Source organism: Glandiceps talaboti, chromosome 18 (assembly GCF_964340395.1).
Source record: "Glandiceps talaboti chromosome 18, keGlaTala1.1, whole genome shotgun sequence".
Classification (NCBI taxonomy): domain Eukaryota; kingdom Metazoa; phylum Hemichordata; class Enteropneusta; family Spengelidae; genus Glandiceps; species Glandiceps talaboti.
In genome coordinates this window covers 18,105,106-18,158,223 of record NC_135566.1, presented here as the reverse complement: position 1 = coordinate 18,158,223, position 53,118 = coordinate 18,105,106, and the positions used below count along the sequence as shown (strand labels likewise).

The 53,118-nt window shown below is 36.3% G+C and overlaps 1 protein-coding gene across 1 annotated transcript; it reads right to left on the bottom strand.

Moving 5' to 3' along the window:
• Window positions 1–13,307: 13,307 nt before the first annotated feature.
• On the bottom strand, window positions 13,308–48,966 carry LOC144449012 (active breakpoint cluster region-related protein-like). Its single transcript, XM_078139408.1, has 23 exons — window positions 47,692–48,966; window positions 38,441–38,547; window positions 37,490–37,594; window positions 35,532–35,717; window positions 34,474–34,627; window positions 33,668–33,720; window positions 33,115–33,264; window positions 32,802–32,923; window positions 32,187–32,275; window positions 31,405–31,511; window positions 27,408–27,464; window positions 25,431–25,493; window positions 24,417–24,557; window positions 24,031–24,073; window positions 22,377–22,445; window positions 21,754–21,851; window positions 20,831–20,932; window positions 20,307–20,357; window positions 19,694–19,895; window positions 18,352–18,429; window positions 17,562–17,696; window positions 16,181–16,286; window positions 13,308–15,394 (listed from the first exon to the last, which is right to left on the bottom strand). The coding sequence occupies exons 1-23, from the start codon at window positions 48,806–48,808 to the stop codon at window positions 15,166–15,168; spliced, it is 3,564 nt and encodes a 1,187-aa protein (XP_077995534.1). The 5' UTR covers window positions 48,809–48,966; the 3' UTR covers window positions 13,308–15,165.
• Between the last annotated feature and the right edge of the window lie 4,152 nt (window positions 48,967–53,118).

The window sequence follows — 53,118 nt, the reverse complement described above, 5'->3', positions numbered from 1 at the left end:
ATCACACGTTGCATTTAATTCTCATCTGTATATAGATGTTAATGTCTGGTTTTTCAAATTATGTATAACGCCATATTGCTCATTTTGATCTGCCCTCTAGTGTTCATTCTGAGAATTCGTGACGTCATACCATCCCAAAGTCGGGCTGACGTGCTTTGTTCAAGTGGACAATAGTCCAGTCAAAATATGGAATGACCCATCACTAATTGCAACAGAATTTATTTTTTCACAAGCTGATTTAAACCTGTGTTGTGTTAAAAGTATATAGCCTTATTAGTAAGGACCATTATAGGCCATTCAAGTTAATATATAACGATGACGAGTCACCCCAGCCACATCATGTTGTGAACTTTAGCAGTGAGCATATTTGTTTTATTTGACATGTAATGATGTAAAAATAGATTATTTATTAAATAGTATTACGAAAACAAATATGCCAATAGTTTGACTATACCAGAGAACTTGCCTACTAACAGCCCCACTTACTGTTCCTTTATGTTCGTTTACATTAGTAAGTGTGAATTGAACTATTCATGAGCCAAATTAAACATATTCTCAGTACATGTACATCACGTAACTAGTTGGTAACAATCCCTTAGGAAACGAGCAAATTTTATGGCAGGGGGGAGAAAAATTGTCTGTACAGAATTCTTTCACAGTCCCCTTCCCAACACTTTCAAAAAAACATTGGCGCCCCTCAATAAGCTCAAGAATATATGCACCTCTCTCCCCCAAAAAACAACGACAAACGAACGCTATACACAGATTTTGAGATGTACAATTCTACGATGTTAAAAAGGTAAGATATTACGTTATCGGTCCAACACAGTTGCCGTCAAAGTAGTTTTCTTTGGTTTTCGAAGAGAAACAGAACCACAAGATGTCAACGTCGTAAATCACAGGTCTCTTTACGGCACCTGCTAAAACGTACCAACGTCGTAAATCACAGGTCTCTTTACGGCACCTGCTAAAACGTACCCGAAGAAATATGTGCTCTGGCTTGTGAGAATGCAAAACGTTTAATACTTGTGTCTGTGAGGCTGCTAATTTCACTTAGGAAAATATATAGAAACTGTCCAGTTTTTATTATAATATACCTAGTGATAATGCTGTGCCATGATTCGCTAGAATCAGTCACGTGATAGGAAAATAGAATGACTACTTCCCTTGGGGAAATAGTCCCATCAATTTTTACATGGTCACGTGACCACCGCGCGTTCACAGCAGGTCAAAATGGCAGCTTCTGACGATGTCGTCTGCCACCGCGCCGCGAGTTCACAGCATGAGGTATATTATAAAACACATATTGCCTGGCCTATATTCGGGCTATAGCACCCGTTCATTACCCCCTCGTGACTGTGAGTTACCAGAATCACATGCTATTTCCCTCGGCCTTTGGCCTCGGGAAATAGCATGTGATTCTGGTAACTCACAGTCCCTCGGGTGTAATAAACGGGTGCTATAGCCCTCATGGCCAGGCAATATGTGTTCACTATCACATATGTACCAATGACAAAAGGGGAGGGTGGGGGTCAGCAATGTTTACGCAAATGATCTTGCCATTTCGGATAGTCAATCTTTTTCACGTACTGAACTTCTGAAAAACACCAGCCACCTCCACTATAATTTTTGCCCAATCCCTTAGTTGAACGTGATCGCGAGACATTATATTCTCTCGAGATATCACATCGGCGAGCTTGTCACGAGTACGGTTGGCTTCAGTGACCATGATTGAATATGTTGAAACGTTTGAATGGCCTTTACATGTACAGATCAGAGTGACGTACTAGTGCCTTGGTTGAAGATCAAAATTATATTAGAATGTGTTTTGTACGTGTAAGTTGTACGTAACGCTATAGTGATTTGCGAATGTTAAAATGGAATTGGTCATTTACGTATCGCGTAGTAGCACACAACTCGTACCATATGTGGAGTTTACATGTCAATGTAGTTCCCCGGGCATAGTTCCCTCCTTCGAAATCTGCCGTGAAATGATTCAATGATCTTGTCAATGAAAATTATACCATGGTGTAATGCCCAAAACGAATATCCCAGAACCGATGGATGTTGATGTCTGAACTTACCTCAACCAGCAGTACACGATTGTCACGAGGTTGACTCTACATCTTCCAATATAAGTTCAGAAGTCCAAATGTCACAGGGCGTTATGAACGGCACTGCTGGCCACACTAAGCAGCCATGGTACATATATATGACTGACTGACTGACTGACTGACTGACAGACTGACTGACTAACTGAATTGTAGAAAGGAGTGTCATTCCACTTTGTACATACTGGAAATGCTGTCATTCCAGTTTCAAAGCATTGAAAATGATGTCATTTCACTTATCTTATAGAGTGGTGGCTGTCATTCCACTGGTTTTACAGTGCAGAGGGTGTGATTCAACTAACTGAATTCAGAAAAGGGTGTCATTCCACTGTTTACCCACAGGGGCGTGTAATATTGCATAGATTGTTGTTTTCCAGGTCTACAGACTAAATATAACAACCTTTTGAATATATATTCCTACCTGTATAGGGAAAGAGAGCATTTATAGTATACGTAGTACTATAGATATCGATACATTTGTAGCAGCAAGATTCGTATGATATTTTCCTAAGAAAACGGAAATCTAAGCAATAATACATGCCCCTGTGTGTTTACCTACTGGAAATGCTGTCATTCCAGTTTCAAAGCATTCAAAATGCTGTCATTCCACTTATCTTATAGAGTGGCGGCTGTCATACAACTGGTTTTACAGTGCAGAGGGTGTCATTCAACTAACTGAATGTAGAAAAGGGTGTCATTCCACTATTTACATACTGGAAATGCTGTCATTAATTTTCTGTCATTCAGGTTGTCATTCGTTTTAGGGTCACCCAAAATTGATAGTTCTCCAGAGAAAAGATTCAAGAATGAGTGCAAAAATTGAGTGTCAACAGCATTTAAATTCGTAAGGTTTCCTATTTAGTATTTGGTGTGAATGCAGCCTTACTAAGCGTGGGGACTAGTGTCTCAAGGAAATTCAATGTACACTGCACTGTGGTAAGAATTGTTTCCCCAAATTCTCAATTACCGGAGTTTTCCGAAAACAAGCCCATCCGAAAAGTTGCCCATGGGCGATCATTTGGCGGGTGGGCGTCTAATGGGTTTTTCAGATTCACTACGGCAAGAATTTTGCCTTGTTATATTGGTAACGTTAGTTTTTATTTAGTTCGAATGTTCCGTTGACAAAAATCTATAGACTTAGAGTGCCAATAAAAAATGGATGTTTTTTTACACGAGGAGAATGTGGTCGTGAAGGTAGGTACATATACCTTTGTGCTGAGATCGATCAACAAGTCGGCAGATGACTCATGGAGACCCGCAGACGTCACTGTCAATGCGACACACTGGGTCTAAAAATAGGTCAGGGTAATTTGCATGGTGAGTGTGAGAGTTGAAGTAATGTGTAATGTTATGTATAAATGAGTTCATGGAGATTTAACGATCGGTACAAGGCTAATGTCAAGTTTATCCAGGGTGAACAAATCATTTTGTGAACTGGTGGTCCCGGACCAGTGATGAAAAAAATGCAGTGGTCCTGCTAAAAAAATTAGTGGTCCCAAGTCCTGCTAATGTGAAACATTGAATCTTGCCTATGAATCTGTATATTCAGATGTACACTATTTTTAGTTGTACAATATCCACTTTATAATAATAAATATAATGTTGACATGCTTGGTTTCAGTCAATTGACAATTCCATTCTATTTGTAATGGTTATTTTTGAGGCATCGACGCAACAATACAATCAATGCTGATAGAATGATAGCAAATAAAATGTTTCATTTGATATATTTGAATTATTATAAAATGAAATGATTATGCTTGTCTTCCTAATTGTTGTGTCCCTAAACTGGTATGTCCCCATTAGTAATGATATAGCCACATGGCTGTTGAGTGTTGACTGCCAAATAATCGCCCTGAGCTTCTATTTAGTTCCTCTTTTGTGGTTCCGAATTTGCTGATTTTCCGAATAGTGGCCCAGGGCTAGTTTTCGGAAAACTCCGGTAATACTATTTCATCAAGTCACTTTAGTCCACACAAACATGATAAATTACGTATATTGTATTGAGAAGAGGAACTACAATCATACGTAAAATTTCTACAAACACTTTGATTTGAATTCACTTCACTTCTGTCTGTCTGATACTATAGGAGCTGTTACTGTGATATTTAACTATAACCCCCCCCCCCCATTATATGTTTAACATATACACCACACCACACCACACCACACCACACCACATGGCACTAAACAGACCAGGCCAGACCAGACCAGACCAAATCACATCACACCATACCATACCATACCATACCATACCATACCAGACCACACCACACCACACCACACCACACCACACCAAATCACACCACACCACACCACACCACACCACACCACGTTAATACACCACACTTGACCAAACAAGATCAGTGCACCACACCACACCACACCACACCACACCACACCACACCACACCACGTTAATACACCACACTTGACCAAACAAGATCAGTGCACCACACCACACCACACCACACCACACCACACCACATGGCACTAAACAGACCAGACCAGACCAGACCAGACCAGACCAAATCACATCACACCATACCATACCATACCATACCAGACCAGACCAGACCAGAAAAGACTAGACTAGACCACATGATACCAGACCAGACCAGACCAGACCATACCAGTCCAGACTAGACTAGACTAGACCAGACCAGGCCAGACCAGACCAGATCAGATCACACCAGACCAGACCAGACCAGACCACCACCACTCCACACTATGCATCGATCCCCTGAATCATTTGTCTATGCCTGAATTCATAGAGTAGCTTTTCCCTTTGTATAACCATGTCCCTATTCTTCAAGATACCTGACTGGGTACTTGACTAACTGATTACTGGGGTTCCATGGATATTTTGTGTACATTTCACCAAGGAGCCAATAAATCTTCATCTAGAAGCAAGTGGATAACACAAGAAGTCCAAGCACATTAAGTAAATCTGTGCAACAGACTGGATGGTAAACTAGACAAACGTTCTCTCCACAGCCTGTGAACTCAGTAATTCATATTTAGTAATTTCCAGGGATACATTATACAGCAGCTGATTGGTTGAATAAGTCATATAATTCCTATATTATGTTAATTTTGTCAAATTACCTGAATGTGACCTAATTGGCTGTATATGGATGTGACCTTTGTACATATACTGAATGTCAACACATTAATTTTATGTAGATTTTCTTCTTCACAAGTAAATGGCCTTAGATGTGCATGGCCAAAATGACTGATTTTTCAATACCCACTTTGCAGGCTGTGTGAAGAGAACGATTGTAAGGCCAATCTTCCAGCCTGTACACTTGGACATAATAATTAACACTCATAAAATTAGTAATCAGTATGCCATTTCAGGATGCAGAACAGAAGTGGGAATATAGCGCCCTCTCGTGAGACATTTCTACCGTGTAACATAGCTAACATGGCAAAATCTGCCATACCTAGCACTGTCTGTCCCTGACATGCTGACAATGTTTCTGGAGTTAAAAATCTGTTGCACATGTATAGTGACCCCTCAGACTCTACTATAGTCAGTGAGGTGTGTATGGACAATGTTAACTCCACACATCAATCAGTTTTATTTGTGCAGCATATCTGTTGAAAAACCATATTGTTTAAGTATGAATGTCTGGTTTTATTTGTCCATTTACAAGACGCTAGTTGGTCTTGGTTGAAATGTACACTTTTCATTGGCCTCAGTACTTCACATGTATGATGTCATGAAGTTAGTCTAGTTCCTATACGACACATTATGATTACTACAATCATCTCCACTCACGTATAGGGAAAGTCGTTATTCTGACACAAAAATCTGTGCTACCCCGACTGCATTCATATAAATGTGATGACATTACTGTGTCTCACGTGATTTTAGTTTGTGATGGATTACTACTGACGTGTCATTTACCCCTTACCCCAGCAGGGGTAGCGCAGATTTTTGTGTTAAAAGATTTAACAACTTTCCCAATATAAGTGGAGATGATCGTAGTAATCATAATGTGTCATATAAGAACTAGACTATCATGAAATAGAACACAGTTATACAATCAGTTGTAACACACATAGCTTTCAGGTTTAGAATAATACTTCAACACTATCAGCACATCTCATATGATAAAATTCTTTATTGCATAAAAACAGACCTTGGAAAATGTAGCATGACATGGCTAATATACGGTAATATAAACAGACCAACAGTGTAAATCAAAGCAAATTATATCTGTAACAGCTATACGACAATACATACTACAACTGCTGCATACACTGGGTTTTCTTTGAAAGCATTTTGTATTATCATGGTAGAATATATTGATAAATTCAAAGAATGAATATGTCCTCAGGTTAACATATACCAGACTTCCTCCTTGATAGATAAAGGGCTTTATTGACAAACCCATTAAGAAATGATCACTTCCCCCTTTTTAACAATAAGAAGTACAATACAATTCATCTCCACCTATCCAACACTGAAAGTTCACAGAATCATTGAACCGAAATATTTTGTGAGATGATTGTCTACCAATTACATTTTGGAGATTGTGATCAGATATACAAATTTTTCTTCACAATTTTTTTTTTTAATTTTAGATTTGACTTCAAGATAACATGGTCTGCTATACAGATAACTGCATGGGGTCCCATATTCCAATGGTGTCTGTGTACAAATATAAATACACAATACACAATACACACTGAAACATGGGGATACTTGAGCAGACATTGTAGTAGAGATGGTGAAATATGCATGGCGAGGTTTGTGAACTATTCTTTTGAATACTTTTGGTTAACAAAATGTTTCATTTTCTATCATAAAGGAAGTTGTAACATGTTTTATGGCAGTCGAAATAGTATATTTAGGTTATTGGGAACAAATTTCACCCAAAAAGTCATTCCAAACTTTGCCATATGATAGCTTGGCTCTTGTCCTTTTCAAATAACAAATGAAATTCAAAAGGGGAGGGGGGGGGGGGGGGTACATTGTCTTTGGTTTTTGTTTGCAAGGCAATTGACAATCCTTTATTTTCCCATAGAGTTTGTTAACACAGTATTTGGTGGCCATATTGGATTCTAAAATGACTAAATTTTGACATCATTTTGACCTTTATTTTAAAATATTTTACTGCCCCCCCCCCCCCCATATTTTTTCTTGATTTTAATTGAGAATGGGCAGGACTTTTCTTGAACAAACTTACAGTAAAAATTTAAAGAGTTTCTTTCCGAGCTGTATTTCAATAACCACCAAATATTACGAAGGTACAGACAGTGCCATTCACTTGCTATCAAAACACTAACTAGTACATTATCGTCATTATCTTTTAACATTTTAACTTCCAATGTAATTATGCATTTAATTATTTTAAAAAAATTTACAATCATATTTGCATAAATTGTCAAAAAAAAAGCTATTAGTACAATACATATATACGCATAAGATGAATACAGAAGGCTGACCATACCTATAACTTTAAATCATGTGTTATCAGTTTTATGATCTTTACTATATATTAATACTGTACTGAAAATACAAAATTGCTTACAATATATAGATACATTGAAAACAAACTCTACAAGATAATACTGACTCTTAAAACAAGTTTTTAGGCTTCATAGTCTTTGGACCCAAGTACGCTGTTAACAAATCACTGGACAGTCGCTAAACACAAATTCTATGTACTTTTGCATTTTTGTTGTTAAAGTGGCCATATGGATGAGGATTGGGTATTTTTATTTTGTATTCTTAATTTATAAAACAATTTTATCTTCGCTTCCTACTTGAAAAATCTATGTGAAACAACATGGACCAAGTCTGTGTTTGTAAATCAATATATTGCAAAACATTAATAAGTGTGTAAAATCTTTGTTATTGTACGTACAATAACAAACGTTTTACACATTTATTTAGCTTTTCGCAATGTATCGAATTACAAACACAGACTTGGTTTATGTTGTCTCACATTGATTTTTCAAGTAGGAAGCCATGATAAAATTGTTTTATAAACTAAAAATCCAAAATAAAAATACCCAATCCTCATCCATATGGCCACTTTAACAAAAGGCTGAATAGCCCACCTCTCTAAGCAACACTTCTTTGTACTTTTAATATATACTATACTAATCCCACAATGCAATACTATAAAACTGCCAGCAGTACAACATATACAATTACACAGAACATAATCTCAAAATGTACACAAGCTATAAATGGAAATAAAGGACATCAAAATAACTTGAATCTCTTAAAATGTTGTGAAAAGAACTTGAATACATACAATGGATATTTTCACCTGTTTAACCATTATAAGCTTATGCAGTTGATAAAATACATATAAGTGAAAATTAATGCTACGCACTGAAGCATAACACTATACACTAAAGCATAAAACTACGCACTAAAGCATAACACTATACACTAAAGCATAACACAATACACTAAAGCATAAAACTATACACTAAAGCATAACACTATACATTTAAGCATAACACAATACACTACAGTATAACACTATGCACTAAAGCATAACACTATACACTAAAAGCATAACACTGCACTAAAGCATAACACTATACACTAAAGCATAACACTATGCACTGAAGCATAACACTATCTATTTAAGCATAACACTATACACTACAGTATAACACTATGCAATGAATCATAACACTATACTCTAAAGCAGAACACTACACTCAAGCATAACACTACGCACTGAAGCATAACACTATACACTAAAGCATAATGCTATGCACTGAAGCATAACACTATACACTAAAGCATAACACTTAAGCATTACACTACACACTGAAGCATAACAGAGCTCAACCTACTGCTATAAACATCACAGAAATAAGCTATAGACAAAACAGAAGGATAAATAGTCTCAACTGAACATGTATGTTTTGCATCTTTCTAGTTACAACGACGGCAAGTCGACACAGACACAACTAAAATTATTGTTGTAACACAATATAAGTTAGCATGGGACTTTGATGTGATTACACTCACAGTAAGGCTGCATTTCTCTGATAGCACATTTTTCACAAGGGGTCACACATTCAACCTCATTCAGTGCTTACACAATCTTGATTATATCCACATAAAAAACCCAAGGCACTGCTGTCACCTGTTTGTGGAATCTAACATATGCAACAACAATAGCTTTAGTTCGTGTCTATCTTTTACAGATAGCTTGTGTTCTATAGTAATTTGTTCACATTACACTTTTAACATGATGACATGGTAAATCGGTGTCTAACAGTGAGTGTGACCAGTCTATATCATGATGTAGTGGCAACTTAAGGCACAGCTCTGTTGTGAAATAATCATTTGTTTGTTGTGCATCATTTTGTTGCAGCTATAGCCATAAATATTACCACCTATAAAAGTTAGTATTACATTCACATTCAATGTCATAAACTAAGAGCATATATCTTCTTCTTTTTTTAAATACAAATACCATGGTAACCAAATATCAACAAATATTGTGTTGACTGGACATTACTTTAAACATTAGAATGCAATTGTAGCTTGGGTGCAATCAACGCTTATATAAAGGTAGCCAAGAAACTATATGTGTTAGCTCATTTTCTGCAATCTCCCTCTCCATGTCTAGTCAAATGGACAAATTCTACCACAAATCTAGCTAAATCACCTGCTGGGGAAAGGGTGAACAGCGCATGTCTGTAGTAATCTATCACACATTGACAGACAGTTATAATTGGTTACTTTGTACATTTTTAAACTCAACCTCCAGTTTGAACTTCAAAATGAACAAAGTAACCAATTACAACCATTTGTCAGTGTGTGATGTGAGGACGTGATGAACATCATCACATTTATAAGAATGCTCCAACAGCATTAAACTGCTGCTGTCAGTGGTAAGAACAGAATGTTGTGTTAGAGGAAGCCATTTGACTATAGAGTGGAGAGAGAGTGATCGTAGAAAACATGCCACACATGTATAGTTACTAGACGAGCATAAAAACGGGCTAACATGATATGATGCGTCTTCAGAATCAATTTCAATTGTAAAAGACCTCGTAACAGCTTCTTAAGTCAAGGAACATGTTCACCACAAAATTGACAAAAAATGATGTCACATAGTTGTCTAACTACCATTATAGATGAAACATCACCAGTAATGTGGCCATCCTTGTGGATGTCTCCTTGCGTACTACATAGCAAATAGAACCAATGGTTTTCACACTTCGTGACTTATTTTTGTCTACAATCACACATATTTTAACAAAAGTGAAGTAAAATGATGAAATCTTGAAGTACAGTTCGCTGATTACAAAAATTCTGTAATTTCTACTTTGGCTTCACCACTTAGATATGCATAGGAAGTCATTGATCCTCTTGTATAAAATACCCAGATACTAATATTTAGTATTTAAAACAGATTTTCTTTAATACGTGAAGGATTTAAAATATGCCTCATTAAATTCCATGAAAATGAAACTTCAAAAAACCTTGTACATATATTATTATGCACTGTAAGTTATATGTATGTGTGTCACTCCGTTCTCACTGGCTTGCTCCTGAAAGAGGTTGGCCAATGCATGAGGGCGCTGTCATGGCGTACATTACAGACTAATACATTGTAAAAGGTATTCTTCCTTTTTGCACTATAGATGTTCAGATTCAATGAGGACCATTTCAAAGTCATTTGATAATAATTGTCCCGCATTAACAGTAAATATGAATTAAGAAATTAATTTATCAAAATGTGCATACGTTTTATTGTCTAAGGATTGGGTTTAGTACTAGATTTGTAGCACCTTTGTGCCAGATTTGATTGATTTGATTAAACTATTCTAGTATAAAGTTAATGTCAATGTCTGCCTTCTATGACAGTATAATTGACTTCTGGCATTGTTAGAACAAATGATTGCATGGTAGGGCTTTCCTCCACATTTTTAATATGCATAATAAATTATGTCATCGGATTGCAATTGTTTACAAGTTATATCATGATACCAGGTTTGAGTTCAGTCAATTACAAGTGATGGTTAACCATACTTCAATAATTACAGTAAAACTTACACACAAAAATATTTTAACTCAGCTTGTGCCCCGTTGTGTTGAAATATAACAGATATCACAAAGTTTGGTATAACATTTGGTTGCGTTAGTACACTTACATGTATCTATTGTAAAGGAAATTTCTACATGGAAACTCAGAGATGTACAGACATACACATACACATATACATACACATACATACATACATACATACATACATACATACACACATACATACATACATACATACATACATACATACATGCACACATGCATACATACATACATACATAACATACATACATACATAACATACATACATACATACATACATACATACACACATACATACATACATACATACATACATACATACATACATACATACATACATGCACACATGCATACATACATACATACATAACATACATACATACATAACATACATACATACATACATACATACATACACACATATATATACACACACGTACGTACGTACGTACGTACGTACGTACGTACACATACTCAGAAAAACAGACAAACATCCAGGTGGACAGACAGACAGACAGACAGACAGATGTGTGCACATACTTGTCTGTCTGTCTGTCAGAAACATCCAGGTGAACAGAGAGACAGACATGTGCACACATGCATACACGCACACACAAACAAATAAACAAAGTACATCCTCTCACTTTTCCTTTTGGCAAATAGCGGGATACTAATGTTACATTTTTGAAATATTTAAAATCGGACAGTAGCAATGATTTCATTGGGTTTGCCATGCATTATGAAGATATGTACATACAAATACCTATAAATTTTGGCATGTACACCTTGACATTGACCAATTGTAAATAATTTGAGTTGATAAGTTTTGGCGTTTAATACAAAATATCAAATTTTTGTCATGATTATTTTCTTTGAATACCAGAAATACAAAATGACATGAATTGTGTCCAACTACCGATATATATAAAAACATGATTTATAAATAAACATGGACAAAAAAACATAAGTTTAATTTAACTTTTAACATCGTACTATCTATGACTTGTTAGTCCATTTTTTTAGTAGCAAAATTGAGTAATTGAGTAATTGCATATATTTGGACTCAATCATATCAAGATAAAATTATTTCCACTTTCGACAAACAAAGAAACAAACTAAAACTATTATTGTGACATGTTGATTACACTCACAGACTGGCACCAGTTCCTTGGCAGAGATCTCTTCCTTTTTTTTAAAATCTCATATTCTTCAAATCGAGTTTGTTATTGACTTTTAGTTTTTTAAAGTGTCCTCGACCTATTTACTATATTTTCAAGTCATAACTAGTCTGCCAGGGCTCTGCGTGTTCATTGACTGTTTCGCAATAAACTCACATTATCCCTCCACACAAAAGAACATGGAGATTTGATCAAGTCTAACTCACAGTAGCATGCTTCATGGGGGGGGGGGGGGGGGGGGGGGGGGTTCAGACTTGGCCAGTGGAGTTGAGTTGACTCTAGTCTTATTAAAACTGACATAACTAAAGATAAATATGAAAAGTTAATGTCAGAGTTAGGTTAAATTTATGACAGGTACAGAAGGGGGGGGGGGGGGGGGGTTAGAGTCGACATATCTTTTGTGTCAGACACAAAATTCCATTTGATTATGTAAGTGTATTTAGTTTCCTAGATAAAGAGGGTTCCAGGGTTAAAGTTCAGGGTTGCTGCTAAATGATTGGAACAAATGAAGGCTATGCTAATATTGGATGACTTTGGTATGTGATCTGTGTCAGGTACAAAAATTCAGTGTGAACAGAGTCCCAAATCCAGCTTATTAGTTTTACTACTTTATGTCACCTCCGAGTGAAATTCACATTAATTTTGTAGTCTGAACACAGTATCAGTCTATGATCACCTTAGAAACCAACTCTTACCAATCAATGTGCACAACCAACCCAATTACAATAAGTTTAAAATTCTAATGAATACTATTATTGCTCAATTGGTGTAAATCTGTATAAAAAGCTATGGAGATGAGAACTTTCAAAGTAAATACTATCTAATCCACTTTTGCTATCTGTACAACAGAAATGTATTTTTCACTTTTTTGAAAAAATTTGCATATGGGCCACGGGCCTAGAAATGCAATGAACATATTATTATTATTATATCATTATTATTATTATCAATCTATGAAAAGACAAAAGCACAATTTTCTTAGTGTAAACTTCCAGTGTACTTTTTCAGGGGCTTCTAGTGTCCACACTATCTTGATTACTGGGTGATAATTATATCTTCATCACCAAGGCACAACTAGCATCCATTTATGTAACCTACTACATGCCACAACTTTGGTTTTAGTTTGTGTCGGTCTTAGATAGTCAAAAAGGGTGCAATTGCAATCATACTTCTATGGGATACTTTGCTGTGAATTATAAAGTTAAAGTGAATTATAAAGTTAAATTCTATCAATTCTCGATGTCAGAGTCTTTGGTGAACTTTACCACATAAAATGTATTTTCAATAAAAAAAAAGGGATGAATGAAATAAGTCATGCATTAAAAAAGAGGAAAATAATGTTTTTAAAAATTTCCACAGTCTGCTGTAATACTTAACTATATAATGCTTACATTTCAATATCATGGCATATCTAACTGTCTTCAGTGATAAGTTGTTGTCAGTTGTTACCAAGGAAACCATCCATTCTAGAGGTCGAATCTCATCAGTTGCATGTATGTATATAAATAACTTCTGGCATGTCTTTCGTAATAATCTACAAACTACTGTTGAAAGGAAAACATCCCAGAAATATGGAGTTGATTTTTGTGTTATCATTCTGATCCTTATGCCAGTCGTCTTTGAAGTTACTTTTTTGCTTTCTAGACTAACTAACATCTTGGTTACATAGTTGATTCCTACTTTGTAACAAAACTATCAATATATTTCTAGTAAAAAGGGACTGTTTTCAAAGAATAAAAACTCTTACGATACCATATGATATAAAACTACTGTATTTTTCAGCACATTACATGAATCAGCAGTCTTTTATTTTATTAACATTTTTGGGTTCCTGTCTCAAAAATATCAATTTTTTTCTAAAAACAGATACTCTGTAGCTAAAAATAAAGCTTTTTGCAAGTTAGGTACAGTCTCTGTAAACTGCGACTGGCCTATAGCAGTCAGTACTTGAAATTGATTCAGAGTTTGCTGAAATGTAACAACCCTCACCCCCACCCCGACACATACATCATACATGGCAATGTTATTGAAAGTCATGTGGCGAGAACATATAGTCCAATATATATACTGTATACTCTAATCTATTTGAATATCCCCACAAAACAAGAGAGACAAGTTACACAAAGATTATGGGTCACGTGATAGAGAAGTGATTGTGTTGTGACAAAGGGATGCTAGAAACATTCCTGTATCAGCTCCACTAGTAGTCTCTAAGACACGATGTGTCATACCACATCTATCAGCAAGTGAAAGGGGGTAGGTAGATGCATGACAGCTCCTTGACACAGCGTACCTTACAGACTACTTCAATACGTATCCATCATCTCACAAATTTACAAATTCTACTTTCAGATTCCAAGTTATTTCTGTTTGCCCCATAAACTAATATCTGTGGTATGCCTATGAGGAGTACACACAGAGTATGTCAAACTTTGGCGGGAACTTTAAGTACATGACATCACAAAACTGAACAAATATACAAAACAATGCCCCAAAAATAATAGCTACAAGGCGAATAACTTTATTTCTTTTAACTGAGTAACACATAATGTTCACCATCTCAAACTGAGTAACATATATTGCTTGCTCTTATTAAACTGAGTAACACATGTAGCTTGCTCGTTTTTTTTTCACATGGACTGCAGCTTTTGATAAAGTCAAAACTGAAATTACCATTTAATGTATCAATATGCGTGAGTCTACATTATAGATCATGTGATTTCCAGACATGTTGACATCTGCCCTCACACTACAGGTCACCTGACCACCAGGCATGCTGACCTCTGCCCTCACACTATAGGTCATGTGACTCCTGAACTTGTTGACCTCTGCCCTCTAAGTAGAACAAGAAGACACCAACTTGAGACATAGCACTGGTGAAACACGATGCTTCAAGCAACATTGATGACTGTATACTGCTACTCTCTTCAATGGGGTTGGATGACGGCCTTAACAGATTTGGACCAAACACGGTAGCTAGATTGTGTAGGGTCATTTTGTTCTCCTTATGATTCTCGGCAACCCTGTAATGGCACCATGAAATACAGAATTAGAAATAAAAAGAGTGCACCCAATGCCACCCCTTCACCCCACCCCTTCACCCCATCCCTAACCTGATTCTAGGTAACTCTGTGTCAGTACCAGAAAACACAGATATCACTAAATAAAATTAAAAATGTGTGCATCTCCTCCTGACACCTGAACCCCCCCCCTTCCCATTCTGAGCAACCCCGCCAAGAGTACCATAAACAAGGATATCACTCATTTCAATTAAAATTAGATAGTGCACCAAATGCAACCCCCACCCCCACCCCCACCCCCACCCCCACCCCCACCCCCACCCCCACCCAACACAGTTCAATTAAAAGTAGAAAGACCACATCCAATATTGATTCATTGATATATGGATGAACAACAGACTTCACATAATTACCAGAGACAATACACTGCCAGTAAGCTGTCTACTATACTACCACAGTTGGGTGCTCACAAAACTATCACCTTTTGCAGTGCTTCAATATTATGTGAAATTTTAGTCACACATTTCATTTGAAAACTTCTTAATAAGATCACTGAAATATATAATTCTAGATATTAACCAAAATGTAAAAAATTACTATCTTTGCCAGTATCCGACACTGATATGTCATGGTGCTCTCACCACCTGCACTGTTGGAAAAGGGTTGACCAATACAGACTACCAGGATCATTGCCCTTAGAAATAGGTAACACCCATTCTCTTGATTTCACCAAAGTCTAACATGGTCATATTAGACAATTTTGGGATACCTCTGGAAGAGATGACTTACCTTCGTAAATGTTTCAGGATGTGAAAAACTGTAGTGCGATTAGGCTCTGGCAGAGATTCCAAGAGAGAACCCATGCACCTTTCTCTGGCATGAAAGTCTGATAATGCTGAAATAGTGATAAGAGGAAAATATGTTTAACTTTTAAAAGTATCGGTCTTTTGATATTCCCCATAACCATACCTCACAAATATGGTTATTTCAGGTCAAAATGATAGCACCATGTTGGGTTTACTGAATCTTTTATCATTTGATCTTGAAAAGCTGGGTCAAGGTCATTCGAGAATGTATCCAAGACATGACAGAGGACACAATAATAACATTTCTTTTACAAAATACAACAAATACTCCAAATTACATTGGTGAACAAACAACTTGCGGTGACTTCATTCCTGCCAGTGATAAAGTTTATCAGTTTTCATAACATTACATGTTACTTTGTCCAAAGATTAGGAAATTGAAGTATACTAAGTTAGATGTTATTCTCCAATTTTTCTGTTCGTTCAGCCACAAGGAAAACATGGGTGACCTAGGGGGTCTTTGTCATTATGAATCTTTGACTCATAGTGAAAACCCTTAGGTTACAAGTATTTTCCAGCTGAATGAAGAAAAATATTGGAGAATAACATAATTATACCAGCACCAGTAATATCAAAGAAAAATTGGGGAAAGTAATGGTAATTTTGAATGTTTTGAGAAAGTAATGGTAATTTTGAATGTTTTGACTCATATTTCGACAAGGCAGAACCAGTCATGTAGACACGTGTTGTCATGACATAGATGCACATTGTCATGACGTAGAACAACCAGAGTATATATTCCATATTTTTTGTTCAACTTGGCTTGTGCATGGTATAATGACTTTTATAAGACCCAGTTTTGAGTAGGATTAAAATCTACGTTAGAAAAACATTTATCTGGCAGAGTTATAAATGAGTTTGGCTATGAAATAGTTTGGCTTTACCAAACGAAGGATCCTGTGAGAATGAATACTCATGGGCTTTGGGTTTATAGCTACAAATGAAAATATCTACTCATAGAGTCAAAAAATTCTTTGGAAGCAAATTCCAAAGTTTTGCTGACATGCCAGCATGGTTCAATGTAATCCGTATAAGTCGATTGGTAAGTTCCACTATTAAAAGTGACAACCTGGGCAGTGTTTTGCAAAGGGCGGTAAAAAGGTAAAAATCTACCGGGGTTCCCATGTCATTTTACCTGGGTTCCCAAACATTAAAATTACCATAGACTCTATGGAGAAACACTGTCATTTTTACCCCTTACTCCCTTTCTGTTACCAGGGTTATCCAACCTTAATAACGAAAAACACTGCTGGGACTGAATCATGGGCCTTTAAGTAGCACCACAATATATGAACATAACCTACCTAGGCCTTCCACAAAGTTGTTATAGCGTTCATTGGTGAAAAGTGGCTCTGGCAATTCTCGGAAATATAGCTTTATAACGCAGGCAACGGCATGGATATCACTGTCAGCAACAAGACTCTCAACATTAGCAGCACCTTGATAAAAAAGAAAGGTATGGAAGCACATCTAAGACATGTTTGATACATTTCAGGTTTTCATTCACAGATATTGAGATAACATGCAACATTTGATTTCCACTGTATTCTGATAAAATCTGCACAAAGATGCAGGGTTTTTTATATTCATTTAACTTAACATTGTCTCAGTCAACCCAGCTGTATAATTGGGTACCTAGTAGGATATAGGTTGCAATGTGAATGCTTTAATCCTATGCACTTATAGAGGCTGCAATGGATTGTATGCTCCCCAGGGAGTTGAGGAAGTGTAAAGGGCCAGTGTGCCGATATAGATCCGTGCCAGGGGTACTATTTGTAAAGCACTTTGAGCATAGAGTGGGAAAGTGCTATATAAAAACTAACATTATTATTATTGTTGTCAATAAGAGTTTGACATTAAACATTTTTGGTGACATTCTGTACAACTTCAAAAACAAATAAGCATGATCTTTGAAAAAGGATTCACTTTCAATAGAATTTTCAAATTGTTGGATTTTTACATGCATTTTTGCATCTCCTATGAAAATAGTATGTGCAAACACACACAAAAAAATAGTTACATTTTCATTAGAAAACAGCACTGTGTGTTTAATAGAGGAAAATAATGAGAAATAATAGCTAAGTATACACTTACTCATTTCAAAGGCCTTTTTAATTTTCTGAATATCTGAGCTGACTCCTGATATCCTGTAAATACCCATCTCAGATAGTCCTGTTAAAAGAGAACATATGTACATATGTTGTGTTATGTTAATTTACTGTGTTTTCATTCAAAGTATGAACAAGTCATTGAGAATGACATAGTCCCCGCTATGATTGGGTTTTAAGGAATTATCACTACTCTGATCATACAACAACACTTGTGAACCTAAATCAAACAGACTTAGCTATGTTGTCTCTGCTTGTTGGACATGGAACATGCCTACAACAATAAAGGATGGGTCGGGTATGGGGATCGTATCATGACGAAAATGGATATGCACATGTATGTCATTGAACACTGTCCTAATACCAACTTTGAATGAGATCTGTTCAAGCATGTCTGAGTTATGGCTTTGGACAGAGAAAATTCGCAAACAAAATGGCTGCTAGGTGGCCATATTGGATCGAATCATGACAACAATGAATATGCACATGTATGTCATAGAACACTGTCCTAATACCAACTTTGAATGAGATCTGTTCAAGCATGTCTGAGTTATGGCTTTAGACAGGGAAAATTTGCAAACAAAATGGCTGCTAGGCAGCCATATTGGATCGTATCATGAAACAAATTGACGTGCATATGTATGCTATTGTATGTTGCTCCTGTACCAAGTTTGAAAAGTTTAAGTTTATCATTCCTACTTTGCTTGGAAGCACTGTAATATTTAGTCTTTGTGAAAAGTTTACTCTTGTCCAGCTATAAAGATGACATTTTTTTTAGATTTTACAAGTTTTTCTTGGCAAAGATTTATAAGACACACTGAAATAACCAAAAGACAAAAGGTAAGAAAAGTAAAAAATTAATATTGTTTTCATCATAAACAATAAATACACAACTATTTTGACCTTTAACCCTAAAGGACAGGTAAAAGGTCAAATATAATGATATTTACAGAAAGGTTGTATCTGGTAATATGGTAATTGGGATTTCCATGCCTTCTAGTCTGTTAGGTATTGTAAAAATAACATATTTTTACAGCAAATCTGTTTTTTGTTCTACTAAATTAAAGCATGGGAAAAGGGTATTCCCGGCAAGTTCGCATGAAGGACAACATCACATTACCTTCTTCACAAAGTCAGTGAGTGCATTTACCAGTCTACATCAAAACCACTCCCAATCTCATCTTTGTTAACTAACCCCATCCCATCCCTACCTCTTCCCCTACCACTATCCCCCCCCCCCCCCATACTTCTAACTTCTAAGCCATGCCCTGTGAGGCCAAAGAAAGTAAGAATGAATCAAAACGGATACAAATGCATGATTTACTAACCTCTTTTCTCTATTTCTGCACAGCAAATAAGCACAATATTTGGTACACGCATTCCTTGACGTCTGGCTACCCTAGCTATAGCTACACCAAAGACACCACCATTTCGTCTGGATTTCAGCCGTTTCATTGTCTGGCGTCCATGAGAGTCATAGCTTAGAGATAACGAGAACTGAACTGGGTTGGATAATTCACTACCCTCCACCTGCCAAATAAGAGTAAAATTTCAATATGTTGGTATGCACTGAAATTTATCCTAACCTTCATACTACAGTGGAAACCCAGCTATATGCAGACTTTGATGGACACAAAGTAAAACTATTGTTGTTTCATGTGGTAGATTACACAATTATGTGATTGTAGGCAACGACACACACACACACACACACACACACACACACACACACACACAGCGATAGACAGATGAATGAACAGATGGATGGATGGATGCATGGATGGAGAGACAGACAGATACAGACAGACTGACATACAGACAGACAGACAGACACACACACACACACACACACACACACACACAGACACAGACGTACATAATTAGTCTGTGATAATACCAGGTACGATGAAAAATGTACAGGAATACTAAAATATGACTTACAGGGTCCAATTTAATGTCAACAGTTTCTTCTTTCTTGGGTAACTTTCGCATCTAGCAATAAAACAAATTAATAGAATCAAAACATGACAATCAGTTATACAGTTGAGAACTGGTAAGTCACCGGATAACTTTACTAATATATTGCTTTGACATAAATATTTTAAGAGTAAACAGTGTAGGTAACATCTGGATAGTTATGTATGGTATGTGGTGTCAGACTTTTTTAATGCCTTACTAAACATGAATTCCCCACACCCTTGCCCACCCTCCCATCCTCTCCATTCCCTCGTACAACCAGCCACACTTTCAATTATACAATATTACATTGGTAATTTGGTACTATTTGGTATCTAGATATGATGTCTTGAGACGGGTATAGGTTAGAAACAACAAAACAACAACAATCCCCCCCCCCCCCCCCCCCCCCCCCCCGTTCACACAAACAGCAGCATTTTCATTCAGTACTACATTGCTAATATTTTGATGTTGTGATCTTTTTAATTGAGTAGTGTAGAATGACATACCTCATAAGCTCCTTTACAGGCTAACTGGTCTCCGCTTACTGTGTCTTGTCTATAGCATAGAATACGCAGTGTCTGGGCACCATCAACATCAAGTTCAAACTCCTAATAATATGATATAGATAAAAGTCAGAGTCAACAACAGTTTGTGCACAAGGTATGGAAGATCATCTTAGCTTGAGAGAAGTATGTCATTTTCTATCTCATGCTCTGGAGCCATTCAGAATCAATAAAGAATTTTTTTTAAATTATTCCCAAAATTCACCTCATTTCTTATGTTTGTGAGCATGCTCAGTTTGCACATGCTATGTTTTATCTGTTCTATTTTTTCTTGTTCTTTTCAAATACTGATATAGCCATGCAGACACTGAGAAAGAGTATTTTCCTCTAAAAGTTTACATACCTGGTGCCAGGTTGATAACAGTGTATTCTACATACCTGGTGCCAGGTTGACAACAGTGTATTCTACATACCTGGTGCCAAGTTGATAAGTGTATTCTACATACCTGGTGCCAAGTTGATAACAGTGTATTCTACATACCTGGTGCTAGGCTGATAAGAGTGTATTCTACATCCCTGATGCCAGGCTGATAACAGTGTATTCTACATACCTGGTGCCAGGCTGATAACAGTGTATTCTACATACCTGGTGCCAGGTTGATAACAGTGTATTCTACATACCTGGTGCCAGGTTGATAACAATGTATTCTACATACCTGGTGCCAGGTTGATAACAATGTATTCTACATACCTGGTGCCAGGTTGATAACAGTGTATTCTACATACCTGGTGCCAGGTTGATAACAGTGTATTCTACATCCCTGGTGCCAGGTTGATAACAGTGTATTCTACATACCTGGTGCAAGGTTGATAACAGTGTATTCTACATACCTGGTGCCAGGTTGATAACAATGTATTCTACATACCTGGTGCCAGTCTGGTTCTGTAGTCTGTGTACTACTATTGCTTTTAGCAATCCGATAGAAATGACCATAGGAGTCCACTTCAATACAGCAGTAGTATTCTAATAATGGAATTAATAAACAGTAAAATGTCAATTATTTGAATTGTTGTTCGGTCAATGTCAATGTCACCTTGTGCCCACCCCCCACCCCAAAAATAATGTTTGTCTAGTTTAAATCCATGATTTAGCAAATATGTGATGTTTGATGAATGGCACGATTCTATCTTGGAATAATGTCGGTCAGAATACCCCTTCTGTGATACTTTGATGAAATATGTACAGGCATCACTGGGGAAAGAAAACAGACGTGCATGAAGGTCAAGAAGACAAAGAATTTCTTATAAGTTTGTTTTTTAAATGTTCAAAAATGTTTAGGGTTGGCGTTAGGATCAGTCAGGTTATCGGAAACACACAATCTTTTTATTTTGTCTAAATTTTGTTGCACACGCAGTTTTGGTGAGGTTAGGTGAAATTTGCTGTAATTGACAAAATAACTTAAGAATGAATACATCTATACAGAACTATGAGTTCACCTTCTGTAAATTTCCTTTCAAACCACATCTTTGGGTAAAACTCATGACTTACCAGCCTCTTTCCTGAATGTTTTAGCTGAATGAACGGTTGCACTTAGTATACCACTCATTAACTCTTCATCTATGAACAGACAAATGACAAAAAAAAATCATCACTTAATTTCAAAGATTGACATAAAGTTTCCTCAAAGAATTCTTCCATCGCATTGTTTTCACAATGATGAATTCTATGGCCTACACCTCGTCAAGGAAACTGACAGAAGGAAGACCTTTACTTCCTTAGTGGGGCATGAAACTGAGTTTATACATGTTTGGGTGAGACTTATGCTGTGCATTTAAAAGTCAGTCTTAGTATTCTACTGACTGAACTCACCTGGTATTACATGAACAATCCAATGACGTAATGTTTTATACATATCAAAATTTTGTTTGAGGAATCGATACTAGACAATCAACTGTTCAACACAGAAACAACCAACTAATTTTCATTCGTGTAAAAAAAAGCTTATAAACTCAGCTTGTGTTACATTCTAAATATTCATGTATCAAGCACACAAGGAAAAAGCATCAGGTGAATACTCCTCATTACATGAATTCAAACTATTTTTTTAGTTATTTCCTTGTGTTTCATCCTGTTCTAATATCAGTTACACTTTTTTTGGGCTATGTTTAGACAAACGTAGTAATCAGCAGGAAAGAGATCTGTATTTACTTTCAATACCTTTACACAGAAATAACATGGGTTATTCCGTTTTCATCCAAAGTCTGATATCCAATACTCTAGATACATACTCTGTAGTCATTTTGTAAAGGCTTACTTCAGATTTAAGATTAGAATGTAGGTGTGAAAAATTGTTGTATGACAAAGCTATAGACAAGTTTAGTCCAGAACAAACGAATAATCCCATGTAATCTGTATGGCTCAACTGATAAGATAACACGAATGCGAGAACCTGGGATTGAAACCCTGGCCTTTAAATAAACAAAGAATAATCCCATGTAATCTGTATGACTCCAGTGATAAGATAACACTAATGTGAGAACCTGGGATTGAAACCCTGGCCTTTAAATAAACAAAGAATAATCCCATGTAATCTGTATGGCTCCACTGATAAGATAACACTAATGTGAGAACCTGGGATTGAAATACTGGCCTTTAAATAAACATCCAACAAGGAAACCACATAATAGAATAATGAGGGTTTCAACCATTGCGGCTATAGACACCTATTGGTTGATTTCACTGAGGGCAGTCAGCAAATGTGAAGTTGCTATATCATGATCATCTAAAATGAAAAAAAAATGACATTTCCTGAAAGCCATCAGAATTTCCGAAATTAATCTGGAAGGTGTTAAAAATAAACTGAACTCGCCGAGAATACCACTGACTATCATTGTGAATACTGGTACTTTGCTATAAATGTTCAAAAACATTGAGAAGATAATTTTAATAACAAGGTGAGACCATTTATATATTCTTAGTCCTGCAATCCATTAGTGGCCAAACTTTCATCTACATGTATGCATTAACCACAATATGACGTATGTATTGAATAATCATGATCACACACATGATCTTATCAAACAACCCATTTAACAGAATGCATGTAACCCTAGACAGGCAAAAATCTGTTCTAATTCATTCTTACTATGTAATATCCTTGGCATAACTAATATAGAAATATAGTGGATAGACAAACACTTACCATCTTTGATCAAAACTGAATTGACATTCTGACTTTTCCGTGACTGTAAGAAAAGAATTGAATTTTATTTTATTTCTGCCAAAGACACGTGTGTGTGCACATACATGTATATAGACACAGACACACATGCACATACCGGTACGTATGGACGTATGTGCATGTGTGCATGCGTGTGTGCATAAATACATACATGCATGCACACACTGAATGGTTTGTGAATAAATAAATAAACAAACAAACAAACAAACAAAAAAACTAATATACATCTATCATAAATAAACAAAAATTTACTATAAAACTGAAAGCAATGATATTATATAATGTTACTAATACATCATATTCAATTAACTGACATAGCAATATCCATTAAGAATGGAAGTTATTACCTTCTGTTTGGAAGTGAGTGTTTGAATTTCATATGCTGTTAGAGAGACTGATGTACTGCTTTTGTCACTTTGCTGGGCTTTATCGATGGCTTCCCTCCAGTCTGATCTCTCATAATCTGATGACATTAATAGAGTGTATGTCTACAAATAAAACAAATCAAAATGTAACTTTGAATCCAATGATGGATACGATGTAAACTATTTGGTCAGATTTCTGATTATTAAACAGGAAAAGTCTTTTATGAAAGTCCAGTCAGACTTGTTTCCGTCTTACATACACTTGCATTGATTACTGCTATCAACTTAAAGGAAAAGTCCAGTCAGACTTATTTCTGTCTTTGGTACACTTGCATTGATTACTGCTATCAACGTAAAGGAAAAGTCCAGTCAGACTTATTTCTGTCTTTAGTACACTTGCACTGATTACTGCTAATAATGCTATCAACTTTAAGGAAAAGTCCAGTCAGACTTATTTCTACCTTAATTAGTACACTTGTATTGATTACTGCTATCAACTTAAAGGAAAAGTGCAGTCAGACTTATTTCTGCCTTTAGTACACTTGTATTGATTACTGCTATCAACTTGGGTGATGAATTGAAGGCAACTTTAACACTCAACTTTCAAAATTCGTAGAGGAGCCCTACTGCACTTGATGTGAGTAAATTAAGTTACCAAGGTGAAAGACTGTGCCCAGAATTCATATAGGCCATCACAAATACTTAGTTGTCTTAGTAATTTGAGGGCTGAAAGAGGAATAGTTTGACCTGTGGAATAAAATCACTCTGAACTAGATTGAAGCAAATACCAATACGTGTCAATATACATAGAGAAAATGCCAAAACACGCACAATATATCTTTGCATTACCCTATATGATCTTTGTGCCAAATTTTATTAATATCAATCAGCCATACAAATCATGTGAATATTAACACAAACAAACAAAACATCATTATTACAATACCTGCCACCCACTTCAGAGAACTTGCCATGCTCCAAGAAACTTGAACTCACCTTTCCTTTTCTGTTTATCAGCCTCAGTGGTAAGTTTGGTGATATCAACAACATCTGTCCTTCCTGACAAATAAAAGAAAGTCATTCCAACATTATACTTCCACTTTCCTTCTCCAACTATGATTTCATTTCAAGTTATTACATTACTATTCTATTAGACTTTGCCAACTGTATTAAAAGAAACTTACAATACAGAATGCAGAAGTCAGTGTGATCATCTCTACCGCCATAACAGATGTGTTTTTCTACCGGTACTAACTCAATCAAACATTCAAGCTGTGTTTAGATTACCTACTAGCAGTTTCTCTATTATCACAGTGTAATTTTCACTCAATAGTGTTTTATGGTAATCAAATTGTTGATAAAGCCAAGGCTGGCGAGCATAGTAGGCATATAATATCACGCACGCATGCACGCACGCACGCACGCATGCACGCACACACACAACACACACACACACACACACACACACACACACACACACACACACACACACACACACACACACATGCAGTAAACTAAGAACTTCACTGAAAACTGTAAACTCAGCAAATGGCTGGTGTTCTGTGCTCTGTAACAAGCCATATGTGAGTCTGTAATAGCAAGTTTTATCTGATAATAGTTTGTCTTTCTTGTGATTAATGAGGTAGACTTTATTATTTTAAAGATAAGAACTCATCACAAGTGGGTAGTTTTAGCAGTTTGTGACAGGCAAACTTGGAAGGTTGAAAGATTTATGTTGTACTCATTTGTGATGAGCAGCACATAAAATTTAGTGATAGTTGAATGGTTAGAGTGGTTAGCTTGGAATCTGCAGGTTGTAGGGTTGAGCCTCGTGGCTGTCGCTTGTTTCTGAATGGCTTTAAAGTCCTTGGGTAAGAATAGTAGCTGCAATGTGAATGCTTTAATCCTATGCACTTATAAAGGCTGCAATGGCGTGTATGCTCCCCAGGGAGTTGAGGAAGTATCTAAAGGACCATTATAGATTCATGCCAGGGGTAATAATTGTAAAGTGCTCTTAGTATAGAGTGACAGGGAATGGAAATGTGCACAAGAAACAAAATGTGTATTATTATTTTAATGAGTTTTGCCGTGAACAGACTTTTTTGTTTTAGAGAAACTGTAAATTTGATCTAAATATAAGTTAGTATGAAAGCATTCTGTTATGACTCATTGAGTCATTCTAACATTACTACAGACAATGAATAAATCACCAGGTATTCTTACAAATAACTACATCCATTAGGCAAAAAAAAATGGTTTCTGGTCAGGACAGTTTGTCTAAAATGGTGCTATGATACAATTTTTTTTTTCATTCACAAACCTGTCACTCGGTCTACTATTTATTTATTTTTTTTTATTTAGCACTTTAGAGCAAGTGTGTATGTGGGGCAGATGTCATTGCTTGTTCATGATTTGATTGACTCTGCAGTTTTCTTCACTGTAGTAGGGAGGGTTATTTTTGTGTTTCCCCCAAGGATCTGCAGACTGCACGGGTTGGACAAACACACAAAAAAGACCGATGTGGGGGTATTTAAGTGACGCGTGCACTGACCAGAAACACTTCTTTTTTTTTGGCCTAACACATGTGCAGTCTACTACTACTTCTATCCTGTGTAAACACCCAAAAAGGATTATCAACACACAGGCGTAACGCTGGCGGCGTCCTTTAGATCTCACCCATGTTCAGGTGAGCACAATCTATGAGATTGGTGATATCAATGCTGGAGAGGGCAGATTTGAAAATGTCTATTGTCTTTGCTTGTTGAATGGACAAGTGGTAAGAGATTCTATTCTGGAATTGTCGAAGGAATGAGTGAATATTTATAACAGTTTTTCTGAGCAATGATCGATATGAAGGAAGAACCAGGCACACTTCCCCTAGTAGAACGTGATGACGATTCTGTGGTAGTTCATAATCTTGAAAAGCAATTCGATTATTTGTAGCTTTGTATAGGAAAGTTAATATGTACTTACTAGATCTGACAATCTCTTCCGAAGCTTGTCAACATTCCTCTGTACTCCTTTGTTTTTCTGGAATGAAATAAATGATACAAATCAAGATGTCTTCAAGGACAGTACATGAATAGTGAAGCTGCCTGGTAAAATAAACAAGTCTTCATTTCAAGACACAGCCCCTACATCATACGAATTACCAATAAGTGTTAGCTGAAACACATACTTGTACCTGATCACTGTATGCAAATAACAAACAAGTCTTCACTTGAAGATACAGCCCTATATATATGATATTCTTGGGCGCCCTATATATGATATTCTAGGGCGATATTAACTAAGTGTTAGCTGAAACACATAGCTGTACATGATTACTGTACGCAAATAACAACCAATTCTTCAAAGTAATATTGGGCAAATCAACAATTCTTCATTGAAGATTTTTATCAAATAGCCTACACAGACTAACCATTTACTAATGAATGTTGGGATGTGTGCATGAATTACCTTTAGTATACCTTAGAATACAGACTGTAGTCTTTAGTACAAAGTTTGTATACCTTAATATACAGTATACACTATTAGTTGGTAAAAGGTGCATGGGATTCTCAAATGTGACATTTCTGGGTCAATAAAAATCCAATGTCAAGGCAGGCTAGTTGTTCACAATATTTTATCATCTATATTTTTACTTGAATCATCCTTTATATTACAAAAAAATACTGTCCTCTAGATAACTCCTCTCAGACATCTGAGAAGGAGTCCACTCAGATCCTATTTCAGAACCTCTCTGAGAGAAATTGTTAGTCATTCTGATAACTACTTTCAAAAACATCTTGTTGGTGAAAGTGACAGAAAGTAGCATTTTGATGTGGGGTGGGGAGGGGGAATTAACATTTCATTTGTAACAACAATATGACAATATAGTTTTGATAGATCAAATTGAACAACTAGCCAAACTCTCTACACTAGATTTTATTCAGATTGGGTGTTACCTTACCATCAGTGTTTTTGCTAACGTTGGGGAACCAAGGTAACAGAAAGGAAGGGGTATTAAAAAAGGGCAGTGTTTCTCCATAGAATTTATGGTAATTTTCTTTGGGAACCCTTAAAAAATGAAATGGGAACCCGATAGATTTTACCAACTTACTGCCCCTAACAAAAACACTGTACCATGCAGGGTATGATACTAGTATACACTTCAATATTGCCGTGACATAAGGTTTTGGAGTGGTGTGGTGCAGCGTGGTGGGGAAGCAAGGGGAGGGTAAAAGGACTTTACAGCGACTTTCGCAATCTTATCCAGCGACGCAATGTCTCATTTCTGAATCATGCCTCATGAATCAAATCATTACAAGATATTATATCCCATGCGTGAAATTACCATGACTACAATATGTTAGTTTTTTATCGACTACTCACACACTTTGACCTCAAAACTCACCTTACAAACTTGCCATATAATCTGACAATACTTCTTATCTTGATAACATATCAGAAGAAAATACAGATTATAATCCTTTCTTTTACTCTTCTTTACTTAAATGTTGATTTCACTTTTTGTCTCAAAAAGGACTATTTTAAATCATTTCTTTAGTCAAATAAAATTGCAGGATTTTTTCATCAGTTTTCCAGGAGTTGTCAAATCAACTTGGGTCATTCTCTACTGAGTGTTCCTGAGATCACCCAAATTTAATTTTGTCAACACATCTGCCTTTTTAATACACATATCTAATTAAAACATTACAAACAGTAACGTAAATCAGTCAGTGTGTTCTCAATAGAGCAGTGGGGAAGATCACACAATGTCACACAAGCTCAACAAACAAACTTCTTTCATTTAGGGGAGGAGGGGTCTGGAGTCAATGAAATTGCTGAATCAGATGTTCATTTTTGCACTTCTAACCATATTTCGAAAACTTTCACATCTTCAATGATAACAGGTTCTGTATCTACTACTGAGATGTTGATAAGTTGATTAAAATTTACTACTAATGTGAGATATGGTGCTGGGTTTCTGGTAGTATTTTAATGTGTTTTATACTATCGTATTTTTACTTTGCATCAATCATAGTGGTTTGACTGCTACAATTTTTATCATGGTTTACATCATATATAAACGTGTCGATGTCGAACTTCTGAACATTTGTTTAGAGAAAGGGGAGGGGGTTTTGTACTAAACAAACGCAGTTCATTTACTGAGCCTGTGCGACATTGTACGATCATCCCTTACTGCAGTGGTGAGGCAAGTTTTTTTGACTGATAGTCCCTGAACATAGTACAATGGTAACAAGGAAAATGATTGGTAGCTTCACATCTGCTGTCTTTATGCTACAACACTCTACTATTCTAGCCCTCAATTCTGCGGCCTGCAAACAGCACTCCTAGTGGCCAAACCAAGAAATGTTTTATTTTCCTATAAATGGAATACAGCATATTTCTCTACTCAACTGCTTATCTACTGTGCTCGAACAATAATAATCGTTATTCAGCCAATAAATTCGGAAAGTTGTTGAATGTGGTCATCAATTAGCAGCATCCTAGTGTTGAAAAAGCAGGAGGAAACCGGAGTACCAGGAGAGAACCTTCGTTGTTCAGCAGGGTCAAACTGAGCATCACCCTTCTTACATACAGACCTGATTAATTTTAAATCAAACCTAGCTGACACCGAGTGGTTTCGAACCATGACTACAATGGTATATACGAGCTAACTGCTCGGCCACCAACAACCCACCTAGTTCATTTTTATAAACACTCCACCCACACAGATAAATAAAATGTAAGATATCTGTGTCTACAAAAAAGTACCAGAGAATTAGAAGTTATTCCCCAATATTTTAGTTTTCTTTATTCAGCCGAGGAAAATATGAGTGACCTAAGGGGCCTTGTCATGCTGAGTCACCAGACTCATAGTGATACCTTTAGGTCAGGAGTATTTTCCAGCTGAATGAAGAAAAATCTTGGCGAATAATATAATAGTACCTTCTCAAACATAATTCATGAAAAATTTAGAAAATCATTAGCAATTTGAAAAGATTGACTCATATTTCAAGTACCACAGAATCAGTGACGTAGACATGGGTTGCCGTGACGTAGGAGGACGAGGGTATATACTCCATATTTTCTGTTCAAAGATGATATCTTGGCTTGCGCATGGTATAATGGAGCTTACTAAATAAGACAAAGAATCTGTACTTGAAATGTCATCTATTTGAACTCTTTTATCTAGGAATTGTTTATGATATTCATCAACTTTTGCACCCAAAATTGTCACAGTCCTAGCAGGTATTTTCAATTCTATAAATTCAACTAGAAACTGAAGGCTTTTGGGAAGAAAAACTATCATTTACAGATTACAATATCATACATTTTTATCATGTGGCATGATTCAGAATAGATTTTCTGTGACAAAATTCCGCAAAGCACTGCACAGAACAGAACAACGATAACTGATACTAATTTACATATCGTAGTGCTCACATTAATTGTTTTCAAGATGAACCAGTGATACAAAGTTTCTGACAGTTCCACACAAAAAGGACAATAACATGACACGCAAGTGCAAGTGTGGCATACTAGAGGTATTTGCACGAGTACTTGCAGAGTTGTCTGTGCCCGTACCTTCATTAGCGTAGCCAGAATAAGTACAGCAGAAAACAAAAAAACAAAAAAACACACAAACAAATGCTGCAACCACGAGTGAAAATACCCCCGAGTATGCCACACTTGCAATCGCGTGTCATGGGGTTCTGTTATTATTACATATGTTTATCTGTAATGGCATATTTCCATAAAAATCATACCGCACAAGATCACACGATTTTGGTATGCAGCGAACGATCATGTCCTCATTTGCATATCATTTGCATGCAGGTATGCAATAATGTTTTCGGTATTGCACTGCAGTGAAAATACCACTAATAGTAATATGCACACACACACACACACCAGTGCAAGTAATCTCTGGTACATGTGTAATAACTGACAATTAACATACTTCATATATTACTAATCATACCTTGTTATCAGGGTGTAATTCTTGACGTATCGCCATCTTAGCTTCTGAAATTCTTGCTCTGAGTGCTTCCAGTTCCTTCTCACTTGTCAGTGGTAATGACTGTACAACTGTAAAGTAGTTGTAACAATCACTGTGAGTAACATAGTATGGACCTCAGAAATGAAAGTCTTCAACTTTTGTTGCTGTTACTTTGTTCAAGAAAATTCAAACCAATTCTCAGTTCAAATCAAGAAAAAAATGTGGGGTTATCGTACAAATATTCAAAATTACGCCATTTTAGAATCCAATATGGCCACCTGATGACGTTGTACCATTACTGATTGTCCTGGACTTCGTTAACTCCACACTCCATCAAATATCAGAGAAGCTATCATTTCAGTTTACAGTTGCTATGGCCACTCTCATGGTTGCTAGGCATCAAGTCTATTCTTGGGACCATCAGAATCAAATTAACACCAACAGTCTTTGACATTCCCTCCACATACACACATACACACACACACATAACCCATACACAAACATGCACATCTCCACCCCCCCCACACACACACACACATCCTCTCACACTCATACACATCCACCCGAACGCACATATCCACCACATAGTATGCATGCACACATTCCTATACCAATAACACTAATGTTTATAGTGTATACAAATGCAATTATGCTCTAGAAATGTCTGTTTAACAGTAACACCACTCCCTTACTCACAACCCCCACCCCCACCCACTCACCCCACAAATGTATCTCTACTTCAACATCACCCATTGTCAACCTACCTCCTGTATCTTCATGTGTTTGCACAAAAAGATCTTTCAATGGTATATACCACTTACAGTCATATTGTTCTTTAGGGCCAGACAGAATCCTGAAACACAAAACAATGAAATTAAAACTTTTTAACTCACCCCTTATTTTTTTAACTTTTTTATCTTACCCTGTTACTTTTTAACTTACTCCACCCCCCCCCCATACTTTAACTTACCCTGTCACTTTTTAACTTACTCCCCCCCATACTTTAACTTACCCTGTTACTTTTTAACTTACTCCCCCATACTTTAACTTACCCTGTTACTTGTTTAACATACCCGTTACTTTTTTAACTTACCTTGTTACTTTTTTAACTTACCTTGTTACTTTTTAACTTACCACATACTTTAACTTACCCTGTTACTTTTTTAACCTACCCCTTTACTTTTTAAACTTACCGTTACTTTTTTGTTACTTTTTAACTTACCCCATACTTTAACTTACCCTGTTACTTTTTTTACTAACCCTTTACATTTTAATTACCCTGTTACTTTTTAACTTACCCCCTTACTTTTTAATTACCCTGCTACTTTTTAACTTACCCCCCCCCCCCCCCCACAAACACACACACATTTTTAACTTACCCTGTTACTGTTTTTTGTTTAGCACAAAGTATAACATCAGAATAGAGGAAGACATGTCTCAATTTTCTATTACCATGGTCTGGTAGTTCTACAATGTAGCCATCTCTAAGAAGTCTCCTTCCCTGAAAGACGAAAATATGCATGCATGCAGGCAGTGGTTATTATTAACAGAAAATTGACATAAATTTACACTGGACAATATAGTTTTTCTTTCGGCTATACTTTCACAGACAGGCTGCAATCATATTGGAATGGTTATCCCCTCTTCTTTTAGCTCACAACAAATCTTTTTGTAACTGTTTCTGGTGTTTACCTTTTTCTCTGACTTGGAGGATTTCTTGCGCTTCTTGGCTTTAAGTTTGGCCTTCTCATTCACATGACTCAAGAACTCTTCTGAAATACGAAGAGCTTCAGCAAGTACTTCGTAGTCATGATGATCCTCTGGGGTGTGCTTCATCAAATCCTGCAACAAGTACCATAATTACATTTAGTTACATCACCACACAAATATGATATATTTTGTTTGTCACCAAAAAATGAGGTAGAAATACCTTGAGTCAGCACTTTCATCATTTGTCACCCTGCAACTAAAATTCTTTAGTTACTGTTTACATGTGAAAGAAAGACATTCTGTTTCTATTTTTTGTTGACTTAGTGACATTAGATATTATTTCCTAACATTTTCATCCTCAAAAGAAGGAAAATACTCGCGGCCTACTGGACTTTGTCACTACGAGTCGCTAGACAAGTACCATGGTCACAGTTTGAAAATCTCTCAAATCAGATGACACAATTTCTACCATGGTCCCTGTATGAATCTCTCCAATCAAATAACACAATGTAACATTATCATATAGTATACTTACATGCAATGTCAATGTCATCTTGGTCACTCTCTGCAATGGCTTATACAGAAGACCTAAAATAAGATAACATCAAAATGAATCACATAAGAATTAGAAGTACAAGTTGAGTCTTTGATTTGATCCACTCCTTTTGCATTAAAACAGCAAGCACTCTCTGGATCAGTAATGTTTCTTTTCTTTTCACCAACAACTCACACTTACCGTATTCCCCTGGTAAGAATACACTTTGTACATTGATTTACTTGTCAAGAATACAAATCTTCTGTTGATGACACAAAATTAACATATACCTACTTCAGGTCTATTTAAAGGCCCTTGTCAGATTAGGAACCTGGGATTGAAACCTTGGCTTTTAAAGGCCCATGTCAGATTAGGAACCTGGGATTGAAACCCTGGCCTTAAAAGGCCCATGTCAGATTAGGAACCTGGGATTGAAACCTTGGCCTTTAAAGGCCCATGTCAGATTAGGAACCTGGGATTGAAACTCTGGCCTTTAAAGGCCTCTGTCAGATTAGGAACCTGGGATTGGTAGAGCTACAGAAAAAGTTGACCCAGAACACGAGAATAATCCTATCTTACCTATCCCTCTATGACTAAGATAGAACTAATGCACAAATCTGGGATTGAATTATGCACCTTTAACATCAGGAAAAACACCATAGGCCATGTTCTATCTCACAGAAAAATGACACAAGTTTCTGGATGAGTTGCCTTATAAAGATATCAGTCAAATAAGTTACAAACTGATCAATTTCCATCGATAGAAAAATCTAGTAATATATGATTGTCAATATTTCCTACTATACCTTCTATGGTCACCATTTTTTCCTTGGAACTTGCTTTTGGAATATTCTGCACAGCATTTTCAAATTCAGGATTTACTTGTCTGCATTTGTCCAGTGTATCCATGGCAATCTGGTAGTTGTTTACATAGTCACCATAGATACCTAACTTGTGTGACTGGTGTAAAAAAAACAATACCAACCGTATAATGAAAACTCATATGTACACTTGTGATATATATGTAGTTATTTATGAATAAAACAAAACACTATACTGCAAAAAAAAGAGCAACTTTCAAGAACTGACGTGCAGAATGTTTCCATCCTGGAGAGGGAACCAGACTGGTTGTCAGGGGAATGAAAGAGGCAATATGTATATGAGAACTCAGGTTGAAAGCTAGAATTTCTTTTGGTGTGGTACAAGGTTTGATTTTACTTGTAAGATTATCAAAATATATATATACTAAGTGAAGTGATTTACAAGGACAAACAGCAATTTATTTCAAAAGCAATCTCTCTTTTGTTCCATGGTATCCATTACACTTTCACTTCTGTTTTTTTACTGAAAATATTGTTTCTGTAACCATACACCACATCAACACTACTGATGCCTTCTTGGAAAGCAGATAAAGATTTCCTATAGTGCATTTGTATTCATCTAAATATACCAGTACTAACGAGTGGGCAGATGTCCTAAAATACTCATGAAAATTGTCTATGTGCATATGTGTGTGTGTGTGTGTGTGTGTGTGTGTGTGTGTGTGTGTGTGTGTGTGTATGTATGTGTGTGTGTGTACAATATAACAATATATGTATGTATGTATGTATATATGTATGTATGTATGTATGTATGTATGTATGTATGTATGTCTGTATGTCTGTCTGTCTGTCTGTCTGTCTGTCTGTCTGTCTGTCTGTCTGTCTGTCTGTCTGTATGTATGTATGTATGTACATGTATTATATGTATCTATGTATACATACATGTATACGTATGTGTCTGTGTCTGTGTGTGAATGTGTGCTTATATATAATGGGGGGATAAATATCACAACTACAAATATCTTATCTAACATTGTACTTACAGAATCTAGGAAGAGATCTCCTACTTGCTGACCTGGTGTCCATTCATCAAGTCTCGACTTCAGTTCATTGTAAAATGTAACACTCAAGTCATACAATTCATCTATTTTGTAGAATATGATGTCATAGTCATCCATTGCCATGGCTGGGTGTGATAATGTACTTGAAGCTTTTAACAGTCTCATATACTGTAAAACAGACACATGGCACATTACTAGTAAATAGGAATTTTTTTTTTACAGTTGAGAACATTTTCCTCTTATACAGAACTACAAGTGAATAACACACTCAAAACATTTGAAGATTATGCGACTACAATTTAAAAATATTAATCTCCTAAGGGACTAGTGTTAGTCTCCAGCCAGACTTATTTCTACCTTTAGTACACTATTGTTTACTGCTATCAACTTAGAGAGAAAGTCCAGTCAGACTTATTTCTGCCTTTAGTACACTTGTATTGATTACTGCTATCAACGTAAAGGAAAAGTCCAGCCAGACTTATTTCTGCCTTTAATACACTTGTATTGATTACTGTTATCAACTTAAAGGGAAAGTCCAGTCAGACTTATTTCTACCTTTAGTACACTTGTATTGATTACTGCTATCAACTTAAGTTAAAGGGAAAGTCCAGTCAGACTTATTTCTACCTTTAATACACTTGTACTGATTACTGCTATCAACTTAAAGGAAAAGTCCAGTCAGACTTATTTCTACCTTTAGTACACTTGTATTGATTACTTCTATCAACTTAAAGGAAAAGTCCAGTCAGACTTATTTCTACCTTTAGTACACTTGTATTGATTACTTCTATCAACTTAAAGGAAAAGTCCAGTCAGACTTATTTATACCTTTAGTACACTTGTATTGATTACTTCTATCAACTTAAAGGAAAAGTCCAGGCAGACTTATTTCTACCTTTAGTACACTTGAATTGATTACTCCTATCAACTTAAAGGAAAAGTCCAGGCAGACTTATTTCTACCTTTAGTACACTTGTATTGAATACTTCTATCAACTTAAAGGAAAAGTCCAGTCAGACCTATTTCTGCCTTTAGTAAACATGTATTGATTACTGCTATCAACTTAAAGGGAAAGTCTAGTCAGACTTATTTCTACCTTTAGTACACTTGTATTGATTACTGCTATCTAGCAACTCATTTTTTGGAGTGATAAAATATAACCTCGGTAACTTATTCAACTTTGAAATCCTGTAAAGACGCCATACTGCATTTGACATACATTCGGCTATTTTGGTGATTTCCTGCAAGGATTTATGGGAAAACTTCTTGTCATGACATAGAAATTCAGGTAGAATACTATAAAGTAGTGTTTAATCTCCAGCAGAAATTATATCCCTAAAACGTATTAACCTGAAGCTTATGCCACTTTACAGCTAAAATGATGTTGCTTTGGTTTTTCACTCATGGAACATTACAGCTAAAATGATGTTGGTTTGGTGTTTCATTCATAGGACATTACAGCTAAAATGGGTGTTGGTTTGGTGTTTCATTCATAGGACATTACAGCTAAAATGGTGTTGGTTTGGTGTTTCATTCATGGGACATTATGTTTTTGACCCAAAGTTAAATATATGTCAACTCTAGAATAACAGAGACGCAATAAACACAGCAGGATCCTTTGCCCAATCACATTAAGCATTACTTTTCTTTCACAGTGCAGTAAAAACAGACTTCTAATGAAAACATTACAAGTGGACTTAATGATTTTAATGGCTGCAAATGTTTATTTCTAACTGATAATCTACATTATCAACTTGACTACTTCTACACCCCACTGTATACACCATGCTCCTACATGTGTATGTAATTGTTTCTTTTGCATTAGACATTGTCTGAGGGTGTGTAATAAATGTCACGTTGCATGAGTGAAACACCAAACCAACACCATTTTAGCTGTAAAACCCCTACAATAAATAAAATCATAGAGTATTGCTTCTTACTGTTCTTAAAGTCTCCAAACACTCTCTGTATGCACCATCACTTTCTAGAATTCCAGCAACAACCAGTTGTCTCATATCCACAGGGACAGCTTCATCAGGAAAGTCCTGGAATGAGAACATAAGCTGTACTCACATTGAAGTAAATGCATCATATGTTATTAATGCCAGTTTGCTATGTTCACATACAGTGTGTTTACTTCATTAACCAAACTTATCATTTCAAGTTTACTTACCAAATTCAATTTCAAGTTCACTTACCACATTCAACTTAATCAACACAAGTTGATTAGCCAAACCTTATCATTTCAAGTTCACTTTAAGTATATACCAACTCTAGTTTAATGTTGAGGCATTTTACCTACAAAATTTACAGACAGAAGTTCACTTCAAACTTACAACTCAACTTCACTTACCAAACATGCAAACTAACCTTCACTAACAAAACATACAGACTAAAGTTCACTTACCAAAGTTACAGACTGAAGTTCCCTTACCAAACTTACAAACTCAATTTCACTTACAGAGCTTAGACTAAACTTCATTTACCAAACCCTCAGATGCAATTTCACTTAACAAACACTAAAGTTCACATACCACACTTACACTCAAGTTTACTTACCACTTAGACTCAATCACACTTACAAAACTTACAAAAACAACTACACTTACCAAACTTAGACTCAACTTCACTTACCAAACTCAAGTTCACTTATCAAGCTTACAGATTCAACTTCACTTACCAAACACTACAGTTCACTTACCACACTTACAGACGCAGACTCAAGTTCACTTATCAAACACTACAGTTCACTTACCACACTTACCACACTTACAGACGCAGACTCAAGTTCACTTATCAAACACTACAGTTCACTTACCACACTTACCACACTTACAGACGCAGACTCAAGTTCACTTATCAAACTTACACACTGACTGACGTTCACTTACCACACTGATAGAATCTAGGGATGTGGTATCAGTAGATCTAATACTGGAACCAGCACTACTACATACTTCAATATCTTCACGGAATTTGACAACAGGTTTGGGAATAGCTGTGTATCAAAAAGACAAAATTTAAGGTCAAAACTAATTGACATGAAGAATTTCAACCAAGGGCCTGATACAAATGTTACGTAAGTGACAAAAACATATAACATTTACAGCCAGTCACAGAGAAAATCATTTTCTAGATTTTGTTTCACTCGCTAATAGGCAGCGCTAAGGTTGGGGAACCCAGGTAACAGAAAAGGAGGAAGGAGTAAAAATGGCAGTGTTTCCCGATAGAGTCTATGGTAATTTTGTTTGGGAACCCAGGTAAAATGACATACATGTAGGAACCGAGGTAGATTTTACCTATTTACCACCCTCAGCAAAAAACACTGTTGGGTGACATGTCCCATAATGATAAGTCAAAGGTTCAGATAAATGGGTCAGTCTGTTGACAAAAACACTTCAGGGGTTCAGTTAAAAAAATTTCAAGTATTAAATTTCTCTCTTGTATTAGTCAGTCCTGTTTTTCAGTTGTTCTTTTTGTGTGTATACCTACAAAATAAAATAGCCTAGAAAGGAGTGATATCTGACTAATTAGCATTACTGCTGTTTACATGTTTATCTGATGATGTGATATAATTGTATATCCTGCTATTTATGACTGATAATGTCTGTTTCATTTCCACCATAACTCAATAAATGTGACTGTCTGTCAATAACATAAATAACATTGATCTACGGATCAACAATTTATCCAGATTAAATAAAGTTAATAATATTAAAATACTAATAATCTAATGAACCGAAAGCTTGTACTTTCGTATACACCCTATTTTGTTCTTTATTCCAGTTTATATATTTACTAGTTTGTTTTAGCACCAAACACTTATTGGAAAAAATCCAAAAAGGAAATGTAGTTTTCTTAACGGATGCAATAAAGATTCTATGCAATAAAGATTATGTTATATTCTATTTATAGTAGTCTGTAGTCTTTAATGTATGTCATGATAGGGCGCCCTCACACATCGGTCAACCCCTCCCACTGACATCATACTCCATATCTATACTAGGTACAAGAATCCTTTCTCAAGGAGATCACAAACTTTTCAAGTTTTGTCTACAAGGAGAGGTTTAGTCTAGATGCTATCTGAGGCTTCAATCCTTTCCAATCTCTCTCATGTCTAGTCAAATGGATGACTTGTACAACCCACAAAAAAAACCCTGATGCGTTTGCTTGCTTGTGGTAAGCAGGAATGAGACAAGTTTCATGCAAAGACATCCAATGTAATTAATGTTGGTAACTTATCAAAGCATAAACATCAAATGAGCCAGGATCCCATAACTCTATTTACTGATGGAATGCTACATGTTATAACAATCAAGTACAACTGTTAGTGTTACTTCATAAATACCAGATATAAACAAACTGATAAATGTATCTCCTGAACCTGCATCAGAGGCATACATTTATGCTGTTGTTTTTTTTGCAGAAGTTGTATTGCTGTTTGTACCTAATTTTGTCATTGCTTGAAATCTTTCCTTAGCTTGTCATTCAATAAAGTGGCAATGTTATCTCCGAGTATCAGTTTCATGTTCAATTTTACTCTGAAAACACTTTTAGTTTGTAGTTTGACATTGTAGACTGGCACTGGTACATCATACGACTACAAGCTTGAAAGCATGGATTTTCCAATATGGCGGCCATGATGTCACAAACTATTGCGAGTTTTTGGAGTCCTCCATAGGGAAGCACAAATGTATAGTAAGTCTTGTGTATCACGAAATTTCGGACTAACATGATGTCTGCAGGGAGCTGTACACAAACTTTTCGTGTTTCGAAAGTCAAATTTATCTGGAATATAATTATTTTGTCATGTAAATTTATGCTAATTTATGCTAATGTGATGATGAAAACAAAGATACACATGTAAGCAGATAAATCAAACAATTAGCTGACCCAATACATCAGATTGTAAACATCTGTGAAACATTTTCATTCCAGCGGGAAATTCGGAAGTAACAGCGAAAACAGCCTAGAGACTGTGCTATCTGCCTCCACATACTGGCTTGATGGAATACTGGTATACATGTATGTTCTGGCATATGACATTTTTTAAACCAGACAGCCATGTCTCTGGGCTACAGCAAAGACCACCAGATATGCCAGCATGACTTCAATACAATGTACACACCAAGGGGATGTAAGTCAACACCCTAATTCATGTGTATATATACATACACAAATGTGCAACAAATGCCATTGAGTACATGTAATCACTTCAAACAATGCAACCTAATGTCGGTGTTTGTAACTGAATACATTGCGAAAAACTAAAAAATAATGTAAAATGTTTGTTATTGTGCGTACATTTTACGCATTTATTAATCTTTTGCAATTTATTGAGTTGCAAACAAGGACTTGTGTTCTGTTGTTTCACATTGATTCTTCACGCCACAAGCCATGATAAAATTGTTTTATAAATTAAAAATCCAAAATAAATACCCAATGGTAATCCATATGACAACTTTATAAAGCATGTAATTTTATGAGTCACATCCCCTTTTTAGGTATGTGTACATTGTACGTCTGTTTCAATATATTGTCAGCATCGTGTCAAACATTCATATGTAGTTAAATCACTTCCTAGTTTTTTAAAATTGTGTACCTACAACCATTTAGTTTTAATACAAAGGACCTGAGGTTTAAACTTGCTTTGACCGCAATTTTTACGGAACAATTACTCATTAACTTTTTTTCAAGTTTTGGCTTCATTTGCTATTTACACAATCTGATTTCTTTAAATTCATTCTGTATTTCCAAAAAAGCCAAAGTTGTTGTAAAAAAAATAAATTTCTTTGCAAATAAAAACATGACAAAAATTAGCATGAAAAGTGTTTCCTCGTATGATTATTACAATAGCTGACATACATGTAACTGTCAAGTAGCTACTGGACCTATTAATATCAAGTAAAAAAATAGAGTTGTGAAAGAAAATCGTGTGATTGCTATGCGACCCATACCCATCTATTGTGTACATTCCCACTGCATAGCTGAGGGTTAACAATCAGAGCATGAACCAATCCGACCTTCCTTTTTGGACTGAAGAGAATTTTGCCAACAGCAATGAAACTGCTGACAAGTACAAGATGTTTGCAGTGGTTTATCAATTTGCATTTATACAGGACCTGGCATATAGAACAATACAGGCATACAACATAAAGATCAGAAATGGTGAGAAAATATGTAGTTCTAACTGCTAAAAGCTAGATGTAAAAGCATGAAGTCATGGATCTGGATTAGAATATGAATTTGAATTTCCTGGAAAATAAAAGTTCTTAAGAATCTCTCCAAACTTTGCCGTACGGAATAATACGCCTGGTTCTTTTCAAATAATGAAACTAAAATTCAGGTTTCACTGTATTGTATTCAAGGAAATTGAAAATCTTTTAATTTCCCAACAAGTTAACACAGTATTTGGCAGCCATATTGGATGGCGGCCATATTGGATTCTAAAATGACTCAATTTTGATATCATATTGACCACTATTTCAAAACATTTGTATGGCAATTCCCAATTTTTTCTTGATCTATGAGAATGGGTTGGAGTTTTCTTGAATTAAGTAACAGTTAAAGTTAAAGATTTTTACTTCCAAGGCACATAAAAATGTATGTTTGTGCTGCCAAAAGTATTCCTGTCTGTTGCCCTGCAGTAGCTCAATTTTTGAGGAACTTCTCTCAGCTTGCAGGCACATCATTCTCAATTAAGTTTTGTTTCCCTCAGTCATTTGATTGAAAATGCTAAAAGAACTTCCGAATTGTGGGTTTGCTGTATATTTGTGTAACTTGGCTTCTCATTTTACTATCCCTTTTTTATGTCTGTGTTGTTTCTATTTATAGACACTAAGACAGATTGCATGAGAACATTCCACACTATAGGGGGGTTCATGCATTGCATTTACATTTAATCTAATTCACATACAGTAGAAACAGGGTTGCTTTGACATTCCACTCATGGCTATGACATTTTTACACAACTTTCAACAACTGGAAATGCAAAAAAATAAACAATTAGAGAGTTGCTGAACATAGTTAGAATGTAGACCTTAGAAGGCAACAAGAAAGTTATTCTGTTGCTTATCACTGTCAGTATGAAAGTAAACAATTTAGTGTGATTAGGTAAAGGATCCTGCTGTGTGACTGCAATGTCTGTTATTTATTAGTCAGGAGTTGAAACGTGTCACTGTTATCAGTCTTTATATATATACAATGTATACATAAAACAAACATCATGTCCCATTAGTGAAGCACCAAAGCAACCCTGTTTTAGCTGTAATTTACAGAATCAAATGTGTTAAACTTTGTCACAGTATTTACCTTTTTAGAAAATCTGAGATAAAAAGAGCTCTCTTTCCATTGAATACCTGATTTGAATTGACGTCCATTGAACCATTTATAAATGAATTCAATTTGAATTCTTTCTTTCACAAATGACCTTTTCATTTACAAATTATGTTGACCAAACACAATGAGACAATGAGATCTGATGAAGGGTAGTAAGTAGTTATATAGACTATACACCAGTACTTGTCCCAAGGACGGTTTTTTTGATGGACACTTTTCAACAGAAGTTACATTGTATGATTTCTAATACTGGTCAATGAGTTTGTTTTCACCGTTTGCTAAAATCATACCTCTTTTGTCTTTATTTGTAAATTATGTTGGGGAAAGTAACAAGACCTTGTTTTGATGAAGTTAGTGTGTAATGAAAAGAGTAGCGTTTGTCCCAAGGACTTTTGTTTTCAATAGATAATTTTAACACAAGTTACTACTATAGTACTAACTGTACATGTATAATTTCTAATACTGGTAAATGTGGATGTGTTTTTTCTTTCCATTGTACAGATGTTATTTTCTGCCCCCCCCCCCCCCCCCCCAATAAGTTGAATATAAACTTCACTGAGAAACTATCATTAAAAAACCAATGAAATTACGCACATTAATTACATCAAAGTTATTTGTAGTTCATTGGAAGTAAATTAGATGAATTCCATTAACCTGAATTCAGAAGTCTAAAGTAAAATTTACCAGTCTCAAGTTACATGTATATGTAACAAAACCTCTCCCCTTATGAACCAGACTGCTCCCCCTTAATCTATATATCTGCTCAACATCATCTGATTTTCGATCAAATTCAAATAAACGTTCAGTTAATTGAAGATTCTGATTATCATGTATTTTTAGACTTGTTCAAGTCTCTGAGATTTTCTTCACTCATTATTTGAAATAAAATAATTTTGTTTCAAAACACAGCTGTGTTCTTCATGTGAAATTACCACTTGATCATGAGTTAATGATTGTAAAACAGAAGGCTAGGGTGAAACAGTTGCCCTTGGGACTTGTAAGTTGGAGAAATAAACAAAAAAAAATGGACAACATTTTTCTTAAAAAACTTTAAATGAATAACAAACTCAAAAAAAAAAATTGAAGATTATGAGACAAAAAACCCTGAAAGGGCTGGTGTCAGTCTAACATATTTTCTTCGTCAGAAGTTGTGTTAGACTTGCACAGTCATAAATTTTCACTTTTAGATAACTTTATGACAGAATAAGTGTTATTTTCTCTCAATAACTTTATGACTAATTTATTATTCATACAGTGTATGTCAATAGGTGCTGCCAACAACCTAATAATTTTCCTATTTCTGATCAATTACTTACTTACAGTAAAAATAAATCAAACAGCTGAGTAGTCTGATTTACAGTTTACGTGACTTGCATATTATCATGTTACTGAGGTGGCAGCATTGCTTTTAACATGCAACAACTTGACTTAAACTGAAAACAGTTATTACGACATGCTGATGACATTTACATATACAAATGTAGCTATCAGTACAACTCGCAGTAGGATAGTGTTTCTGACAACACATTGTGCACATGTATGTATATGTAGTGTTGCAGCCAGAGGGGGTTTATTGGGGTCATTTGACACACATTTTTTTGGACCTGACCCACAATTTTGAAAGTGATGGGTCATAGATGACCCACACTAAAATTGTGTGCAAATATGTTTAGCAACATGACTACACCTACATGTATAGCAACAGCCAAATGATCACATATATTGCATACTAGATAACAACAGGGTTGGATAGGCAACTGCATAAGCATTTGAAGCAAATATCTAGCATGGATCAGCAGGTGGGTAAATATTTTTTTAAAAACTATACAGTTGTGCTACAACACCATTGGGGTTTTTTTTATAATGTCTCAAAAACATTTATGATGACCCAGAAAAATGAAAGTCTTGGGACACTATGTCCCACTCTTTCAAAAGGTTGGCTGCAACACTGTACAGTACATGTATGTAGACCTGCAAAATATCCAGGTTTACCAGCTTTGAGTAAATACGAAATAGTTCAGTCTACTGGAAGTCCCATGTAGTCAGATAGTTTTAATAAATACATGTATTTCCGTTTTTCGTTCGGGTGTTTACACTATTCTGATAACTGGGTGATTATATCCACATCACCACACATACATGTAGCTACAGATATTATCGAGATAATGTAATCTACTTCAGGCCACAGTATTACTAATAGTTTCAGTTTGCATCTAACGTTCCTACAATGTGGTTTGTTGAAATGAAAGTCTGTATCGCTAATATCCTAAATTGATGAAGTTTGGCACAAGAGAGAAAAAAAAACGTTACGAAATGGGAGTTATGTGAGAGAATGCCAGAGTAATCTTTTTTTGCATCATTGTTAGTTTTGATTGGTTCTCAAATTCTACTTTATGAAAGTCGTTACAAATTTTGTTACACAAAATTTCTCTATTATCTTGACACACAGTGACTCAGTAGGTCATATTTTGTCATCTGGCAGTACACCTTTGTTCTGACACTGCATTCCCAGTACTGCATTACTGGCATACTGATCACAGTTTGAAGTCATGTACACAGCAGATGATGCACACAAATCAATGCAAGTCATGTCATGATGTCATCCCTCGTTATAAGATATCTCAACTGACTACATTCAACATAACACTTTACTTTCAGCCTTGACATTCCCCTTTCAATTCAAGGCTTACAATGTACATGTACATTGGATCAGGATTAAAATCTACGTCAGTTGTTTAGCAGTGCTTAACAGATGATGACCCAGGACAACAGAATAACCACATCTAATCCTTGTTGCACCACTGATAAGATCAAATGCAAGAACCTGGGACTGAAAACCAGGCCTTTAAAATAAACAAATTGTGAATCCATACATATTCCAAACAGGAAGATGTGAAAACAATGGAACAGAATGTTTGCCTTGAACTTTGGGTCATGGAGAAGATATGTATTCTGGGATGATCTCAGTTTATGACAAACTCAGAATGAAAACTTCAATAATTAAATGGGGTTTCACTAATCTGCATTCTTTCATTTCACGTTGGGGTATGCAGAAGATAGTCTGTCTGTGACATTATCTTCCTCTGACACACTTTCAGTGTATTATTGAACAAACTTAAAAAGCAAAGTTTCATTCATTTAGGGAATTCAGCTATTTACAAGACACCTCAAAGGTGCATACTGAATGCTGTTTCCATACACTAATCCCCAAGAGCACTGTTCATGAACTTTGCTTGCATGGTGCTTTAAAAGTGCAAGCATAGCTCATGCACAATGTCCCATTATGCGAGATCTGTACTGTATATTTTTGTTTTTGTTATATTATGACTTTGAAAGGTAAATTTTAGAAAATACAATATAAGAAAGGTAGGACAGCGGTTGAAATCAAATGTTTTAATCCTATGCACTTATAAAGGCTGCAATGGATTGTATGCTCCCCAGGGAGTTGAGGAAGTGTAAAGGGCCATTGTGCCGCTATAGGTCTGAGCCAGGGGTAATAATTGTAAAGCGCTTTGAGCACAGAGTGGGAAAGCGCTATATAAAAACCAACATTATTATTATTTATTAACTCCCTTTTCAGGTGGAACACTATATATTCATGTACAACTTGTATATATACAGGTATAAACTGACCCAACCCACAGGGTGAATGTTCCACAGACTCTATGGGTAGGCTGAATCACTCAGTTGTGTCTCACTCACAAGACACATATGAATTGGGGGGGGGGGGGGAGGGGGGAACTCCTGGAGGATGACGCTAACTGTCGGGGACGATTGTTCACAAGGAGCATGCAGGCGCTATGCATTGACATGCCTGAATGTGGACTGACTGTGATGTGAAAGGGTTGACAGCTCCACAGTGACATGCAACAAAACAGAGATTGTCATGTAATCCCAAACCTAAATGGAGTTTTGTAGAAATGTGTGTATACATGTACATGTATGTGTGTATGTGTCTTCATAAAAATTGCTGAGAGCAATTTTCAGTGTGCACACACACACACACACACACACACACACACACACACACACACATACACATATGGCAACAAGACAAATACCAAGTCAGAATTATATCACATATTGCAAATTGCAAAATAGTATGGACCTTACAATCGTGTAACAAACAGATTTAACGCTACTGTACAAAGGTATGGACCATATCACACGGTTCAAGTAGTAGCTCCAACAAATATGGATATCTGAAAATATATACAATAGTACAATATACATTCAAGCATCCACATGTGACTTTTAAGTCAGACAACCCTTTAATGTGAAACCAAGGTCTGGCTCATTTTATCTTGGCTACATTTCCTATACTTATGAGACCCAGAACAGTTATTTTACCCCAGGCTTGCAGAACACCTCTAAATCGAGTTATAAAAATTGGCAAATCTGACCTTGAAGTTGAAGATGCCTGTTGTACAGTGGGGTGAGGTCTTATACATGTAGGTGGCAAGTAAAGTTCAGAGCTTCACAACTCCTGAAACAATTGCCTCAGGAAAGGCTCAAGAGGTGTGAAGCTTCTAACTTTAAGTTTTGTCGCATAATGCCATGTCACTGTGTACAGTAGATCTCACCTGAGTCAGAAGTGCTGTTTTTATAACTTTACTTTAGAGTGGCAATGTGATGACTGGTAGAATTGACTTTTTTGTGTGTTTTCCGAAAAATACAAAAAAAAATCAGATTCACGTATTCCTGTTTCTCATTCTGTATTTCATTCAAAATTTCGCATGGTCACATTGTAAAACTCAATACTATTCTGCAATCTACACTACTCATGTACATCTAGTCAACTTACGTCTTCCTTCTTGGAATACTGGACCCTCTTCCATGGAGTCAGAAGAGAAATACATATCATCAGAATCATTTGGTGTGTTATTGATTGCCTCATAGTGTGACATCATAGGTGTCTGAAAAGTAGTAAACGTGTCCTCAACATTTCCTCTGTCACCACTCGTGCTTTCATTTTCAAAACTAAAATTGTCATAAACTGGATTGACTTTGTCACCGAATTCTTCAATTTTTTCATATATCCCATCACTTTTCTCTGGGAGGTCTATACGTTTTTTGGGGTCATCTTCCACGTGGTTAGGCGGTTTAATAGCGTTGGTAGTTCCATTACCAATGCCAGGCGACTGTTCAGATGTATCGTTGTCAGTCGTCGTCGGAGGTGGTGGTGGTGGTGGTGGTGGTGGTGGTGGTGGTGGTGGTGGGGTGAACACTTTATTACCATCACTACTACTACTAATGTCAACCTTGTCTGGTTTTTTACTGCGTCGCATTGATGCAGGCTTAGGTTTAACCTCCGGTTTTGGTCTCAACGACTTTCTTAACACCTGTGTATACATAGCCCCACCCACATCCAGCTCAGAGACTTCCTTGTTTTGTTTTGGGTCACCGTTCCCTGTTGGAAATTGCGTTGGTGGATTCGATGACTTTGAGCGATAACTGGATGACGGCTTGATAGGGAAATCTTCAATAGTCTCATATAATGGAGCTTTTTGAACAGTCTTAACCCAACTTGGACCTGTGTTTGTGATCGTACTAGCATTGTTTTGACGTACATCGTCCTCATTTGAACCAGGTGTGTCCGGCACTTGTGACGCACTAGTGGTACACACACCCTCTGCCGCCATGTTTTTATCACCACCTTTCATACCTGCTATCTTTTTCCGGAATTGTTCCAGTCCGTCCAACTCCTTTTCAATCCATGACTGAAGAAATTCTTGCTGTGCTAGTTCAGATTTCAGTTTGGAAATGGTCGTGTTAACTTTTTTCAGTTCGTCTTCGAGAACAAATTTTGTCCGTCCCCTTCTTGCCCCTGCCGTAAGATACGACACATCGGGAACAGCTGTGTCGGGAAAGCGACTCGACCATTCATCATTAAATCGCTCCGTGGATTCCAAGTGATCCATGATTGAGTTCACGAAAGGTGAGACACGGCGATCGACTCAATTCTATCGATTCAAGGATCGATAACCCATACTCTCGGTGGATGTAATATTGACAAGATATACGACTTTGTTCGAATTATTGTTAAAGTCAGTTGTGAGTCACTTGATTGATCCGACGATCTTTGCACCCGGAAATTTTCGAAATCACGCGTGACTTGAAAAGTTTTTGTTCCAGCTTTCACAAATCTTCGAGACTGGCGTTGTAGCATGTGTAGAGGGCGCCGTGTACTAAAATCACAACATTATGTTAGCGGCAGGGTTGAGTTTGTAGCCAGTTGAGTTATATTACTAGTAATGGATGGTGGCTTTGATCATACACAGTAATTTTACCAGTATTGTCAGTCATAAAAGTGAAGACAAAATCTTAGACAGTTTGCATTTGAGTTTTCGATGAGACACAGTAGATTATTAAAATAGCAAAGTTTTTCCAGGGGTCTTTCCATACACCCTACTAGTAATTTACGGACCACTTCCAAAATTAACAATATTTTGCGCTTGTTCGGTTGAATTTAATTGGGTCCAACCCCATATCTGGATTATGACCCGATTTTTGTCTCTTACCCAACCAACCCAAATTTTCAGTTCCGACATCAAGATAAAAAACATTTTTTATTTTCGCCATATATAATAATATTTTTCGGAACAGCGCCCTATCTGGCAAGAATAATAAGCAAGTGTCTCAGTGGACTGTTGACGTCATCTCAGTCGTGACGGCGGCGACGACACTTGTTAACGAACAACTAGAGCATTTCTTTCATGACGGAAGTTATTCAAGTAGGTGGCCTGAGAACATGTCAATTATGTAGAGAAGCTGGGAACGGGCTTTTTACCAGGTCTCCAATATAAAAAAGATAGAGAGAGAAAGAAAGGAGAGGCAAAGAAACATGAAGAAAATGATTTTAAATTTTCATTTTTTCATTCTTTTTTTAACATCAACCGACCGATAGTTGCTTTGAGAAACATATTTTTAAAAATAGGGTCACCCTTACTTGGGCTGCAATCTGAAAGGGGTGGGGGGAGGGGGCCATGAAGAAAATGGGGATTGAAAGGGGTCCTCAAAACATGAAGGGTGGCCGGGGGTGAAATGAATTATCCATCAATTATATATCAAGTTTCTCAAGTAAGTACTTGTTCATATGAGATATTTTATTCTATAAGGTACATTCACTATTCCTTTATGTAAATTTATTGTCGATGAACACTGGGTTTACCGTGTGTTTGAGTATCGATAATCTACGATTTCTTAATCCGTGGTATGTGGTAACTATGGTAAAACGTTTACTGTAATCATTTTTTCAAAAATTGTATTCACGATGAACTTTATTGCAGCACCAGTTTGTTTGGAACGAGGGTGGTAATCGCAATGAATTTCATTTTTCTAAGCGTACTTATATTTACTACATGCACTCTAAATATTCATGACTCCAGAGAGTTTCTTTCCTTCAGATGAATAGTCATGAATATTCATCAGTGTGCATTTAATAAATTCCAATAAATAATCATGCTGCAAGAACCTATTAGGCTCATGATGTGTTCCACTAACACAGAACAATAGAGGTGAAGAAGGAGTTCAGTCAATTTGGTGTTCCTTGGCAACCGAGCGAAAATTATATGTTATGTGATATGGCGAAATGACTATCCAGAACTCAAAGTTTACTAAAATACCAGTCTCAAATCAAAGTTCTTTCCTCCACCTCTATCTTACTGTCAAGATGCTATGAAACTTTATTTCAAAAATGTTTCAACCCTATGTAGTTGCTTTATACATGTTAGAGCTGGCTTGTAAAGCTTGGAAATTATTGTGTAAAAGTGTCTGTGAATAGCCTAAAAATTGGCTAAATAGAGTAAAAATCTTCCAGGGCTTATAGGAGGAGAACCCCCCCCCCCCCAACACACACTCACACAAGAGGTGGACATATATCCCAGTCTCAAAACTCTTCCCTCTACAGCTTACTGTCAAGATGCCATGAAATGTTATTCACGGGGGTCAGTGACTTTTTGTTGGCCAATGGAAAAAAAACACTGACCACCCCCCCCCCTCCCTAAGCTGGAGAAACTGATCGGTCTGGCTGAATGTTTGAGTTCATCAATCAAGTTTCCGATTTGCATTTTCAGTGTGTCATCATACCATGGCATAAAAACTGTCAATGATGTTTATTTAATTGAAAATCAAACATGTATTGAAATATGTAGTTTACTAAATATAATCTGTGTGTGATAGAACAGCATTATTTTACTCTCTGTATTACCTGTGCGAAAACCAAACATACAATTGTGACGACAAAAGTAGATGTTCAACATAGGCGTAAAAAAATTCCGGATATCTCAAAGAAGGAAAGAATAAAAAAGCTTCCAGCATAGGTGAAGGAGAAAAAAATTCACAGTCAAGCAAGTGGGAAAAAAATAATGACTCTCCATCAATCTTCCAAGCCCACTCAGGATATCAAATGGTCCACCCCTAATCCCTAGATCTAGTCTTTTGGAGTTCTGGCCAACTCAGCCAACAAGATCCAAACATAGGTACTGACTAATGCAGTGCCTTCACACAAATTCATTCAGGTGGTGGTAGTGGGAAATGACTAATGCTTTTAGAACTTTTCCGTAACATTGTAGCAGCGGTGGATTGAATTCCTTACCTTTTATTTTGGGACTTCTGTCCTTTCCATACCTGACTACATTTTAACCCATGTTTGAAATATTTTAACGGGGAGGGGGGTCATGTTTTAGAGAAAGGAAATTAAGGGAGGGCCACTTTTCGTACGATCGACCGAATCGGGGGAGGTCACATTTTATGCCAAAGCCCAGGTGGTCCCCCCTGTAATTACTGAAGGCTCCCTAATAACGTAACGTTCACCATCATATGTAGCTGCCACCAGTTTTTGTGACAAACAAATACACATTCAATACAACTAGTACTTTGATAAATCTTCCATCATGTCACATGTAATGAAATAAATAATTTAGAGATATTTTATATCTTTATTTAATGTTCTGTATGCATTTCAGGGTACTTTTGATGGTTTTACATAGACAGGTCACCGTGAAACAGTTTTCCCATGTCCCCCATCAAGCTTCAAACTTCAAAAAAAAAAATCGTGAGAAGAAAAAACCACATTTTTTTATTGTAACCTTATTTAAGATTTCTTCAACTGCACGCTGAAGGACCGTCGTATAAACTCATGTGTCTCCGTGTCTCTGTGTATAGAAACAGATAGATTTCGTCTTGAGCCCGGTCAAAATTTGTGAATGCTGTAGAAGACGAGATATTTATTAACGAATCGTGGCGTTAGGAACACGTACAGACAGTCTGTAAGGTAAAGTTCGCCATGACGGGGCGCCCTCACACATCGGTGAGGGCGGAGCGACACGACGTATGTGACGGTTACACTAACGTACAGCCAGATATAAAGTTATTTTTGAGAAGGAAAGAGAATCTCTCAATGAAAATCGAAGCCTTATAGTGGGTATCCCCACCGTGCTTTTGTTTGAGCTTTATTTACTTCGTTTTTCTTTACAAAAGTTATGCATAAGTCCATCGCACGGAGTGGGGGGGGGGGAGAAATATTTTTATTTTCTACATATGAGTAATGTATTTTTCTGTTTATATATATTATAGTATTATATGTCGGAGGGGTGTCGAAAAGATGGGGGGGGGCTCCTGCTCGACATAGTCGTCTGCCCTTGTAAATGACAACGTTACGTAACTCTAACCCTCATAGTATATAGTATCGTCACTGTCTCATGTGATGGCAGTTACTAATGTGAGCACAGGGGCGCACACACCCAGGGGCACACAGCTTGTGTCCGATAGACTGAAAGAATTGTCATATAATTTAGACTCCTCAGTGTAACATCGTGCTAAACCCGGTTGTTTAGGTAGATAGAAGGGCGCAGACTAGACAGGTTTTTTTTTTATATTTATAAGATTTTTATTGGTAACTTCAGTTGTTTACAATATAAGTTGCTCTTGTTTTACATAATAAGATGGTGTATTGTTATCCATTTGTTACAGTACCTTTCAAGTTTGTTAACAGCTATAATATACTCACAGTGATAATTGTATTTCACATGGTTCAAGTATAGTGCAAAGTGCGGTTTCAAGTTTTTCATCTTCATAGAGTAAATGTGTCTCTCGGCCAACAGAAGCAAGTGGTTATAAAGATTTGTGAAAGTTATGTTTCCAAATAATATCTCACTGAGGGAGGGCAGTTAAGAATTTTTAATTCATTCCGATTTTTTTTAGTTTCATGATTCTGCTGCCCAATGATCAA

Excerpts from the sequence above, each read along its gene's own strand:
- LOC144449012 (XM_078139408.1), bottom strand. The coding sequence starts at position 48,808 with ATGGATCACTTGGAATCCACGGAGCGATTTAATGATGAATGGTCGAGT. Across the intron at positions 33,265-33,667 it reads AGATGACATTGACATTGCAT|GATTTGATGAAGCACACCCC; the intron begins GTAAGTATACTA and ends TACTTGTTGCAG. Across the intron at positions 21,852-22,376 it reads AACATTCAGGAAAGAGGCTG|AATACTACTGCTGTATTGAA; the intron begins GTAAGTCATGAG and ends TTCCATTATTAG.